The sequence below is a fragment of the Vulpes lagopus genome, chromosome 12 (assembly GCF_018345385.1).
Source record: "Vulpes lagopus strain Blue_001 chromosome 12, ASM1834538v1, whole genome shotgun sequence".
Lineage (NCBI taxonomy): Eukaryota > Metazoa > Chordata > Mammalia > Carnivora > Canidae > Vulpes > Vulpes lagopus.
This window is the reverse complement of record NC_054835.1, coordinates 58,406,418-58,473,964: the sequence shown is the minus strand read 5'-3', so window position 1 is coordinate 58,473,964 and position 67,547 is coordinate 58,406,418. Positions and strand designations below refer to the sequence as shown.

The 67,547-nt window shown below is 61.4% G+C and overlaps 3 protein-coding genes across 5 annotated transcripts; 2 read left to right on the top strand and 1 right to left on the bottom strand.

Annotated features, from left to right (window-relative positions):
• Positions 1-1,458: 1,458 nt before the first annotated feature.
• CBX4 (chromobox 4) lies at positions 1,459-7,834 on the top strand. The gene is made up of 5 exons (XM_041726388.1): positions 1,459-1,730; positions 1,869-1,912; positions 3,061-3,126; positions 5,277-5,343; positions 5,612-7,834. Exons 1-5 carry the CDS (start codon positions 1,662-1,664, stop codon positions 7,022-7,024), a joined length of 1,659 nt encoding a protein of 552 aa, XP_041582322.1. The 5' UTR covers positions 1,459-1,661; the 3' UTR covers positions 7,025-7,834.
• Positions 7,835-43,442: 35,608 nt separating this feature from the next.
• On the top strand, positions 43,443-48,261 carry CBX8 (chromobox 8). The gene is made up of 5 exons (XM_041726389.1): positions 43,443-43,632; positions 44,023-44,066; positions 44,255-44,320; positions 44,436-44,502; positions 44,965-48,261. The coding sequence occupies exons 1-5, from the start codon at positions 43,564-43,566 to the stop codon at positions 45,856-45,858; spliced, it is 1,140 nt and encodes a 379-aa protein (XP_041582323.1). The 5' UTR covers positions 43,443-43,563; the 3' UTR covers positions 45,859-48,261.
• A 3,651-nt stretch (positions 48,262-51,912) lies between these two features.
• Positions 51,913-60,439, bottom strand: CBX2 (chromobox 2). 3 transcript variants are annotated; one of them, XM_041724026.1, is made up of 5 exons: positions 60,302-60,439; positions 60,186-60,229; positions 59,249-59,314; positions 57,389-57,491; positions 51,913-55,986 (listed from the first exon to the last, which is right to left on the bottom strand). In XM_041724026.1, exons 1-5 carry the CDS (start codon positions 60,371-60,373, stop codon positions 54,685-54,687), a joined length of 1,587 nt encoding a protein of 528 aa, XP_041579960.1. In that variant the 5' UTR covers positions 60,374-60,439; the 3' UTR covers positions 51,913-54,684. The 3 variants fall into 3 exon arrangements, with proteins under 3 accessions (XP_041579960.1, XP_041579959.1, XP_041579961.1); XM_041724025.1 differs by having other exon boundaries at positions 60,186-60,439; XM_041724027.1 differs by lacking the exon at positions 60,186-60,229 and having other exon boundaries at positions 60,302-60,415.
• Positions 60,440-67,547: the final 7,108 nt, after the last annotated feature.

Sequence of the window (67,547 nt, the reverse complement as noted above, 5' to 3'; positions counted from 1 at the left end):
CGCCGGCCCCGAGCACGCCTGGGGGTGCGCCCCGGCACCCCGGCCCTCCCCCGGCCGCCCGCGCCCCCGCGCGGCCCCCACCCGGCATTCTGGGACGTGTGTCAGGGCGGGAGCCAAGACCCGGATGGCTCTTTGCCCGCCCCCCTCGCGCGTTCCACTCTCGCTCGGCTTTTGCTCTTTTTCTTTCTTCATGGACGCTCAGCCAAGGGATTGCGCAAGCTTCCTGCTCCCAGTCCTTCAGGGGCCGGGAGCGGGGGCCCCGACACGCCCCGGGGCAAGCGCGCCCTGCCCCTCCTGCGCCCTCCCGCGCCCCCGCAGCCCCCTCGCCACGACCCCCGCGAGCTCCGGGAGGCCGCGTGGGGCGCAGCAGCTCCCCCAGCCGGACGCTGGAGCCGCACGCAGAACGCGCCGTCTCGCCGCCGCCGGAGGTGCTAAACTTCACACTCTGCATCGGGAGGGCCTCGGCGGGCCGTGGGGAGGGGGGGACCCGGCAGAGTAGGGACGGGCGCCGCGCTCCCCGGCCACTGCATTCACCTCCCCTTTGCGCGGCCTCGATGCGCCCCCGCTCCGCCGACACCTCTGCGCGGCCCTCCCCGCTGCCTCCTCCGACGATGCCCTTCCCGGGACGCCACCGAGGCCCCGAGGCCCCCGAAGCAGATCTGGACATCCCCTGTGCCCCCTCTGGGGTCGCCCCGTCGTCCCGCTCGGCCGCCGGGTGGGGGCGGGGGGGGGCGGCTGCTGCAAACCAGACTTCCCGCCGCTGCCCCCCAAGGAGAGCGCCACGGGTGCACGGGGAGCGGCTCGGCGTCGGGGAGGCCCCCTCTGGTGAGGCCCTGGAGCGCTAGGGCCCCGGCCTGGCTGCCCCTCCGTCCTCTGCCCGCGAACCCCGTTCTCTCCTTCGCCTCCCTAAATGCCCGAGGCCTGGGGGGCGGGGCGGGGCACGCAGGGCGGGGGGCGCGAGCTGCCCCGGCCCCGATTCCGCCCCCTGCCGGCTGCTCCCCCCGCACCCGGGGCTGCACATGACGCAATTCTGTGCAACTGGTAACTGCGGTGGATGCTTCCGTGGCCCCCGGCGGGGGGTCCCCGGGCGGTGCGCACCGAGCCCGGGAGGCGGAGGCGGGGAGGGGTCGCCGCGCAGCCCCGGGCCCCGTCACGCTCCCCACCCGCGCTGCGCCCCAGCCGACACACCTCTCCCGCCGGGTCCCGCTCCCTCCCTGTCCCCGGGCCGCCGCCGAACCCTCCCCCTGCAGCTCCCCGGCGCCCTCCTCCTCCGGCCCCCTCCCGCGTCCTTCCTTCTCCCCCCCCCCCGCACCCCCCCTGCCGCCCAGGCCCGGGGCCTCCGGTAGGCCCGGCTGCGCCAATCCCGGCCGCGGCCCGCCCCCTGACGCCGAGCTGGGCCCGGCGAGGCCCCGCCCGCTGACGTCCGGATTTGCATGAGTTCTTGTGCAGCCGCGGCCCGGGCTCAGTTGTCTGAGCGAGCGCGAGCCGGGAGTCGGGGCGGCGCGGGCAGCGGCGGGCGGCCGGGCTGTGCCGGGAGAGCGGCGGCGGCGGCGGCGGCGGCGGGCGAGGGCGCCTCGGCCCGGGGCAGCGGGCGCCGGCGGGAGCTAGCAGCGTCTGCAGCCGCGCCGGCCGCCCGCGCCCCGGCGCGCTCGGGCTCGGCCATGGAGCTGCCAGCTGTTGGCGAGCACGTCTTCGCGGTGGAGAGCATCGAGAAGAAGCGGATCCGCAAGGTAGGGCGGCGCGGGCGCGGGCGCGGGCGCGGGGGCGCGGGGGCGGCGGCGGCGGGGCGGCGGGGAGGGGGTGGGGAGGCTGCGGCCGGGCCGGGGATCCCGCGGAAGCTGATGGGGCGCTGTGTCTTCCCCCCGCAGGGCAGAGTGGAGTATCTGGTGAAATGGAGAGGCTGGTCCCCCAAGTAAGTAGCGGCGGAGGGGCGGGGGCGCCGGGTGCCCGGCGCGGGGCTCGCGGGCTCCGGAGCGCCGCGCTGGTGGGGCGGTGGGGGGAGCGGCCGGGAGGCGGGGTGGAGGTGGGGTGGAGGGTGGAGGGTGGAGGGTGGAGGGTGGAGGGTGGAGGGAGGAGGGGGTGGGGAAGTCGGTGGCAGGCACTGGGGAAGCCGAGCCGCCGAGCCCGAGCCCGGCGCCCTGCGTTGTGCTCCGCTCTCCGGGAAATGCCATCACTAATTTATGCGCTAAGAGGAGCCGGAGGAGCTGGCGAGGCGCGGGGCCGAGCCGGGGAGGCCGGCGGAGGGAGGGCGGGCGCAGGCACTGACTGATGTGCAGCAGAAAATGGCTCCTTTCCCCCTTCCCTCCACCGAACGGCTCCATATTGCAAAACCAAAAAAAAAAAAAAAAATTAAAAAGCGACGAAAACGCGATGGTGCGCCTCTGCCCTCCTAGTGGTGCGGGGAGAGGAAGAAAAAAGGCAGAAAATGTTGGGGACTGTCACTGCGGCGCTTTTGGTGGGGGATTTTTTTTTTTTTTTTAATTTGAAATGCGAAGGCACCGGATGGAGACAGACGCGCAGGCACACGCACACGCGCGCACACACACAGGCGTATTTTTATGTTGCTGTGTATCTGGGGGTGCTTGCCGGTGACACCGGGCTGCAGGGCTGCGGGGGGGTGGGGGGGCGCTTGGCCGCTGGTGATCGGATTAGGGGTCAAATGGAGAACAGCTGAAGCCCTCGCGGAGACTCGGGAGAGGAGGGGGACTGCGACTTTGCCTCTCGGCTGCTTTGCACGCAGGGTTCCTGGGGAGCAAAGTGGCTTTGGAACATGTCGCGGGGACATGCTTAAAATTCTTGACAACTGCAAAATAAACTGCTAGTTTCATTTTTCTTACCCCTCCCCTTTCTTCCTGCCCTTGTGTGTTTATTTTGACTTGGGGGGGGGCGGCTGTCGGGGACCGTGTCAGGCCTGCAGCAGCCCCCCCTCCACCCCCCACATGCACAGCTACAGAGCTCTCGCTCCCGAAGACAGAGTAGGGCCTTATGTCATTCCCCACCTGGAGGCCGCAGAGCTGGCTCGGTTTTTTTACGCCGTGTCCCCTCCCTTTCCTTTGCAAGATATAACACGTGGGAACCCGAGGAGAACATCCTGGATCCCCGGCTGCTGATCGCCTTCCAGAACAGGTGAGCGTCCCCCAGCAGCCGCGACCGCATATGGGAATGGGAGAGGGGGCCACGCAGCAGCAGGAAAGAGGGGAAGGGCCTGGAGGGGCCTGCACGGGCACGACTGCGGCCTCCGCTCCTCGGAACCCACGTCCTTGGCGGTTGCGGCAGCCCGGGTGGGGGCGGGGCGGGCCGGAGAAGGCGAGGCTGCTGTTTTGGGGGGAACTGCCAGGAGGGTGCATGCGGGTGGCCCTGCCGCTGCCCGGAGACCTGGAGGCGCTTCTGGCCACCACCAGCCCCCCTCCCCCGCGGGCCCCCCTCGCGGGCCACCTTAGGGCCCCACCCCCGGAGCCTAGGTGTTCCTGTCCTGTAGCCGCTGGCCGCTTGGCACCAGCACCTCTCCGGGCAGCTCCGAGGGAGCTGGCATTGTGAAACCGCCGGACGTCACAGAACTGAACTTAACCTGTTGGGGGCTGGAGAAAACTTGACAAGGCCTTACCCGCTACCCCCGCAAGCTCCGAGCCCCAGGGAGCTGGGGATAAGCAAATCAGTAGACTCTGTCTGGTGCTGGGTGCCCTTCACCCCCCCCCCGCCGTTCAGTGGGTGTGGGTCCCCATCCTGGGGGCAGGGGGGGACTTGGCCCAAAGGGTGTGGGATGGGAGCTGCCTGGTGGTGGAGGGGCAGCTTGCAACCAGGGGCTCATCCTTGTGCGCACAGATGCTTGTCATGCTGCAGCTGCTGCAGCTGGACCCACCGCCGGTGGCTGTGGTTCTCTGTTTCGGGGAGGACGGAGGGGGGAAGGGCGCGCGGGGAGCAAGGGAGGCGCGGCAGGCGACCGTGGAGCCGGGCCACCCCGCGGCCTGCCGTCCCCCCCTCCCCCCTTTATTTTGCATTATTTCCTGTGGCGCGTTTGGCGCTAAAACTGTCAACTCTAGCCCCTCGGAGCGAGCCACCGGCGGGGAAGTTGCTCTCCCGCGACGCGGGGGGGCGCCGAGGAGGGATCCTGCCCCGGTTCCACCTGGGAGCTCACCACCCTGTAACCATGTCAGCGGCTGATGCCATGTTGCATAATGGGTCCCCGAAGAATTAAAACGCAGGCTGTTGCAATGCCACGCAACTTTGCAGTCAGGCCCCGGCCCGGGCCCCCGGGCCTGGCGGAGCTCCCCTGGGTTGGCCCACGAGCAGGGGGTGGGGGGGCGCCTGGGGTCGCCGGAGAGCCAGTTTCGGGCCCGGAGCGGGTTGCAACTTTGGCAAGCGCTGGAGAGGTACCCCCTTCTCCCACGGAAGGCTGGGCATGCCGGGCGGCCCGACCCCCAGCCTCGGCTTGCCCCGCCAGGCCGCAGGCGGCCGCCACCTCTGGTGGGCTTTACTAATAATTGGGAAGTCGAGGGGCTGGGAGCTGGGAGCCCGGCGCGGCCGGAGGCGGTGCCTCTGCGCCCCGCCCCGGCCTCGCCCCGCCCCGGCCTCGCCCCGCCCAGGCCGACCCGGAGCCGGTTCACCAGGTGGCTGCGAACCTGGCCGGGCCGTGGCCTCGGCGGCCGCCCCCGCCCCCAGCCCCTAATTGGCTCATTTGCCGCCGTGTAAACAAGGGCGCAGCCCCTCCCCCTGTTTAGTGCCTGGCTTTTAAGAAAACGAGTCCTCCCTTCTGCCGGCGGCACTCGTTATCTGAATCTTAATGAGGTCATTAGCATCCCGAGCCTCTGACTGGGAGGGACGTGTTCCGCGCACACCTCGGTCGGGCTTGCGTGCATCCCCTGGACCCCCGCGCCCACCTCACTCGGCGCAGGGCCACGGGCCCAAGGCTGTGGCACCCGTGCTGGCGACCTAGCGCCCAGCTGCTGCCTGCCCCCCGCCCCGCAGAGAGGCAAGGCTTGGGGGGTGGGGCAGCTCAGGTGCAGATCTCAGAGATGGGGGAGCCCTTCGCGGAGGACCCCTGGGGCAGAGATGGGTGGGTGCAGTTGCAGAACGGAGCTCTGGGACCTGACCGAGGCGCCCAGCTGGCGGCACAGGCGACCTTCTGCCCTGAGCTCTTGATCCCTCCGGGTCCTGCTGGCCTGGCTGCTCGCAGAAGGGGGTGGGGGGCCGGCGTCACGGCAGGTCGGATCCTAGCAGGAGCGTAGGTCCCCCCTGAGGCTAACAGTCCTGCCCTCTATTCCCTCCCACCCCCCCAGGGAACGGCAGGAGCAGCTGATGGGGTATCGGAAGAGAGGGCCGAAGCCCAAACCGCTGGTGGTGCAGGTGAATATACTCGGTGGGCCCCGGCCTGTCCATTAGTCTTCCCCTGGACCTTGCCACCCGAGCTGCCTCCAGGCCCAGAAGTCAGGACGCCTTGTTCTCCGGGGCACCCAACTCCACTTCCCTCCTGCTGGACCTCCCCATGCTGCCCCTATAAGGCAGCTGCTGACCGCAGTGGGGCTAGGACACTCCTGATGCCCTGGGTGTGCTCTGGGCTGGCCCTAGCCCTCTTTTCTCACCTGCCCCTTGCATTCCCGCCCCCTTCCCCCAGGTACCTACCTTTGCCCGCCGCTCCAACGTGCTGACTGGTCTCCAGGACTCATCGGCAGACAACCGCTCTAAGCTGGAGCTGGGCGGTCAAGGCAAGGGCCAGGGCCACCAGTACGAGCTCAACAGCAAGAAGCACCACCAGTACCAGCCGCACAGCAAGGAGCGAGCCGGGAAACCCCCACCACCGGGCAAGAGTGGCAAGTACTACTACCAGCTCAACAGCAAGAAGCACCACCCCTACCAGCCCGACCCCAAAATGTACGACCTGCAGTACCAGGGCGGCCACAAGGAGGCGCCCAGCCCCACTTGCCCGGACCTGGGCGCCAAGAGCCACCCGCCCGACAAGTGGGCACACGGCGCGGGGGCCAAGGGCTACCTGGGAGCTGTGAAGCCCCTGGCAGGTGCGGCCGGGGCTCCCGGCAAGGGCTCGGAGAAGGGCCCCCCCAACGGGATGACCCCGGCCCCCAAAGAGGCAGTGACGGGCAACGGGATTGGAGGCAAGATGAAGATCGTCAAGAACAAGAACAAGAACGGGCGCATCGTGATCGTCATGAGCAAGTACATGGAGAACGGCATGCAGGCGGTGAAGATCAAGTCCGGGGAGGCCGCGGAGGGCGAGGCGCGCTCCCCCAGCCACAAGAAGCGGGCCGCCGAGGAGCGCCACCCCCCGGCCGACAGGACTTTCAAAAAGGCCGTGGTGGCCGAGGAGAAGAAGGCGGAGGCCCCGGCCAAGAGGAGGGAGGAGGAGGCGCCGGGGCCCGGAGACCCGCAGCCCCAGGACGCCGCCTCCCGCAAGCTGTCCCCGACCAAGGAGGCCTTCGGCGAGCAGCCCCTGCAGCTCACCACCAAGCCCGACCTGCTGGCCTGGGACCCGGCCCGGAGCTCCCACCCGCCCTCCCACCATCACCACCACCACCACCACCATCACCACCACCACCACGCCGTCGGCCTGAATCTCTCCCACGCGCGCAAGCGCTGCCTCTCCGAGACCCACGGCGAGCGCGAGCCCTGCAAAAAGCGCCTCACGGCGCGCAGCATCAGCACCCCCACCTGTCTGGGGGGGAGCCCGGCCGCCGAGCACCCCGCTGACGTGCCCCCCACCGCCACCCTCCCGCAGCCCGAGGTCATCCTGCTGGACTCGGATCTGGATGAGCCCATAGACTTGCGCTGCGTCAAGACGCGCGGCGAGGCCGGGGAGCCCCCCAGCGCCCTCCAGGTGAAGCCCGAGGCGCCCGCTGCGGTGGCGGCCGTGGCAGCTGCGCCGGTGGCCGCGGCCGAGAAGCCTCTGGCCGAGGCCCAGGACGAGCCCGAGGAGCCGCTGAGCGAGTTCAAACCCTTCTTTGGGAATATAATTATCACCGATGTCACCGCGAACTGCCTCACCGTCACGTTCAAGGAGTACGTGACGGTGTAGCCGGAGGCTCGGGAAGGGGAAGTGCCATCCCCGCGGGTGGCTTAGCACTTGGTGCCTGGGGGCGGGCTCCTCCTCTCGCCGACCGCGGGAGCTGCGGGGCCTGCCCGGTGCGCACACGCCCGGAGCCGCACCATCCGTGCCCCTCTCTCCGCGGTGCGCGGCCCGCTCCGGGCTGGGGTGTGCTCCCCGGCCTCCCCCGGGCCCCTTCCACGCGGTGCCTGCGGGTCTCGCCCCCCACTGGCCCGGTCCCCGCGGTGGACCTCCCCTCAGTCGTGGACCTCCGGGACTGACCGGGCAGCCGCGCGCCCCGGTCGCAGAGTTATAGTATTATATTTTAACCGTGCTAACTCGTCAAGTGCAGACTTTACTCCCGTTTGTACGTGGTGTTATTATTGAAATGTATTGTTTGAGCTCAAAAGGCCCGATCACCCCCTTCGGGCTGATATATATATATTTATTTGTAGGTATTTATATATTGAAATATAAAAACCTAGATTTATGGAGTTTCCTCTAGATCATGTTATATTCTATATCAGACAAACTATTTTCTGTTGCCCTTTCTTCCTGTTCATTCAGTATTTCGGTTGATTTCATTTCCTCCCCTTCCTGGAACTGCAATACCAGTAACGTTGGTATATATTTTTTGATACTGTACACATGGATGTGTTGTTTCTATGTGCAAAAAAAAAAAAAGTTTGTTTAAAGGCTAAACGAGCTCTCTAGAACCTGCTGCTACTAGAAATGTCTAAACTATAAGCTTCCAATTATTACCTGCTTGAATGTAAATATTAAATGGAGATGTTGAAGGTGCATTTTCCGCTGTTTGAGACGAGCGCACAGGGAGCGTTGGCGGGTTCGGGAGGCGGCTGGACCCTCTCCCCCCCCCCACCCCACTTGCACTCTAGGCCTGGGGAGGAGACCTCCCCGCGCCCTGCGTCCTGCGCTGAAGCCTTTTTTGCAAAAGCGAAGCGGACTGGTGGCAGGGGCGCCTCTGCCCCGCGGGAGGAGTGACCCGGCTCCCCGGAAGTGGAGAGGCGCGCTCCCAGGGAGAGGGGAATTCCTGCGGGGGGAGGAGGAGGGGGTCCGCGTCGCCCCCGCTCTCGCTCTCGGGCGCTGGCAGCTCCGGGGATCCGCGTGGTGGGGGGAGGGGTGCAGGGGCTGCAGGGGGGGAGCGGGTGGGGCTGGCCCCCTCGCCCCGCAGCCGCGCCCGCCGGGCACCTGCTGATCCTTGCACCCACCCACCCGGTGCGCCACACGCCCGGGCGCCGGCCCCGGTGGGGCAGGGGTGTCTCTAGCAATCCCTGCCCGGTAAGGCAGGTTCCGCGGGGAGGGGACCCTCCCACCCTCCCACCCTCTCCGGCGTGCTCGCTGGCATCGCTGGCCCCGCCCCGCCGAGGAAGCCGCCGAGGCTCTTTCTCTGCCAGGCTCTCTCCCCGGAAACCACCAGGCCAGAGGCTCCGGCTGGAGGCGCAGCGAGCGCGGCCGGGGCAGGGGCGGGGGGCTTCCTGCGTGGGGGAGGGGAGGGGAGGGGAGGGGAGGGGCGGAGGGGGGAGGCCCGGCCCACCCCCATTTCCCCAGCGAGCGAGGGGACTGGGGGACCCCGTGCCCCGGGTCGTGCTGTGGGTGGCGAGGCTGGGGCCCTGGGTGTCGCGGGGCAGGAAGGGGTTAAGGGGCAGGGGGGAGGGGGCCGAGCCCCGGGTCGCCCCCCCCCCTGCGCCCCCAGGCCGGGAAGGCCGCCGCGAGGCCAGCTTTCTGCAGACGCAGCGATCTTCCTCCCGGCTGCAGGGCCGCGCAGGGCCAGGGGCCGCGGGACTGGGGCCCCCCGGGCCTCCGGAGCCCCTCGCCCGCGCGCCCTGGCCGGAGGCCGAGCCCTTGCGGGGCGCCCGGGCGGAGGGAGAGGTCAGCGAGCTCCAGAAGGGGAGGGGGCGGCGGCGAGCGAGCGGGGCTGGGAAGGCCAGGGGAAGAGATAGAGGGCCAGGAGGGCGGGAGGCCTGAATGCGGACAGTGTGGCCAGTGTTGGCTGCAGGCCACCGGCGGCTGGGGGTGGGGGAGGGGAGCCCAGGGGGGAGGGGAGCGAGCGAAGGGAAGTTCTAAATAAAAAAAAACAACCGTTGGGAGTTTCTAGCCTTGGCTTTTGTGAATTGTCCCTCCCACTACCCCCATCACCCCAGCCCCCTTTCCAGTGAGTTAAACACTCCCCCCTCCCCCCTCCATGTAATGAATGCCCTTTGCCACCCTGGGAGTGGAGGGAGGGGTGATCTTGACTGCTCCTGGCAAACTGCCTGCTCAGCACTAGAATTGGGCCTGTCGTTCACCAGCGGGTAGACAAAGGCGCATGCCAGGCAGGGCTCTCGCTCCCTGTTTTTCTGGTAGAGGAAATCTACAAACTCAGGAGTGGGAAGGGGAGCCCCTTGTTCAGGTCTGCACCGTCGGTGACTTGGGAGTGAGCCTTAGCCCCCCCCCACGGTGCCCCTCCCACCCAGTGGGTGGCCTCTGCCCGGCTGAACCCCCCAGGAGCCCTGGACCAGGGAGGTGGTTGGGGGGGGCATGATCCAGGATGGCACTGTTGGCAGCAGGGAAGAGAAAAGTGGTCCAGGACCATCCCCATCCAAGAGAAGGTGTGGCCTGCAGGTGGCCTGGCGGCAGAACTTCTGGGACGGATCCTGAGGAGGGTGGTCCTAGGCAGAGCCTGGAGCCTGAGGTCAGAGGGCTGACAGGGGGACAGACACATGGGTAGGTCAGGACGAGCTGCAGGGATGCCAGAGTCCAGCGCTCATTCTGGCCCCAGGAGCCTGCCATGTGCTGAGCTCCTCAGACCCCTGAGGCCCCACCAGAACAGCTTGTTCCATTCAGACCCCACGGGGCTTGAGGTTCCCTGTGGGACTCAGAACAGCCTGTCCAGGGCGGAGGGCACCACCTGGTTCTGCGCTGATTCTAGAGCCACGCTGTCTGCTCCACCACCCTGCAGAGAGGTACTCCACGGCCACTTGACCTCCGGGACCTCTTAGACGCATGTGTGTCCAGGGTTGGGAACAAACGAGCGGGTCGGGAGCCCTGGCATGGGGACAGAGGGGAAGAGTCCAGTAGCCCCAGTTCCTCTGGGCATGGACCGATTCTTCGTAACTGGAGGCTGGATGTCTGTGGGTGTGCCGAGCCCTTCACAAGCAGAGGGTTGTCCACCCTCCCTTTGAACCCAAGTCCAGGAGGCAGAAAGCAGGAAGCTGAGACCTTAACCCTCCGTCCGTACTAGGAGACCCAACCTTCATTGTTTTTTCTTCAATGAACCTTCCTGAAGGGGCTGAGAGCCTTGAGCATGGAGAGCTGGAGCTGACCCACCACGAAGACCCGGGCTCTAGAGTATCCCTTCACCCCTCACCAGCCGGGTCCCAGACCCTAGCGCTGCCCGCCCTGTAGCTTGTACCCACTCCAACTCCCCGTCAGGAGGTCAGCCTTTCCCTCTGCTCCATGTGGTCTTTGCACCCCCCGGGGTGCTCTGGAGCTAGGGTTGCCTGACTTAGCACATAAGAATCTAGGATGCCTAGCTGAATTTCAGTTTTATATGGAAATGCATACTTTTTTAGTAGGTCTCATGAAATATTTGAGATATACTTTAAAAACGCATTGTTTATGCGAATTCGGATTTCACTGGACATCCTGGATTTTATCTGGAAAGGCCATTTGGGTCCTGACTAGTCAACATGGTCAGTCCCTGCCTGCAGGGAAGTCTCACCTCCCCCTAACTGGAGGGAGAAGGTGCAGAGAGCTGAGCATCAGGGGTCCTGGAAACACTGTTATCATGAGGACACTGAGAGTGTTGGCCGGGCACAGAATGCTTACACTGGGGGCGCCACCTTGATTCCAGGTGGCGGTGAGGTAAGCACGCGGCACAAGTGGACAAAGGAGTGGGGGAAGGCCAGGTATGGTCCACCCTGGGGCCCTGGGTGGAGGCCCTTCCTCACTCCCGCCCACCCCAAACAAGGAACGTCCCGAACATACAAGGAGGGGCAGAACAGGTCTAGTCACAGCACCCACTGTCCCCCTCAAGAACCCTGCCCTTCCCACATCTCAGCTTCCTTGTCACCTTCCAAGATGTGCCCTATCAACTGGGTCAGGAGAGAGCCTTGAGCACTTCTGGAAACCCCCCTACGTAAACAGGCTCTTTTTTGACCAGGGAACATTAAACATGGCTTGTCAGTTCCAAATGCCTTCCAACGACTCCTGGTCTGGAGCCTCGGCGCGATGGAGGGACAGGCACCCAGTGATGTTTACCTGGAGCCTGACTGCCCTCCTCTGTAACCCCGTGGGCACCAGCAGGCCTCTGCTTGCTGGATTACCCGTTGACCTGGGACCCCAGGCTGTATCCTGGGTCGCCGAGAATGACCCTGGAGCATGAGAGTCAGGACGAGCCCCCATGAGCCGGACCCGCACTTGTACGGAACCAAATCCCCAAGCTTTGCCAGCCAAGTTTCCTCTGTGCTTCCCTGTTACGTTTGCCGTTCACCTGAGAAGCTAAGGGCTCCGAAGAGGACAACGTTATTCTGGACACACTAGTATCCGGTTCGGAGAGCACTGCGTCCACCCCCCCACACCCACCCCATGCCCTCCGCGCCTCCCTCTTCCCGTTGCGATTACTGATAACAGCTGACATTGGCTGCGCGCTCGCGCTCGTGATGAGCGGGGACCTTAGAGGGATGGTCTCACTGAGCTGAGGCATCTTCAGCAGGTAGGTCCTATCACTGTCCCGGTCTCACAGGCGGGGAGCGGAAGGCCTAGAGCCTCGAAGAAGCTGTCCAAGGTCCAACATCCGGGGCTTCAGAGATAGACGTCTCTGTCTCCAGGGGCTGTCCTCCCACCCTCTAGGGTGCTGCGGGTCCTTCAGAGGACCAGCTTAAGCCCCATCCCCTCCCTGTGGTTGTTCTAGATAATTCCAGCCTTTTACCAAGGCTGGCTGCACCCCAAACTGGTGCAGGACTTATTGCGTCCCCCCAGACCATCGCCGACTGCATGCCGCAACATACACGTTGTCCAAGTAGACACAGCCCTGAGCCCCTCAGCAGGCGGGGGGCATGTCCTGGGTATGTTCTGCATCCCCAAATCTTGTGCACAGCTTAGATAAATACCTTGGAATCAGATGTCTTCTGTGTAGACACGGAGTCCCGTGTGTGTGTGTGTGTGTGTGGTGGGACAATGAAGTGTGGTCCTGCACTCCGAGTCATGCTCAAGGGCCACAGACCATGGAAGGACCCCGAGCTGTCCCCAGGGCCTCAGTGCTGAGGCTGCAAAGCAGAAGCGGGGGACTCAGGCCGATCCCTCTCTCCCCAGCCCGTCACCGGTGTGTGCGTACACACACACATGCACATTCAGCTGCTTTGGGGTGGGGGGTCCTTCCACCCCCTCCTCCCTCACCTGATCCATTTGTGAGAGTTTCAGGAGGCTCTAGGTAATTGTGTGGTAATTGAATTTAGGGAAACAGACCCTAAGGATAATCCTGGAGTCAGCTCCAGGAAGGATCGTGGTTTAATTTCCGTACTTAGCTGGTGGTACGTGTTATACGGGTCCTGACAGCCCGGTGCCTGCCTCATCATTATATATTTCGTTTTAACGTGCGGTTCGGAAGAGGAGAGAGAGGGAGAGAGAGGCACATCCGTCCCGACACACATACCCATGCTCCGTGACGACGAGCAGAAGACCCAGCACACTTGTCTCTTTTATTTTCATACGTGGTCGTCATGTGAGCCGTGTGGATAAGGCCTCACACGTCGTGAGACCTCACTGAATGTCACTGGTGACTATTATTTCGCTTAACTAATTCCCTGCAAGTTCTCAAACCTCGGTAGGGGCAGAGAGCTGGCCTTACCCAAGGATGTCCCAGGTGCGTGCACATTCGAGTGTGTGTGTGTGTGTGTGTGTGTGAGCACGCAGGGCTGGAGCAGGGTCACAGCAACGCGGCCTGGACTGGTGGGGAATCCTCTGCTTTGCTGCCTGAGTGAAGGACCCTTTCAAATACACCCTGGAGTTTAATATTGCCAACAACTGGCCCTGACTCCTTTCAACCTGAGCCAGGTGTAATGTAAACCTCCCTGGATTTCCTCCCTTTCCTGTTTCATCTGAGAAATTCTTCACTAATTCCATGGTATCTGGTTTCTCATTGTTTCTCTCCGCTTCAGACAGCCCCTTGGGGTGGGCTTTGGAAAGGTGTGCTTAACGCTCTCAGCTGTCCAAAATGACACCGCCTCTCCCCTCACTACCACCACCGCCCTCCAAAACCTCTGAAAAGGGGCTGCTCGGCCTGTCAGGGCACTATAATCCCGAAGGCCCCAGGGAAAGGAAGCAGGAGCCTTTGCCCAAATCCCAGAAAGGTCTTGGGTGGTCACTTCCCTTCTGTAAAGCGGTATGCAGACTGGGAACGGGACAATCATGTTAAGCTCTTTCGTGATATAATGCGGAGATTATATGAATACAGCACAATAATGGTAAACCACGCATTCTTTGTTGAGGAAGTCCTGTCCAGGGGTGAGGACAAGGAATAATCCAGGGCGGGTGGAGGAGGCCTGGGCCATTCCAGATGCAAGCAGGGGACCATCTATTTTCCTCTGACTCTCTAGAGGAGGTGGGGTTACAAAACCATGTGGATGATGGGGGGTGGGGAGAGAAGAGCCTGGCAAGCAGAATCCCTCCTATGAGCAGCGGAAGCGAGCATCCTTATAGCCATTTCCTGCTTTGTTTTTTGCATTCTGGACTCTCCTGCCGGTGCTGAGCGGGGAGGAAGCACCAGGAAGATGCAAGGCCTGCCCGGCTCCTCTCAGCCTTAGCTGTGTCTTCCCACCCCACCCCCGTCCTCTCTCCAGGCACTGAAAATTATTTATGTTTGCAAATTGCTTTTGACTCACATGAGTTATTCTCTTGCCTGCCAACAGGTCTGGGGATGGGAGAGTTCTCGAACCGGCGAGCTGAGAAATCAGGGCGATGGCAGAAGGAGCACTGATGTGAAGTCACAAGCCCTGGGATCTGGTCCCAGCTCCACCGCTGCCATGCCATCACCTCCATGGCCTCTGGCCTCCGGTGTCTCATCTGCAAGGGAGAGGGTGGGTGCGAGCTCTCCAGACCCTAGTGACTCGTGGCTCTGGCATCCCCTGGGCCAGTGACCCCCAAAGAGACACAGATGAGGTTGCACCAGCCTCTTCCCTACTCCTGCACCAGCACCTGGCAACCCTGCTGCTGAGCGCTGCAGGGTAGAAAAGCGCCTACCCAGCCCTGGCCTGGCAGGAAGAGGGGGACAGGGTGGCTGGACAGCCAGGAACGCTTCCTGCCTTCATGTTTTCTTCACGCTCGTCCTTACCCAGGCCTCTTCCATAGATGAGGATGAAGACAAATGTCTGCAGAGGACGGATCAGGGTGGAAAGTCCCTGGGGCTGGTCCAGGAGAGATGCACACAAACACCCCCAAAACCATCCTAACCACGAGCACAGGCAGAACAGGATCAGCTCCATGGCAGGTGGGTAGAACCACCTGCCCTTCAGGGAGGGACGGATTGGCCTGTTGACCGTAGGGTCATGGAAGCTGGGAGCAGAGAGGGGCCACTGAGTTTTTAAATCCTTCACTCTACAAATGGAGAAACTGAGCCCTCAAAAGGCCAAAGTCAACATCAAGGTGGATTTCTGATCATTCTCTGCCCACAAGTGGGTATGTGTGTTCCAACAAGGATTCGTGCTCACCCAACTCACTACAAAACTGAATTTATTAACAGGGTTAATGATAACAGAACTCAAAGGCCAATGGCATCACCATGAGTAATGAGCTGCATGCTGAGTGCCATGGTCTGGCTTCTAGTCTCCAGACTGTGGTTTGGGGCTTAACCTAGAGAGAAGACAGGAGGATCTGGTCTTCTTCCAAGCCCGTGACCACCCGGGGCAGGCGGGGGGGGGGGGGGGGGGGGGGGGGGGAGATGAAGGCTGTTAGGGGTTCAGCTCTCCACGATGGCAAGAAATCTGCTAACCTCAGAGCTCGGAGTTGGCTCTGCCTAGGCAGAAAGGTGATATTTGCTCAGCCTTGGGTCTAGAGTTTGGGGTCTCTATGCTCCTTCATGAGAGAGGACCTGTGGTGGGCAGAAGGCAGCCGGATAGTAGGGAGAGGGACTGTCTGCAGCAGGTCTCTCACCCTGAAACCTGTCCTTTCTCCTGGGCTCAGGGGTGTATTGTCCAGAGCAGGAGATACCCCTGGGTAGATTCGGGTGTCCCAATGGCCCAGCCTCTCCGAGCAAGCTCTCATCAGTCCCAGTTGCATCCTCTTAGGAAAGAAGCACCATGCAGAGGATGCACCGGGTCTTCAGCTGTGGGTTAACCTGGTAGCTGGTGTAAGCGGCGCCTGCACACATATGGTAATTTGGAGAGAGAGAGAGAGAGAGAGAGAGAGAGAGAGGAATGGGTGAGCCAGGGCCAAAATCAAGGAAGGAGGCGGTGGCAGCAGAGAAAAACGGAAACCAGCCGGGACCAGTGATAAAGAGAGAGACAGACACAGAGGTAAAGGAGACCAAAAGAACAGGCACAAGGGAACAACAGAAAATGCTCAAAAACAGAAACCGAGGGACGCCTGGGTGGCTCAGTGGTTGAGCATCTGCCTTTGTGGCTCAGGGTGTGATCCCGGAGTTCCGGGATCAAGTCCCACATCAGGCTCCTTGCATGGAGCTTGCTTCTCCTCCCTCTGCCTCTCTTTCTGCCTCTCATGAATAAATTAAAAAAAAAAAAAAGAGGGATCCCTGGGTGGCTCAGCGATTTCGCGTCTGCCTTTGGCCCAGGGCGCGATCCTGGAGTCCCGGGATCGAGTCCCACGTCGGGCTCCCAGCATGGAGCCTGCTTCTCCCTCTGCCTGTGTCTCTGCCTCTCTCTCTATATATATCATAAATAAATAAAAAGAAATCTTTAAAAAAAAAAAGAAAGAAAAGAAAAGAAAAAAAAAAGAAACAGAAAATGAGACAAGAAGCAGATGAGGACGCGAGTTGGTTCAGAAACACCAGGTTGGAGGGAATCAAAGTCAACATCACCAATCTCGGGACAAACTGGCAAGTGCCTCTTGACGTGATGTACTGACGAGGACAGAACATCCCTCGGGTGGCATTCCCGCCCCAAATGCAGAGCAGGATCTAACCATGCAGAAATATCCAATGTGTTCTCTTCAGACCGCCAAGGTTAAGGTACCCAGAGGAAGGCAGAGGCCCTGTCCCAGCTTAAAGGACACTCAAAAGACGGGATTGAATGCAATTCACCATCCTGTCTTGGCTCTTGAAGAGGAAACACACACACACACACACACACACACACACACACACACACTACTTATAAAGCGCATTGTTGAGAAAATTGACAAAAGTTGCATATGGACTGTGGGTTAGTATTGGATCAATGGTAAACATCCTGACTTCAGTAACTGCACAGCGGTTGTGTAAGAGCGTGTCCTTGTGGGACACCCGGGTGGCTCAGTGGTTGAGTGGCTGCCTTTGGCTCAGGGTGTGATCCCCGGATCTAGGATCGAGTCCCACATCAGGCTTCCTGCATGGAGCCTACTTCTCCCTCTGCCTTTGTCTCTGCCTCTGTCTCTCTCAGTCTGTGTCTCTCATGAATAAATAAATAAAATCTTAAAAAAAAAAAAAAAGAGTGGTCTTGTTCCTAGGAGAAACACACTACAGTATTTAGCCATAAAGTTTCCAACACACCCTCAAATAGTTCAGAAAAAAATATGGGAAAAATACATACATATATATATATATATATATATATATATATATAGAGAGAGAGAGAGAGAGAGAGAGAGACATAAAATGATAAAGCAAATGGGTAAAATGCAAATACCTGGGAAATCTAGGTAAAGAATGAGCAGAAATTCTTTTACCACACTTGCAAGATTTCTGTAAGTTGGCAAAAGTACTGAGTTGATATTCAAAAGGGAGGTGCATGGAACCTCCCTGCTGAGCTGGAGGACAGTTGCTGGCTGGCGCTGGTGCCCTTCCATGCGGCTGAGAAGAACCTGAAGAGCCTCCGCCTGCAGGTGGGCCTGAGAACCAGCTTTCCAGCAGCCGAGAATATCCGGGCAACTTGACCCATCCCTCGCCACCTACTTGAAGTTTTCCCAACTACTGGGTTTTCCCAACCCTTCACCCCATGACCTCAACACAAATGAATGGAGGTCCAGGAGGGTGGGCCCGCAGCTGCTGCCCTGCACCAGGTCCCAGCCACCTCCAGCTCACACCACACGGCAAAGTCCAGCCTTGCTCTTTGGCCACGGGAGGAGGGGGGATACAGCAGAAAGGAGGATTAGGTCATCGGACAGACAAGGCTCCACGTGCCAGCTGCTCTGTGGTCATGAGTTCTGTGTCCTGGGGCTGGTGGCTCTGTCCCCAAATGCTCCCCAAGGCTGGCCCATTCTTACCATTTGGGTTTCCTAAATATCTGCTCTTGAGAGACTTCCCTGACCAATGACTACATTGTAGTATCCTGTTTTTTCTTCTCATTGATTTGTTGACTTGCCTTGGGTGTCTCTGTGTGTGTCTGTATCTGTGTGTGTGTGTGTGTGTGTGTGTGTGTGTGTGTGTGAGAGAGAGAGAGAGAGAGAGAGAGAGAGAGAGAGAGATTTGGCTTTATTCAGGGCTCTGAGCAAGTCATAGCGCTAGAGGTGAGGTCTCCCAGCCTCTTCCCTGCAGACCTGACAACTCAAGGGTGCTGTGAATATGGGCAGGCTGACCGGCCTCGTGTGGTCCAGCTCCAAAACTGCCTGGGCCCCAGAAACCCTTAGTCATGTGATCTTGTGAAGAGACCCTCAAGAGGAAAAGCATCCCTAGGCCCCCAGATGGCCCTCCTCGTGCTGACCTGGGTATTCCCGTGAGGGTCACACCTTTCCCCTGTCTCACTTGCCCTCCAGAGACAGGAGCGAGCAAGGCCAACACAAAACAGGCGATAATGTTGCTGCCAGCCAAGTTCTGAGTGGAGAAGTGAGCCAGTGAGTGAATGAAAACCTCTGATGGTTTAGGTGAGTTTAGCTCATAATTTGGTTTCTTCCCTAACACATATGACACTCGAAGCACCGGGCAGACCTCAGTTAGGCCTGAGCTTTGTCCCCTCCCTGAAAGCTGGCACTCCAGAAAGCTCATCAGAGGTGACCTTGGCATCCCAAATGGAGCTGCTTCCTTCCCCAGCCTAATGAGGGCCCAAGGAGACCACCCTATTGAAATTCAGGTCCCAAGGAGATTGGAAGTAGCTCAGAAGGTGTTGAAGAAAGGCTTCAGAGTCACATCCACTGAAATTTGTTTACCGCTGCTGGCTGCTTTGTGGCTTCCCTTCTGACATTGTTGAAAGACCTCAATACCCCCCATCCCCCTCACCCCGGTGCATTGCAGGGAACACTCGGCACAGGCCAATTTAGCTGATCAGATCTTGGCAAGTCAGCAAGTAGGGACCATACTGACATCTAAAACATTAGAGGCGATCTCCTGGTCTGCTCCGGCCGCCTCCCCAGCTGGCTGGAGAGATGAAATGTGCCTCCAACTCTGGACCAGCTGGGTCTCTTGCGGATCAGCCATCTCTTTGTCTCATGCACGCCTTGTGCAGCGGGTATGGGGATTGCCATGTTGAATGATTGCTGACAAAGGAAGAAACTGACTTGTGACCTAGTGTCCCAAATTCCCATCCTCAAGATAAGAGTGGGCAAACAGTCAGATCTATAAATAATGCTTCCTGAAGCACCTCACAGACTTGGCAGGCGTGGGCGGCTCACTTGTCTCTTCCCCAGCCCGGAGCTGGCCGGCTCCCTCCCCTGACCTGCGGAAACCCAAATGCAGGAGCCCTTCTTGCCTTTCCCCACCTTGCACAGAATCTTTAGGCCCATGAGATGGTTCTCATCCCTCCACTCGCCCGCAGCCGTGCAGCTGCCTGGAAATTAACTTTGGTTAATTTCCCTCCTTAAGGAAATTAAGGCTCCTCAAGAGCCCTCCTTAAGGTCTCCGATCCCCAGTGCACCTCCAGTCTGGGTGAGGAGCCTCGGCCAGGCTGACTGAGAACAAATCTAGAATTCCAGGCCATGGCGATGGGCTCCATCTTGCCCTGCAGGTTCCCCCATGTGACCTCCCGCCTGTTGATGTGAGCAGGAGGCAGGGGACACATCCCCTCCTCTCTCACCGCCATAGCCAGTCTGTAGTTACTGGACTCGGTCCTTGTCCTGGTTCTTCTCTCAGCTACCAAAGGGATCATTTTTGTCATAGCTTAGAAGGCATTTTGTTCTCTCTCTCTCTCTCTCTCTCTTTTCATCATCAGCTTGACTTCAGAAGAGATGCCCAAAGTGACACCAGCCCCTGGATAAACACCACTGCCTGGTGCCCCCATGACCTGATAATGACAGTAACTCACAATTACAGAATGTTCACTGAGCCCGGCTCTATGGAAAAGCCTTTAGGTGATTTGTCTCTCTTTTAATCCTCACCATAACCGGATGGAATACAAACTATTATTACCCCCAGGAGGAAATGGATGCTTTCAGAGGTCAAGTACCTGGCCTGGGATCACAGAGTGAGTGAGTAGTGGGGCCAGGGCTTGGATCCAGGTAGCCTGGGCTCCTCACCAGAGTCACACTGCTGCCATCAGGGGTCTCTGGACACAGAGAGTACCTGGCCAGGGTGTCCCCCTGGAGGAGTGGTAGGGTAGCCACAACCACCCATACATCAGAGGCACCAGCTGTGAACCGAGATGAACCCCACAAAGTGATCAGCTCTTGGGGCCACAGAGTCACCAAAAGGGTGGAGCTGGAAGGAGCCTAGGAGAAATTCCAGAACACCACCCCTCCTATAAAAGGAGGTGAATTAGAGGATGCCTGAGTCTCACAGTTCACTGGTGAAGCATTGGAGACCATGAGGGGACACTGGTCCCCCACTTTGGGGTTGGTTCTCCAAGCAGACTGGGGCAAGAGAAGTCAGCTTGATATGGGGTGGGACCTGCTCAAGATCTGGTTCAGACCCAAATACCCTGGCTTTTTCCAGAATTGGCTCAGCCCTCTGGAGGCCCCCCTCAACGTTGAACATGTCTGTAGGGTAGCCTCTAGAATGAGAGGCTGCTGGTTACATCTGCCCTCTAGACCTGGCAATAAACCCCCCCTCTTCACACCTGAGTTTCTTTGCAGCCTCTCCTCTCCTGCAAAAGCAAGCCGATAAGAGGATTTTTTATTCACCATCTTCACTCCTGGTAGTTCTATTTCCATGGCTACTCCATGAATGCTCAAGCTTTGCTTACATCCTCAACGGGCTGAACTGCCAGCCTTAAAAATCCTGAGCCAGAAGACTGTGCTGGTCAGACAACCTCCATCCTGGCCTATCCTGCAGCCCCCAGCCCCAGATTAACCCATTATATGCTCTCAATATCACCCAACACTTATCCTTCATGGCACTCATCAAAGTTGTAAACCACATAGGGTGTATGGTTTTTCTATTACTTACCTCTCACCCCAGGCTTTAAGCTCCATGAGGTCAGAAGCCGGGTCTGTCTTATTCATAAAAAATACCCCTATGGGATCCCTGGGTGGCGCAGCGGTTTAGCGTCTGCCTTTGGCCCAGGGCGCAATCCTGGAGATCTGGGATCGAATCCCACGTCGGGCTTCCGGTGCATGGAGCCTGCTTCTCCCTCCGCCTGTGTCTCTGCCTCTCTCTCTGTGTGTGTGACTATCATAAATAAATAAAAATTTAAAAAAAAAGAGGTGCCAAGTGCTCTCCTAAAAAAAATACCCCTAAACTCAGCACTGGGCTGTCTAGGATAGAGAATATGCCCAGGAAATTTTTATTGGATGAATAGGTAGGAGGGATGGATGAGTGGGTGGGTGGGTGGGTGGATGGATGGATAGATGGATGGATGGATATCAAGAGAGTGAGTAGAAATGTTTCTAGGGAAAATAAATAAATAAATAAATAAATAAATAAATAAATAAATAACTGTTTCTAGGGAAAAAAAAAAAAAAAGAAAGAAAGGTTTCTAGGATGCCATATTACCAGAACAGCCTCCGAAGCTGAACACCATCCCACTGTGCAGAGAGGCCACAGTAGATGCCTTTATTCTATCCCCATCTTCCTTTCCCTCTGCAGTGTCTCCTGGGACAACCCCAGAGGCCTCCTGCTAAAAATGCCCTAGAATGTTCTCCTTTCTAACCAGCAGCCCCCTGGGTTAGTGGCAACCTCAGGTGGTTGGTGAATGATATGAATGATACTACACTCTCTTCTACTCATTTGAGTTTTGCCCCTCCTGCCTTTGCCAGCTGCCCCACGGAAGGTTTTATGGAGTATCCCATTAACTGGGGGGAAAGCGAATGAGCGGCTGGAGTGGTTGCTTTCATGGCCTACTCAGAAGGAGCACAATCTGGGGCGGATGCTTTATGTTGCGGTTCCCCCAAGGAGACGAGGTAGACAGAGGAGACGGAGAGAGAGAGAGCATGGTCCATTCTCAGAGACTCCAGTTTCCTCCCTCTGCCACTTCTACGCTGGTGACCCACAGGACTCTGTAGGCACCTTCTTCAAGTCATTGGTGCTGGCTCTAGAACAGCACGAGGAACAGATGGGACACTTACAGAAACTTTTCCATAATCACCGTGGTAAAGACGATCATAAGGACATTGACACTACTGTAGAAAGTAAAGGCTCTTAGGAGCACCTGCCTGGCTCTGTCATCGTCCGTTGGGCTGCTGACTTTTTTTTTAAGATTTTATTTTATTTATTTATTAGAGACAGAGAGAGAGAGAGAGAGAGAGAGAGAGAGAGAGAGAGAGAGGCAGAGGGAGAAGCAGGCTCCATGCAGGGAACCTGACACAGGACTCCATCCTGGGACTCCAGGATCATGCCCTGGGCCCAAGGCGGTGCTAAACCTCTGAGCCACCTGGGCTGCCTGGCTGCTGACTCTTGCTGTTGGTTCAGGTCATGATCTCAGGGTTGTGACATCTAGCCCTGCGTTGAGCTCCAGTCTCAGATCGGAATATACTTGTGGTTCTCTCTCTCTCTCCCTCACCCTTTGTTCCTCCCCACTCACATGCTGGCTCTCTCTCTCTCTTTTCTTTTTAAAGATTTTATTTATTCATCACACACACACACACACACACACACACAGAGGCAGACACAGGCAGAGGGAGAAGCAGGCTCCATGCAGGAAGCCTGATGGAGAACTCGATCCTGGGTCTCCAGGATCACACCCTGGGCTGAAGGCAGGTGCTAAACCGCTGAGCCATCCAAGGATCCCCCACATTCTCTCTTTTTAAGATTATTTAGTTATTTGAGAGAGAGTGAGAGCAAGAGAGATCACAGAGGGAGAAGCAGACTCCCCACTGAGCAGGGAGTGCTACATGGGGCTTGATCCCAGGACCTTGCAATCTCCACCATAGCTGAAGGCAGCTGCTTAACTGACTGAGCCACCCAGGTGCCCCTCACATACTCTAAGTAAGTAAGTAAATAAATAAATAAAATCAAAAGAAGAAAGAGAAAGAAAGAAAGAAAGAAAGAAAGAAAGAAAGAAAGAAAGAAAGAAAGAAAGAAAGAAAGAAAAAGAAAAAAGGAGGGGACGCCTGGGTGGCTCAACGGTATAGCACCTGCCTTTGCCCAGGGTGTGATCCTGGAGTCCCGAGATCGAGTCCCACATCAGGCTCCTGCATGAGCCTGTTTCTCCCTCTGCCTGTGTCTCTGCCTCTCTCTCTCTCTCTGTATCTCTTATGAATAAATAAATAAATCTTTAAAAAAAGAAAGAAAAAAAAGGGTTCTCCTCCCCACTATTATTCTAATTTGGGCACCTACTAAGTGCCATGCACTGCCTGTGTTATTTGACAAAGTCCTGCCAAGGCCCCCTTGTCCAGACAGGAAACACAAGGCCTGCAGAAATTCAGCACTAGCAGAGCCGGGGTTCAAACCCAGTTTGGGCCATGCTTCTGTCCCCTCTGTTCCCTGGACCTCTGGAGGGAGAGGCCCTAGACACCATTCAGGTCTCCTCCGACCTCAGCGGGAACTCCTCCATGGCTTCCCAGGATCATAGGTGGCCCAGGAATCCAGGCAGGTATCCTGCTTGCACACTCTAGGGTGGCGCTCTTTGTTGTCTGCTCCTCCTTCACCACCTTGAAATCCAGTTTTCCTGCAACTCCTTCCGTTCTCCTTTGGGCTCAGCCCTTGGGGTAGGGCTCCAAGGCTGGGAGCTGGAGGTGGGGGCGGGGACAGCCTTGGCAGGAGGGTTCCCCAGCCAGCCAGGCTGAACCCCAGTCCCCACTCTGCCACTGTCTCTTGAACTGTGCCTGTACCCTGGCCCTTGGCTCCTCTGAACACACACACACACACACACACACACACACACACACACACACTTTCACCAAGGAGGCAAACCTCTACCTAGCACGGGATGAAAGAGTAGTAGCCTTTCTCTTGTTCCTACTACTCCACCCCACTCCCACCTGCTTTCCTTAAACCTTTCAAACTGGCTCCTGAGGAGGGGAGGTGCGCCTGGGGCAGCCGGCTATCCTCGGCCCCCTCCCCGGGGTAAACTGCTGCGGGGGAGGGAAGCACAAGGGAACTGTGCAGGGAGGGGTGGGCTGGTCCGGGAGGGCACCCCAAACACACCAACTTAGTGCTGCCGGCCCTCTCCTCCCCCCCCCCCCCCACAAAGCAAGGTGAGGATGGGAAGGAGGCGGGGCTCGGGAAGGGGCGCACCAGCCTCCCTCTGGCCCTGCTGACTCGGCCAAGCTGACTCCGCAAATTGGGCTCCACTCGCCCCAGCCCCGCAGGAGGAACGACTGGGGCCGCGCACCCCCTCTCCCCGGGTGCCCGCCTGCCCTTTCGCAGCCCCGCGCCCAGCGACGCCGGCCACCGGCCTTTGACCCTCCTGGCCCCGGCCTCTGCCGCGCACACCCGCACCTGGCGGGACCCCGGCCCACCGGCCACCGCAATCGCCACCGGGAGCCAGAGGCAGCTGCCCGCACCGAGCCCGGCGGGACGGCGGGGGCACCGCAGCCCTGCCCTCCAGGGGCTTCGCATCCACAGCGCCGGGGCTGGAAGTCGGGGAGCAGTCGCTTTCCTGGGGAGACCTGGTGAATTGCTGGCGGACCCTTTGAAACACCTGCGCGAGGTGGGCTGCGGGGCCACCCGACCACCCCACCGTGGCGGGGCTGCTCTCGCCTCTCTGCCCGCCGTCCCCTCGAGACCCATCCCTCCTCTGTGACCCCAGTCCCCCGAGACAATACTGTGACCCCACACTGCAGCCACTGATGCTAGAGCTCAGCTCCGTGCCCCAACCCAACTGTAAGCACCCCCAGGGCAGCCTGCGTCTTGGCGGACGGGCACAGGGCGAGGTCAAGAGGCAGCTGTGTGAAGGGTCACGGGGGTGCCCGGCTGACCTGGCGGGTGCCAAGCCACGTGTGCTGGGCGTGGAGCTTCCCAGCCCCGGGTGTTGTGCCTGGGAGACCAGGTGGGGAGCGGCCAGAAGGCCCGCAGCGCGCGGGCGGGAGTGTCCCTTTGCCACTGACCTTCTGGGCAAATCCATTCATCGCAGGGGCAGCCGAGGCTGCGGCCCAGCGGCTCACCCCACCCTGGGAGGTGGCCGCCCAACGCCCGGGGAGGCTTGGGAAATGGGCGAAGTGGTCAGACTGGTTTCCGGAGCCGGGCTCGGAATCCACGCGGGCTGGCAGGCGTTGGTGGGGGAGGACCGAACCCCGCCAGCGGCATCAGAGGCCACCCCGGGAGGCTTTGTTTTCCGCCCTCGAAGGCGACCCCATGGGGTAGGGGTGGGGATGGGGGGGACAGCAGGCATCCCCTGGGGGCAACCCGGTCTCCCAGCGTGAACCAGCAGGCTGGCCGCTCCCACCCCGGCGGTGCCGGCCCCCACCCGGAGGCCGGTGTTGGACAAGAGCGCCCGACGCAGGACCCGCCGGGCCACCGCGAGCCTGGCTCTGGGCTCTGAGCTCCGCATCTGAAGGACTAAGAGGCGGGGAGAGGAGCGTGGAGCAGGGTCCAGCTCTGCCATAACCTTCTGGATGACCTTGCACCAGTCACCCCCTTCCGCCGCCTGTGTCCTAATCCCCCGCTGTCCCTTCCACCCAGACATTCCTAGCAGTCCAGGTGGACCCCGGGGGGCGAGGGGAAGAGGGCGCCACAGCCGGTGGCCATGTGCTCCCGCAGGCTCGCAGTCCAAGGAGCCGGGCCAGCTGCTGGGCACCCTGGGCATCCCCACCCGCTCCCAGGCGCCGGCTCCGGGATGGGAAATGGAGTCTTGGAATTGCCTCCCCCGCAGTAGCGTGGCACTGACGGGGTGGCTGGCAGGCGGCAGGCTCTGGGGAGGGTGGCCGCCCCCTCCCACTCCCACACCCCCCAAGCCCCTAGGCCTGGAGATCCAGTGCGGGGCGGGGGGGGCACTGGGGGAAGGGGCTGAGCTGGCAGGGGGACCCAGCGAGCCGGCACTGCCATCCAGAAAATGGAGCGCGGCAGCCGCTGGGCAGCGGGGGTCTGAGAGCCGCCCTGCTGCGGGCTTCTGTGAGGTTCCTCGGTGACAGGCGGGGGCGGGGGGGCTGGTGCTGCATCCGCGACCCCCCCCCCCGCCCTGGAGGTCCTGCATCCGCGAGCCCCCCCCGGCCCTGGGGGTCCTGCATCCGCGACCCCCCCCCCCGGCCCTGGGGGTCCTGCATCCGCGAACCCCCCCGGCCCTGGGGGTCCTGCATCTGCATCCGCGAGCCCCGCCCCCCCGCCCTGGGGGTCCTGCATCCGCGAGCGCCCCCCCCCCGGCCCTGGGGGTCCTGCATCTGCATCCGCGAGCACCCCCCCCGCCCTGGGGGTCCTGCATCCGCGAGCCCCCCCCGCCCTGGGGGTCCTGCATCCGCGACCCGCCCCCCCCCCCGGCCCTGGGGGTCCTGCATCCGCGAGCCCCCGCCGTCCCCGGCCCTGGGGGTCCTGCATCCGCGAGCCCCCCCCCGTCCCCGGCCCTGGGGGTCCTGCATCCGCGAGCCCCCCCCCCCCCGGCCCTGGGGGTCCTGCATCCGCGAGCCCCCCCCCGCGGCCCTGGGGGTCCTGCATCCGCGAGCCCCCGGCCGCATCACCGGAGGGAGGGGGCCGAGAGCTCCGGGGCGCGCGGCCCCCGCCCCCGCCCCCGCCGCGCCCGTGGGCGCCCCCGCCGGGCTCGGGGCTCGGGGCTCGGGGCTCGGGGCTCGGGTGCAGCCCCGCGGCAGGCGCGCAGCGGGGTCCCGCCGGGTCGCAGGGGTCGCGCCCGCGGCCGTGGCACGCGGAGCCCGGGGGGCGGGGCGGGGTCCCGGGGCCCTCGGGCCGCCGGGCGCGGGTGGGCGGCGGGGGCCCCGCGGGCCGGGGCCGGGCTTTGTCTGCGGCGGCGCGGCTTTGGGAAGGCGCCAGCCCGGGTACAAGATGGCGGGGACAGGGTGGGATCGCGGGCGCTCGCCACGCGGAGCCGCCCCGCTCGGCCGGCCTGGGGGGGGGCGCCCCCCGCCCCCGCCGCGCCCCCGCGCCCGCGCCCCCGCCCCCGCGCCCCCGGCCCCGGGCCGCGCCTCCCCCCGCCAGCCCGGCCGCGGCCGCTGCAGAAAATGGCTGCCAAAGCGGCGCCGTCGCCACGCTGCCTCGGCAGGGGCGGGCCCGCGCCCCCGCGCCCCGCGCCCCGCGCCCCGGGACCCCCCGCCGGGCCCCGCGCAGCCGGGCGCGCCGCGGGCCGAGCGCGGGGGGAGGGGCGGCTCCTGCGGGCGGCGCGGGGGCGGGGGCGGGGCCCGAGGGCGCCCGGGTCCGCGCCCGCCCAGCCTCCCGGGGTCGCGGCGCGCGGGTGGGGAGATGCGACGCGGCCGCGGACCCCCGTGACCGCGCCGTCCCCGCCCCACCCCCACGCGGCGGTGCCGCTGGGCCCGCCCGCCCTGACGCCCCCCGCAGAAAAATGAAAATCCAGTTAGAAGCTGCGTGCGCGCCGACCGCACCGCCACCCAAGCCCGGGCTCCGCGGGGAAGATCCGGGTGGGTCCTCGGCGCCATGAACTGCAGCGGCGGCGGCGGCTCAGCAGGTGCCGCGCGCCCCCGCCCCCCCGCAGGGAGCCGCCCCCCGCCCCCCGCCTCCGCGGCCCCAGCAGCCCCGCCGCCCAGGCGCCCGCGGCCACCCTGCGGCTCCCCGGCACCCCGGCCCGAGCACGCCGCTCTGGGCGCCCAGGGGAGCTGTGGCGAGGGGCGCCCGGGGACAGGGGAGACCCCAGCGCCGCCCCGGCACAGAGCCCAGGGGCGCGCACCGCAGCGGGGAGGAACCTGCCCCCCGAGCCCCGGGCTGGGGGGTTCCTGAGGAATAAACGAAAAGTCCGAAGCGAGGGCCCGTGGGTCGTGTCGGGCTCCGGGATCGGGACCGCCTGGAGAAGAGTAGGGGGTCCGCACCCCCCTTCCCCCAGCCCGGAGGAACCCAGGCCCCAAGCGCCCGGGCCCGCCGGGGAGAGGTGTGTCTCTAAGTTTGGGGCTTTATTTTTCCCTCCCTGCAAGTTTCTCTCCCACCCCTCCCGCCAACCGCGTTCTCGACTCCAGCGATTTCACTACTACTGGCTGGAAATCTCAAAATTCAGTAAATAGGAGAACAGAGACTAGGAGCCAACAGGTCAGGTAGAGGCGTTCCCAGATTGGAGACCAGCTTCTGCTCTTGGGGTTTAAGAGTAGAGAAAGGGGCGCACCCAAGGAGGTACATCCCTGTGCCGGGAGAAGTCGGAGGACCGCTGGGGACCTGCACCGCCCCCCCCCCCCAGCCACCCGCTGGACCAAGGTGTCCCTGTACCTAAGCACACGGACACCTGGGAATGGCGATTTAATAGGAGCGAGCCGGCTAAATGGGCGTGGGCAGGCACGGGGCCGGAATGGGCTTCGTGGGGGCACTGGGAGGCTGCGCCCGGGCATCCGCAGGTATTCCAGGACCCAGAGAGGTCTCCATGGCACGGGTCCGGCGCGGGGCGCAGACCTGGGCAAACGTGCCGCCCCGAGGGCATCCTGCGTCCCTGCGCGGGAGGGAAACTGTGCTCTCCGTTAGGCAAAAAGCACGGCGACGGCCCATCTCAGCCAAGGTCAGGGAGGGATACGTGCTGGCACCGAAGGCTGCTGCGGCCGCAGAGCTTCCTTCCGCAGAAACAGCGAGGAGGAGGCGGCCGAAGCTAACTCGATCCAGCAGGCAGCGCCCTCCCCATCTCGCACCCGCATTCCCTGGCAGTGCCCGATTCCGCCACCTTCCCCCAGGAGGGGCCAGGTGGGGGGGGGGGGATGTGAGGTTTGGAAGGAAAGGAGGGCGAGGGCAGGGGAGGATGCCCGAGACGAGGCGGAGGTCAGGCGGGTCATCGCGCCCCGCTCCCCATCCCCCACCCGAGGCCGCCTCCTGTGCGACCCCCACCTGCGCCGTGTTCCCGGCGCAGGCTTCCCGGTAGGGGGCATCGCTCCGCGCCTCCGCGAGGCGGCTGCCCTAGAGAGGCGAACTCGGTCACAGGCGAAGTCCCCAGGGCGCTGGGGTACCCATTGTCTTCGCTTTCCTCTTTGGGTCCCGGGGGACAGGAGCGCATCCCCAAGGGGGTGCCTCGGGCCGGGCTGCAGCGGTGTCGCTAGGAGGACAGGCGCTGTGCAACCGGCGACCGCCCGGGAGGGGTCAGTCGGACACCTGTGTGTGCGTGTGCGCGCGTGCGCGCGCCTCTGCGCGGGAGGGAGGGGGCGAGGGGCGCCCCCGAACCGCGGTGCCTCCGCAGGCTGAGTTTGAGGCGAACGCGAGGCTCGTGCCCAGAGGAATAGTGACGTCTTCTGCCTCCGCGGGCTCCCACCCCGCGGGTGGGCCCAGCGCTGGGCACCTGACCTGCATCCCGCAACTACCGCTCCGCTGCATTCTGCCTGGAAAGCCGCGGATGGCTCTTCGGGAGCATTTTCCTTTCCGCATGCAGGGTTGTTTTTTTTTTTTTTTTTTTTTCTTTTTCCCCTTTCCTCCCTTCCCCTCAACAATTGGCAGGTTTTTAAAGTAACCTTTAAATGAGACATCGATTTATCATTATTATGATTGCATTCAGAAACCCAGCCCGAAGGGAAACCCCGGGAAACGGTAATTTGGTGGTACCTAGGGCTGTTTGTGGTTCAGCACACCCCTAGCCCCGCAAGCACATTTCTCGGGCAGCTAATTGCTCTGATTACCTTTGGGGCGGGGGTGGGGGTGAGTGTGTGCGCGCATAGGGGAGACTCGGGCTGCTCCCCGAGCCCGCGCGTGCACGCCGTGGACCTGATGCTGCGGCGGCCACTGCAGCAGCGACGCACACCGCCCCCCCCCCCACTCCAGTTCCCCTCCCGCATCCGGGCCTTCCGGCTCCTCGGCCGCCGTCCGCTGGGTTTGGGGAGGGGGGTTCGTGGGGTATGATGTGGAAGCGTGCGCGGAGGGGGCGAGGACAGGCCGAGCGGGAGGAAGGGAATGACAGCGAGGCGGAGGGGGAGGGGGAGGGGGAGGGGGACCACCGCGCGCAGGGAACTTGGGGGAGAGGGTGCAGGCAAAAACGGGGGTGGGCAAGGAGGGGGTGCCGAGGCGGGAGGCGGGGATGCAGGGGGAGAAAGAAAGGGAGGGGGCGGGGAGCGGGCGGGGAGCGGGCGGGGGCGGCTGGCTCGTTTCCACTCGTGAGAGCCGGTTGCCGAGAGACGCGCGGGCCAATGAGCGCGCACCAGCTCAGCCCGGCGCCCGCCGCGTGCCCTTATATGGTGAGGCCGCTCGGCGGGCGCTCGCGCACATCGCCATATAAGGGCAGGAACCTAAATACAGGCTATACCTTGTTCTCCGCTCGCCCGGCCGCGGCCCCGGCGATCGATGAGCGCGCCGCCGAGCGGGCTGCAGCGCGCGGGCTCCGAGCGCGGGCTGGAGAGGGCCGCGCGGCCCGCCCAGATGTGGCCGGCGTCACGGCAGCGCGAGCCAGCTGTGGCGCTCGGGGTGGGGTGCGGTGGGGTGCGGTGGGGTGGGGTGGGGTGGGGGGAGCCGCCCGCCGCCGCCAGGCAGCCCTCTTCGGTCCTCCCGCGCCCCCCCCGCCCCCCGCGCTGTTTCCGAGGTGCAAATGCAAATGAGCTGGGATTGAAATCTAATTGCTTTTGTTTAAAAAAAAAAAAGAAAGAAAAAGAAAAAGAAAGAGAGAAAATAACGCGAGCGAGTGTGCGTGGAGTCTGAGCGAAGGCCCAGAAACCGAGTCCAACCGCCTGGCGGGCGGTGGATGGGAAGGAAGGAGACCTGGACTGTGGTTTGGGGGCTGGGGGTCCTCCCGCTGTCTCCTGGGGGCCGGCCCACCGGGCGGTCCTCCGAGATCCCGAGCCTCCTTCCTCGGATCCCCTGGGCGCCAGGCCTGGCCAAGGTCCCAGGCGGGCGCTGGAGGGCTGGGAGCTGCGTGTGGCTGGCGCGGCGGGGACCCACGGGATCGATGGCCCTGCGGCGCGAGCAGCCTGGAGCCAGCCAGGCGGTGAGAGAGAGAGAGAGAGGTGAGAGGCGTCGCTGTCACCTCTCTCCGCTGTCTCTGTACTGGCCCTGCGCCCTGACGTCAGGCCGAGTGCTGCTCGCAGCGACAAGCCGGGCAGGTCCCTGTGCAGCTACAGGATTGGGCCCCTGAGGCGACATCAGACCATTAAGGGTGGGAGGGGCCCGCTGGAGGTCCCTTTGAGTGGAGAGGTTGGTGCAGGGTGGAGCCCCTGGACGGCCCATCAGCCTCCACCATCTGGGCTCCTGCCTGTGCCAGAGACCCCAGAGTCCTATCTCCAGGGTCGCCTGCCTTCTCCCTCCCCACTTCTGGCCAATCCCCTCGCCCATCAAGAGAGGGGTGTTAACCTCCTTCGGGTGTCAGGAGTGGCCCCTGGCCAGGAAGGAGGAGCCCCAGTCTGGGACCTGTCCTGTGCTCATGCTGTTGTCCCTCACGCCCCGGAGCAGCACAGCTCCACGTTTTGGGTGAATGTTGTTGGAAATCCCAAATAGCCCACCCAGCACTGCCCCCCAACACACACACACCACGGTGTCTGGGGCTAAGGCCTTTCTCTCCCACCGGTTGCAGTGGGCATGAGAGACCCCCAGAGACCCCTGGCTCAGCAGCAGGGTGATGATCCTGGAGCAGCGTGTGCACCTGGATCAGGGGCCTCTGGAGTCTGAGAGAGCCCTTGCCGGGCACACGCACACTCCACAGGTGCCTCAGATCCCCCTCTCCGGCCAGTTTGGAGCGAGGCTGTAGTGACCTGCCTTGGCTTCCCCCGCGCCTGGAGATGCCACGGAGAGAACCTCTCCCTGCTGAAGAGGCCATTTCCAGTAGCATGATGCCACCTATAGAATGTACCTGGAATTAGTCCCAGCCGCGGCAATGCCTCCAGCAGCGTGGTGCTGGCGAGGGAGCTGCAGGGACCATAATGCCCTCTGTTGTCCTTGACGGACGTTGGGGAGGAGAAGGGGTTGGAGAGACTGTCCAGGCACCCAGAGCTTCCTCCGGGACTCTCTCTGTCTTGCTTTCCTGGGTCCCCTCGCTAGGTGTTCAGTTCTGCACCTGGCATCATCGTTGGGGAAACTGAAACTGGTACCCGGCACAGCTGGGACTGCTCTTGGTAGGAGTCTCCGTGCCTTCCAGACAGTCCCACGCTCCAGGGGTCTGTGTGCTGGCTGAGGCGATGTGCCAGTGGTCAGCCATCCATGCTTAACAAGTATTTTTTTAAAGTTTCTGGAATCCCAATAAACCAGCCTGTGTGGAATGAGGAGACTAAACACTGCTGAAAGGATACCTGGCTTCAAATTGTTGTTTTACAGGGAGAAGCTGAAGTTGGGAGAAAGAAACTGACTTGCCCAAGGTAACTCAGCCAGGAACAGAGCAAGCTCCGGGCTGGACCCAAACCTTTGAATTCCCAATCTGCTGGTTTTGGGATTATGCAGACTCACCTCCATGGTAGCCTTCCGTATCAATGTGGCTTGGTAGTCCCGGAGCCCTGCAGCTGGTGCACGGAGGGAGACCCTCGATGGCAGCCTGACTGGCTGTTTCAGTGCTTGGAACCCACAATCATCGATGGCAGCCAGTCACTCCGTCAGGGCGGCTGGCGAGGATGGGGCTAGAGACAGAAAAACTCTGCCGGGTTCTGGCTCCAGGCTGCTGGGCTCCCGGTCTTGCCAGAATCTAGAAGTCCAAGAACCACGGACAGCCCCCTACCACCACCAATCCCCGCTCTCTGGTGCCAAACCCCACAACTCAGAGCAGCAGCAGGACCGTACCTGCCTCCCTGCGGAGCCTGGATCCACTACCAGGGAGAGTGAGAGCGACCCCAGAATCTCCTCTTAGGCCCTCAACTCCTGGGTGACAGCCTTAGGTCAAGCCCTGTCCCATGGCTAAACATGGTCACCGGCAAGATACTCAAGCTCTCTGAGCTGATTTCTGCGTCTTCAGATTAATTCATAAAGCCTCCCTCTAAGGGCTGTGATGAGGAATAAAAGTGGAGTTCGGGAAGCATCCGGTACAGAACTTGGCATGTAGCAGCCCTTGCTCAGGGGATGGTAGCTACATGTGTCCACTCCCACCTTTCGCGGGGCGGGGGGGTGGATACCCTTTTTGTGACGGGGGCTGGGTGCTAGGCTCTCGGATACAAATGACCTAAAACATCATATGCATTGATCCCTGTAGAAACAGGTACTGGCAAACGCTCGCCTTGCAGGCTCCCCTGGACAGTCATCGGGTGGGTGTCGGCTCCAGCCTCCTCCCTACCCTGGAATAAATTCCTCCAGTCCGCCCCTCCAGCTTCTGCCTGGCTCCACCCTCAGCCCCGCCCCACCCCCTGCTGCCACCCAGGACCCAGCATCCTATCCCTAGGCTGGCTTCCCTGAGCATTCATGGGAGCTCCGGTGTAGACAGCCCTAGGATCTTTTCCTCCAGGGAAAGTCAGTGCCTGTACTCACACAGAGGCTGGAAGAAGTAGTGTCTTATCCTAGGAATCAGCCTGGGACCCTTTCCTTTCCTCATCTTGGAAAAACAGCAATGGGTGTGTGTGTGTGTGTGTGTGTGTGTGTGTGTGTGTGTGTAGTATGGAGTCCTGCTTTCCTGAAACTCAAAATCCCCTCCATGTGGGTCCATTACAGGTGTCTGTCAAGCAAACAAAATGGAAACGAGCCTGCCCACTTGAAAGGTGGGAATACTGACTTTCCAGAGAGGAGTCCGAGCTTGCAAGGTGCAGACGCTGGCGGGGCTTCCCTGGATTCCTCCGAACTTGGAACAGAGGCTTGGCAGCGCTGAGCGCCCCAGCCGGAGGGGGCGCCCGGGTTAGCACCTGATGGACAGTGGACAGGGAGAGGAAGAAGCGAAGTCTGAGGCTTGAGCCGCCTCGCTCGCCCAAAGCATCTCTCTTCCATTTCTGTGCCCTTCCCCTTTTCTCTTCCTCCACATTTGTCCCTGGCACACCCTCTCCTTCAGACCCGCGTCCCCGCATGGATACCAGCTCACCCCTGACCCGGGCGCTTCGGAGTGGTGCAGGCGCGGGTAAAGCCTGGCTAGACCCCTCCGCCCCCCCATGCAGTCCCTGCACCCCCTCTGCCCACCCTCTGCATTTCGCCTGGATGCAACCCTGCGGCCCGACTGGTGCAAAGTGGGCATCGAACTTTTTGCCTGACCCGACTCAGGCATTTGCTCTTTGAAATTCCCGACCACCCGGGGGTGGGAGGTGGCGGGGAGCTTTTCACCCCGCTGCCCCGCCTCAGAGCCGGGCCACCCTGGGGCCTGTGATGGTGGCCCTCACTGCTAAAGCCCTGCGCCCTACACCCGCAGCCTGCCACCGTCCTTCCCGCCCGCGGTGCCCCCTTCCCGTGGGCTTCTGTGATCCCAGCGCTCCCAGGGGCGCACTTAGCTTTGGCTCTCCGGCAAACGAAGCCTTTACTCTGGCCCTTGCAGGACATACGGCGCCCCCCTCGGGAGGGGAGGCTGCTTGCGACCCAATAGGTCCAACCTCTCCTGTTAGCTTGGGGGTACAGGAAACGGGGAGTAGAGTTCTGGGACTCACCATTCTGGGGCTGCTAGACAGTCAGAGCCGGCGGTACAACAAGGTGGGCAGGACACCCTCTCCTGCAAACTTAAGGTTTCGGAAGCTTAAAAGTGACAACGCCCTGCAAGGCGTTCAAGTTGGAGCCCTTCTCTACTCTTCATGCTGTGACCTCCCTAGTCTCTGAAAGGGAGAAACTGAGGCTGGGAGTGTGATGGGGAGGCCTGGGATGCCAACTCCCGTGTTTCACAGCTAGGAAAAGTCTCCGGGGGCATCCAGAATCTTTGTTGGGTCATTCTAGGGGTGCCCTCCCCCCCCCCCGGGGAAGAAGCTGTGATAGCTCCCACATCACTGGGAAGAACACGATACCTCTGAGGTCTGTCTGCACCACCCGAGAAGGCTAAAGAAGTCAGGATGGAAACCGCATCCAAAAGGCAGCATGAATGAACGCAGGAGGAGAGGGACCAGGGACTCACTGTCCCAACCCAGCAGCCCTGGATCTCCAGAGACAGCCCCTCCCGCACCTCTTCAGTCTCTTGGCACCGGCCTCCCTTCCTGCTGAAATGGCCAGTCCTTCCCCGGCGGGACTAATTCTCTGCCCACTTTCCCTCCTGCCGGCCCATCTCTGCAGCATGCTCCACCTCACAGCAATTCCTAGTGCACTTTGCTCCTGTAACCCCGATTTTAAAAGGAACTTAAGAATTGTTCTGAAAGAAGTGACCGTGAGGGTGGCATCTTAGTGGCAAGCCCGAGCCTCCACCACCTCCTTAATAAATATAAACTTGCATCTTTGGGGAAAAGATAGGAAGTCTTCGTCCGCAGCAGGATGCGGGGGTCAAGGGCGGGTCTCCTGCCCTTTTGCACTGGGCTCCTCTGCACTGTCTACCGGGGGAGGGGTGACGGCGGCCCTGCAGGGCACTAGTTCTGCTGCAAAGATCCTCTGGAGCCCAGAATCGCCCCGAAAGTGGCCCCGCGATTACAATTCTGGTACAAATTCATTTACCATATTTATTTGTGGATTTTCTCCCTCCCACTCCTCTTCATATTAAAAAAGATCAAAAAGATTTTTTAATGTATAAAAGATGTTTCCTTCACATAATGCCCTCAACCACCACCCACCCACACACACACACACACACACACCCCTTTTTTTTCCCCTGCTTTGAATTCAAAGACTTCTGCCCCAGTCAGCAGGGCGACAATCTCAGAGCAAGGAAGTGCTTCCTCTGATCTGTCCAAAGGGTGGGGAACTGAGTCCTCGCGGGGCCAGACCAGAGGCCCAGAGTGCCGCCTGGCCGGGCACCTCCTTAATCCGTAGCCGCCAGGGTCTCCCTTCTCCCCCGCCTAACCTTCAAAGCCTGCCTCCTCCGATACCGCCAGCCACAGTCATGCTGACCCTGTTTCTGGAGCCACCCAACCTCCCATGAGGGATGGGGGATAGACAGAGTGTCCTTGGGGGCTCTCACAGCGACTCAGCCCTTCGCCCAGTTTGGCCAAAAAGTAGCTAAACTCCAAGGCTGACCCTGAAAAAAATAACAGAAACTCAGCTTTTAATTTCCACTACCCTAAACTTCATCTCTCCCCGGTCCTGGTCCAGAACCCCACACTCCCTGCAAAATCAGTGTGTGTGTGTGTGTCTGCGTGTGTGTGTATTTGCCTTGAGCCTCTATTTGCTGGATCTCAAGGACTAGCTGAAGAAAAGAAAATTAATTTTGCCTCTGATTGCTGTTATTCTAGATAAGCCATTATTATGCAAATGAGGGAGTGCGGCTTTCAAGATGAATAAGGACGGTTCCGGGTAGCGGCGCAGGACAGCCCCAGATGTTTGCATAATTACTTGTGCCCCAACTTCGAGAGTGCAAAATGTCAAGGGAGGAAGTTGTGCGGGTAAATACGGTACCACGTTCCCTGAATTTGATTTCCTAGAGCAGGGCGGGGAAGCGGGGCCGCGGCTTCCCTCCGCGGGGAGGAAGGGCGTCCCGGCTCGCCCGCGCGGCGGTCCCGGCCCCCGCGGCCGGCCGCGCGCTCCCCCGGGGGCCGAGCCACCCCGCGGCCCGGGGCGGCGGGAGAGACCCGGGGCTCGGCCGGGCAGCGAGGCGCTTGCGCGGGGACGGAGCCGCCGCTGGCCGCGCGCTTTCCGGCAGCCCCGGAACCGGCAGCGCGGCTTCTGGGCGTGCGCGGAGCGGGTGCGCCCTGGGCGCGCAGCCTCGACGCCCCACCTGCCCCGTTGGGGCCTCGACAGCCTGCCCCCCACCCCGGCCCCGCCGCAAAGGCCGGGGGTGCCCCGCGGGGGGCGCGGAGGCAGGAGCCGCGCCGCGGACCCCGGGGCGCATCGGAGAGGAGGGGGACCCGCGCGCGCACCGGCGCCTCCGGGCCGGCGGATCCCCGACGTCCGCCCCCGGGTCAGCCGCTCTGCCCAGTCCCGCGGGAGGGGGGGTGCGCGCGGCGGGCCGGCCGACCTCTCTGCACCCCCCCCCGGGGTTATTGGGGAGGCCCCCAGCTCGTGCGTCCTCGGGCGGCCCGGTAGGCTCCTGCGCCTCGGTGTTCCTGGCTCCCAAAGGGGAGGCTGGACCCGGGTTCATCTCAGCCGGGACAACCAGATAAGGAAGGGCACTGGCGGAGGGGCCTCCAGTCTGCAACTCCTTGAGGTCCCCCCCAGAGCCCCAGCAAAAAAAAGTCGCTTCAATTCCTTCCGCTTGGGGGCGAGTTGGGAAGCGAGAAAGTGAAGCCCCCCGGCGCCCCCCTCTCCCCCGCGCGTCGGAGTCCCGGGCGCCCTTACCATTTCCCTGGGGCCCAGAGAGCCGGTTAGGGGGTGTTTGTGGGGGAAGGAGGGGGCTGGAGAGGAGGAGCCGGTGACCAGGGACTAGCAAGGCGGGCTACCTAGGTGCCCACTCTGGCGGAACTCGGGTTCAAGGGAGCGCAGGCTCTGGTGCCAACCCCGCCTCGGTGTCTTCGCTCTCGGGGAGGGTGCGTGCTCCCCGCCTCCCCGACGGGTGGGGTCGGAGGGCGAGGGGGCTCCCAGGGACCGGGCCGCGAGGCCAGGGTCCTCTCCGGACAGACAGGATGGGGGCCAGGCTCCGCACCCGGGGCATCCTGAATTCCAGGCTGCCCTCGGTGGGTCGAGCGGTCAGTGGGTCTGGAGCCGCCAGTGCCCGCGCCCACGCAGCAGCAGAGTCCACGCGCCCCGGCCCTGCCAGGCCACGGGACTTCTGATCGCGCCCTCCTCTTAGATGGGGGCTCCAAGGCCTTGACCCCTGGGCCACCCACCTGTCTCTGTCGCCACACCCCACCGCCCTCCCGCCTCCCGCGCACTGTCGCCGGGCTGTGCCTGGCCCGTCCTGTCTGAGCCCCTTCTCCAGGAGCGGCGGGAACCCAGCGCCTGGACCCACCCGCCCCGGGACCGCTTCCACTCCTCGAGACCCGCACGGGGGTGGAGGGTGCAGCCGCTCGGCTGCCCCCCCCCCCAGTTCAGGGCCATCTCCCCCGTGCCCCCCGCCGGCCGAGGGTGCCTCCTGGCTCCCGGAGCTGGATTTCACAAGCAACACCAGGCGGTCTTCCCGGAGAGGATTGGAGGGGGCCCACCCTGCGGCGCGCGTGAGCGCATGCGTGCCGGCTCTGGCGCTGTGCGCGTGCTCCCGCCTCCAGGCACCCGCCGTGTGCCTGGTCTCCGCGCTGCGAGGGGCCGCGGGTGCGGTTCCAGGGACACCACCTGGTGGGATGCGTCCTGCAGCAGAGGCCCTAAGGGGCCAGTGTGCACCGTCGGCTTCCCGGAAAGGGCCGCTGAGCACCCAGCTCCCTCTTCTTGGGTGTCCCTCGCGGGAAGTTGGGACAGCTCAGGCTGACACTCTGTTGGAGGAGGGGGTTGTCACCTGAACCAGACACACCGGCTCCTATCAGCTTGACCTGGTCCCAGAGCACCAATTTTACAACAACCGAAACTAATAATTGGAGCATTTACCTGTGCCTGGCAGTGAGCCGTGCCTCCCCGAGCCCTCCGAGCCGCCCGGTGGAGTACGGCTGTGCATGCTCTCTTGTTTCTCTGCACTTACGGTACCTGGAGCACGGCGTGGTTAAAGTAGTGTGCCCAAGGGCACACGTCTAGTAAGTGGCTTCGAATCCAGGCAGGCTGGCCCTAGAGCCACAATGCTAGCCCCGGTGCTCTAGGACGAAGGGAAACAGACTTCCACCAGCATCTAGCCTCTAGCCCAGTTGGCGGGGACCGCCTCCCACTTCTGATGCTCCAGTCTCATCTCTTTTGCTAAGGGCCCAGAGCGGTATCATTGCTTAGCAGCACCAGTTTGCTGATTCTGGTGATGAGACCCCTGGCTTCATCTGTGGCCACTCCAGGAGGTTCCATAGGCTCTTTCTTACCTTGAATTCTTGCCTTAAGCCCTGGAGGAGCTGAAATGTCCAGAAGGTCTGAGGCCCCTGGTGTGGAGTATTAGAGAGACTTAGGCTTAGGACTTCTCCAGAACACCTGCTGTGTGCCCCTGGGCAGGTTACTTGGCCTCACTGTGCCTCATCTATAGGATGGGAGCAATGGACTTGATCTTACCTGGTTGTTCGGAATCTCAACTGGCATCGTGCAGGTGCCAGACAGCAAGTGTTCAAGGGATGTCGCCTGCCTCTGAGGGGCTGCTATTCCTCCTATGGAGGGCACCTGGTTTCAGTTCATGTGACTTCTGGGGGCCAACGTCAAAGGTGGCTCCTCAGGTATGTGCAGGCTTGTAGGTAATCATTGGAGCATGGTCAGCCCCCCTCTTATCCTGTTCTAGTGTTTCTCTAACAGGGATGGTCAGTCTACTAGGGAAGAGAAAGTGGGAACTTGTTGCTCCTGGGAGTTCACGGGAAGTAGGAGCAGCTCAGGCTGACCCTCAGCAGCCTCACCTCCAGCCACTGGCCAGTGTGTCCCGTCCAGGTCATTGGGGACTTCTCTGCAGGGTGTCGGGTCACCCCTGCAGCTCCCCCCTCCCCTGGAGCTGGCAATCAGTGCCCTCAGGCGCAGGCCCCAGCTTGGGCATGGGGGAGGCAGAGGCTGAGGACACCCTCTGGTTCTGGGGCCGCCGAAAGCAAGCCACAGGTCCCTGTTGCCACACAGGAGGCCACATCCCATTCGGCCATGCCTCAGAGCCACCCTTGCTCGCATCACAGCCAGCCCCGTCATCTCTGCGGAACGGAACGACTGGGTTCCAAATCCGCCCGCGTCGTGGCCAAGACCAGGCAGGTCCGACGCCCGCCAAGCCCCGGAGTTGAAACGCTCCCAGTGAACGAGCCGAGGCCGGGCCTCACCCTCCAGCTAGAGGACGCGCTCGGGCTTGCTGCTCTGGCCAGCGACCCAGGAGCCAATCGCCTTGCCCGGCCTGCCCCTCCCCTTCCTTCTCCTTGGACCCTGCGGCCTCGGGCCTCCCTCCCTGGCCGCTGCGTCTGTTGGCAGTGGGCACAGGGAGGCCTAAGCGGTCCCCTGACTCTAGGGTGGCCTCCAGGCTCAAATGGGACCATGACCCGGAGCACAGGATGGAGGCACCTTCCATAGACTGGGGCGGAGGGCTTGGCTGGCTCTCAGGTGTGGGGAGCAGGTTGGAGGTCCTTTGTTGGGAAGGGACATCGGGGCTGTCCGCCCAGGTCACCAAAACCAGTGCAGAATTGGGCAGAAGACCCAGGGATTGGGGAAGCAGGTGCCCCGAGGTGGGCGGGCGCCTGTGTTTCCGTAAACAAAGAAACCGGGCAGCTCATCTCAGGAACTAGGGGTGGAGGGAAGGCTGCTAAGAGAATCGCCGACAATTTCCTTCATAAAAATGCGATCTGAGAGCATTTGATTTCCACTTTCACTCCCCCCTGCCCCCCGCCCCAACACAAGCACTGTCTCCAAAGACACTCAAATTGCAGCCATATGGGGCTAAAGTAATAGGAAGCAGTTACCTTATTTACTGCAGAGGCTGCGCACTCCAACCTGACAGCCACAGCCTAGGGCAGCGGCGCAGTGGGCTTAAAAGCAGAGGGTTCCTGTTCTTTGAAACTTTGTTTTGTTTACTCCCAGGGGTGCACGCGGGAAAAGCAATTATCTAACTTTGAAAGAGAAAAGCAGTTGTGTGGAGGAAAGAAGAGGTGGTGAGAGTTGAAGGATTCAGGAAGGGACATTCAGTAAGAAAGTGGGAAGCGGGGTTCCAGGCTCTCCTGGTTTCTAAGTCAGCGGCGACGGGAACCCTTGCGGATGCCGCTGGGGTGACGCCTCCACACGCGGTCCCCCTCCCCGGCCTAGCGCCCTCTCCTGGCACATACAGGCATCCTGGGTGCCCCACGGCGGAGGCCCGGGCTCTGGGTCCTGCCGCACTGCAAGCCCATTTCACAGACTGCTACCTCTCAGTCTTCCAGCCCTCCGGGAGCTCAGGTCACTCCCGTCACCGGTTTTCCCACTCTCTGCAACCCTGCTCTGTCTGGGACAGCTGGTGGCGGGTGCCAAGCAGGGGGTAACGCCTCCGCCTTTGGGGTTTACTTTGGTCCGCAAGACTGAGTCTGCTGCTGGGAAGCACCGGGCTCCGTCTGATGTCAGATTATTCTATACCTCCCGTTCCCCTCTGGACTGAGTTCTGTCTTTGCTGTGGGCTCTGCAGGAATAATTCCCGATGTTTGCAAACTCAGACACCTCACAAGCGATCATTTTGTTCGCAACCGGAGTTTTCACTACCAGGCATAAGGAAAGGCAGAGAGGTGCAGCCAGAAAGCGAGGGGGAACATTTCTCAGTACCCCTCCAGAGGAGGGGGCCGTGCGTAGCCCCACCAGGGTTTGCATCTCCCCGCTTCAAGCTCCCAGGCATGCAGGCAAAGAAGGAAAAGGGAGACAGGGAGCAAAGGAGAGAAGCAGGAGGGAGAAAGGAAGGGAAGAGAAGGAAGGGAGGGAGGAAGGAATAAAAAGAAAAAAAGAAGGAGAAAAAGAGAAACCCAGAGGGAGGAGGCGCGCTAACTTTTTCAGCGTGAAACTGAAACCATCGACCTCTGCACGCCTCGTGCAAACTCCCGGTCTGTGCAGGCACCCAACGCAAACACAACTCCCGGGGACAGGGCTCCAGTAACCCTATCTGAAGGGAAACCGCCACTCCTTGCGGGCGCAGGGGTGGGGGGAGGCGGGGGCGAAGCGGGTCTGGTCCTCCGGCCGCTCCGCGGAGACTCCCTCCCTCCGGGCTCCCAGGTGGCCCTCGACACCGGCCCTGCGGCCGTGCGGGGCCCGGGCGGCCGCGCAGTGCGCCCTCGGCGGCCGGCGGATTCCAAGAGGGGGCAGGCGGGGGGCGCGCACGGCGACCCGGGCCCAGGGCGGAGGGTGGGCTTTCTCTGGGCGGGGAAACCAGACACTTATAGGCGGCTGAGGCCGACTTTATTTTTACTGCCCAAACTGTTGGAAAGTATTTAAGCTTAAACAGAAACAGCTGTATCGCTGGCACCGGCCAACGAAACTATTTGTTACCGGGAATGACTTTTTATGATTAAGGACGCGGCCGTCGGCGGCCTCTCGCGGGCGGCCCGCGCGGGTCGGCGGGGCGATCTGGCCGTCGCCAGCTCGCGGTTCGTTAAGACAGAACGGCCGGGGATGGGACCGCTCAGCCCGGCGCCCACCTCCTCAAGTCTGGGAGCGAGGCCAAAGCTGGGAACCCCGCGCGCCCAGGGCGGGGGCGGGGGCGGGGGCGCGAGGCAAGGCGCGCGGGCCGCGCCCCTGCCGCGCGCCCCCCGGTGCGCCCCTGCCGCGCGCCCCCCGGTGCGCCCCTGCTGCGCGCCCCCCCGGTGCGCCCCTGCTGCGCGCCCCCCCGGTGCGCCCCTGCCCGCGCGCCCCGCAGCGCCCCGCGCCCGCCGCGCACCTGGGCCTGGACGGGAGGGCCTGGACGGGAGGGCCTGGACGGGAGGGCAGCTTTCCGCTCCGGGCTCCCGGCCTCTCGGGCTCAGGCTCCTTGGCTCACCCTTGCTCGCCCGCTCTCCCTCTTTCTCGTTCTCTCGCCCGCCCGCTCTCCCCGCTCCCCCCTTTCTCTCCCTCCATCCCTCGCCGAGGGAAGCCGCTTCCCGTCAAGTGAACCAGCGATGTTTTAACTGAATCCCGGGTTCCGAGGACCGCGTGCGGTGACTGGCAGCGCGGGCGGGGAGGGGAAAGGCTCGGGGAGAGCCGGGTCCGGAGGGCGCTGCGGTCCCCGCCGCCGCCCCAGCCCCGGGGCCCCGCGAGCCGAGCGACGGCGCCCCCGGCCCCCGGCCCCGGCCCCCTCCCGGGCCCGCTACGGTCGCCCGCGGGCCGCGGTCTCCCCGGCAGCACCGGCCCGCGCGGTGCCCCCGCCATCCCGCCCGGGGCTCCCGGGCCGCGCGCCTGCTGCGCCGTCGGGAAGAGCCGCCGACAGGAAGTGCAGGGCGCAGGCCCGCAGGGCAGGTCGCGCCCCCCGCCGCCGGTCCCGCCGCCCGCCGAGCCCGGGCCCTCCCCCAGCACGCCCAGGCCCCGGGCAGGGGGCGGCTGGCGGCGGCGGCGGCGCGCGGGGCCGGGGCCTGGGGGCGCCGAGCAGCTCGGGCGGGCGGCGGGGGCAGGTGGCGGCGGGCGGCGGGCGGCGGGCAGGGGCCGGGGCCGGAGGAGGGCGCGCGGCGGCCCCGCGGGGTCCCGGGGCGCGGGGAGGCTCGGGCGGGCGCGGCGGGTGGCCCGGGTGTGCCTTGGGCTTGCGAGCTGGGCGCGAGCGCTCGAGGGCCCGAGGGTGGCCGAGGCCGGGCCGCGCGACCCGAGACAGACACAGGCACATTGATTCGCTAGCGGGATGGGGCGGGCGGCGGCGGGGGAGGCCGTCGTCATGGAGACCGAGGCCGGGCGTGCGGCGGGGCGGGGGCGGGGCGGGGGCCGGCGGGGGCGGCTCTCGGGGTCCCGGCAGGGCCCGCGGCGCCCCGGCACCTGTGCATTGTGCATTGTGCGGCGCGGGCGGCGGCTGCGGGGGAGGGGAGGGCGCGCGTCCCGGCGGTGGGGGTGGGGCGGCCGGGGTCTGCCGAGGGGGCGGGGCCCGGCTGACACCCCCGCGGGGGTCCCAGCGAGGGCCCTGGGGGCCGGCGAGCACCGGAGGGACGACTCGGCGGCGGGGGAGGGGGCCCCCGGCGAGGACAGAGGGCGGACGGCCCCCTCGCCAGCCCGGCAGACTGACAGCGGCCGGGCCCGCCCTCCCCGCGACGTCACTTCCGGCGGCGGCCCCCACCCGCCTCGCGCCCGTCTCTGGAGTAGCCTCGGACTCCGCCCCCTGGCGATTGGAACGCGGGTCACGTAGCAACGCGGGGGAGAAAGGGAGAGGGGCGTGGCCCGGAGCTCGGCCAATCAGCGCGCAGGGGCGCAGGCCCCAGCCGCTCCGCTTTAGCAACGTCGTTAGCAACACGTGGGGCCGGAGGAAGCGCGGGGCGGGAGGGGAGGGGGAGCGGGCGCGCGGGGGGGGGCGGGGAGGGAGCGGGCGCGCGGGAGGGGGAGGAGAACTGACGTCAGCGGGAGAGTATTATGGTCTGTCGTGCGCTGGCTGCTGCTTTTCTGCTCCTGGAAGCGGCCAAGGGGGAAGCGGCGAGTCAACATGGAGCTTTCGGCGGTGGGGGAGCGGGTGTTCGCGGCCGAAGCCCTCCTGAAGCGGCGCATACGGAAAGTAGGTGCCCCCGGGCCTCGGGCCGAGGCTGGCCGAGCCCTCCCCTCCCGGCCTGGGTTCCCTCCCCCGGCTGCAGCCCAGCTTCCCTTCCCCCAGGTCCCAGCAGCGGCCGCGGCCGTGGCGGCGGCGGCGGCGGCTCTGAGCCCAAGCGCTTTCCTTAGACTTGCAGCGATGCACAGATTGCATGGGTGGGGGGCGGGGTGGGGGGATGAACGCCGGTGCATGCACTTTGTGCAGCGTTTCGTGCAGGGGGTGATGCAGCGAGCGCGTGCCTTTCGCGGTGGGATTTCGCGCATTCATTTGGTGCATGCATTTTTTGCATGTATTTCTTGTGTCCTCGTCATGCATTTCTCCCCTTGCACACACACATTTTCCCCTTTGCATCCGCAGGGACGCATGGAATACCTCGTGAAATGGAAGGGCTGGTCGCAGAAGTAAGTAGGTTATATGCAATCCTCAACCCCAGACTGTTGTTCGGGAGGTTTCTTTCTTCCTCTTTTTTTTCCCTTTACGTTGAAATACAACACAATGCAACAAGAAAAGTTAGAGACACACACACACACCCCCGCCGCTCTTTCCCTGCTCCCGGGACTGACGCCCACTTCTTCCTGATTTCCTCTAGGTACAGCACATGGGAACCCGAGGAAAACATCCTGGATGCTCGCCTGCTCGCAGCCTTTGAGGAAAGGTACAGGCCCTCTCAAGCCTCAGGCCCTCGCTCAGGGACACAGGTCCAGTCTGGACTGCAGTCCCACTAGATTCTTTACTCACACACCCCCTTTCTCTCTCTTTCTTTCTTCTAGGGAGCGGGAGATGGAGCTCTACGGCCCCAAAAAGCGAGGACCCAAACCCAAAACCTTCCTCCTCAAGGTAAGATGGCAGTGTCCAGCCACCGGTGGGCAGCACTGCAGTAGTGTGAGGTTTTGGGGAAGGGGGCCCTGAGGGCTTGTGGTCCTTTGGGGTGTCCGCTCTTGTTGCCTATTTATGATGAAGGAAGGAGTCCCCAGACAGGGGACTGTCACCAGGTCAGTGGCAGCCCCAAGGGGTGTCTGGGGGAAAGGGGCTTAGCCATACTAGAACTGTGCCCACAGCCATCCCAAATAGATGCGTAATCAAATACAAGCAAGAAGCGGCGCTTGCAGCAAATGGCTTCTTTCAGACAAATTCTCTACCACACCCCCCTGGACGCTGTGCCTAAGCCCCACCCCCACCCATATAGCAATTCCTGGGCATCAGAGGGTAAAGCAAGGAGGCTCCAGTGGAAGAGGGGGGTCCTGGGGAGGGAGTGGGCTGGGACCCTGCTCTGCTTTTGACATGCCTTCTCTCCTGCAGGCCCAGGCCAAGGCAAAGGCCAAAACATACGAGTTCAGAAGTGACTCTGCCCGGGGCATCCGGATCCCCTACCCTGGACGCTCCCCCCAGGACCTGGCCTCTACTTCCAGAGCCCGTGATGGCCTGCGGAACATGGGTCTGTCCCCGCCCGGAAGCAGCAGCAGCACCAGCAGCACCTGCCGAGTGGAGCCCCCTCGGGACCGGGACCGAGAGCGGGAGAGGGAGCGCGAGCGGGAGCGAGAGAGGCAGCGCGAGCGCGAGCGGGGTGCCAGCCGCACGGATGACAAGCCCAGCTCGCCGGGGGACAGCTCCAAGAAGCGAGGCCCCAAGCCCCGGAAGGAGCTCCTGGACCCCTCGCAGAGGCCCTTGGGAGAAGCCAGCGATGGCCTCGGAGATTACCTCAAGGGCAGGAAGGTGGACGAAGCCCCTCCCGGGGCAGGGAAGTTCCCCGCTGGCCACAGCGTGATCCAGCTAGCCCGGAGGCAGGACTCGGACCTGGCCCAGTGCGGTGTGGCCAGCCCCAGCCCCGCGGAGGCCACAGGCAAGCTGGCTGTGGACACCTTTCCGGCCAGGGTCATAAAGCACAGGGCCACTTTCCTGGAGGCCAGAGGCCAGGGGGCCCTAGACCCGGGTGGCCCCCGTGTCCGGCATGGCTCAGGCACCCCTGGCTCTGTGGGGGGCTTGTATCGGGACATGGGGGCCCAGGGGGGAAGGCCCTCCCTCATCGCCAGGATCCCAGTGGCCAGGATCCTGGGGGACCCAGAGGAAGAGTCCTGGAGTCCCTCTCTGACCAACCTGGAGAAAGTGGTGGTCACTGACGTGACCTCAAACTTTTTGACCGTCACCATTAAGGAAAGTAACACGGACCAAGGCTTTTTTAAAGAGAAAAGATGAATTGCTGGGTGGGTGATCCCAGGACAAGAGAGCAGGAGAGAGAGTGGGAGCGCAAACTTGGCATCATGCTTTTTATTTCTGGGTGGGAGGCGGCCTTCTGGCTGGTCCTGTCCCCAAACTTCACACGCCCAGCCCGTTCCATTCCTCCTCCCTCCCCTCAGTTTTGGTTGGAAAGAGTATCTCTAGAGTTATATTTTCTATTAGATGTAAATATGTTATTTAAGAAAAAATATCTAAATATATATATTTCAACTCTTGAAGTTGTTTTATTTAAACAAGGAGAGAGAGAGAGAGAGAGACTCAGTGTGGTTTAGTTGGGGCAGACGGGCTGGGTCGCCGCCCCTCAGCCACCCGGGCACTAAGGAGGCTGGGGACCGGGGTACTGGACCTCTGATGGTGTCTGGAGGGACCCACCTCACCCCTCCTTCCTTTTCCCACAGCCCCTTGGCAGACCCCTGGAACCAAGGCAGGACCCGGATTTTTTCTCTCTTCCCATTGGCCCAGCAGGCCAACAAAAGATTGGCTCCCCAATCAGAAAAAAAGGGGGTGGGGTCAGTGTGTTTTGCCTTTTTTTTTTTTTTTTTAAGAGTAAGAAGTCTGTTTGGGGGGGGGAAAGTATTAACTTGAATAACTTTTGTGTGTGATGTTGAAGGTAAAAAGTTGCAGGTGGGTGGGGAGCATCAGATTCTCCCCCAGGACCACATCAGGAAATGCACTTTACGGGAGATGTGTGTGTCACACACGCCCATCAGATCGTGTGTACGTCATGTGGATAAAAATCTCCCAGTTCCCTCGATTCCTTTCCTTACTCCACTGAAAGAAAAGAAATGCAGCGAATCTGTTTACATTCCCGAAATGCCAGGATAAATTGGGAGGATTGCATGTCAGTGCCCAGAGTTCGAGACAGTTGTTGTTTTACAGGAGAAGTGTTTGGGGGTGGACTTGTTCCCTTCCGCGTCCTCTAGCCTCGCCAGGAGAAGAGCCGGTGGCCCCCACCTCCCAGGAAGAGTTGGCCCGGGGAGGGCGGGCCCCGGGCCGGACGGGCCCACCCTGCGGGACCCACGGAGGGCGGCGCGGCGGGCGGCGGGCGCGGCTGGGAGCGGGGGTCGGCGCCCAGGCCTGGCCGGGAGTGCGGCGGCGCCCGGGGCTCGGGGCTCGGGGCTCGGGGCTCGGGGCTCGGGCGGGCGAGGGGAAGGAGGGGCGAGGCGAGCTTTCCATCCAAGAATGCGCATCAGAACTTTTGCTCCCCCCCCCCAACTTCTTAAAAGCAAAAGCTATAATTTATAGGCCTTTTCGATTCGTGGAGTGTTCTCTATTTGAACTCGACATTCAAACTCCGCCAAAGGGGGCGGGAGGAGCGGGAGTTGAAAGGAGGCGGCCGCGGCGGGGGAGGCCGGGCGGCGGCGGGGCCCGGGGCGCCCCCGTGCGCCCCAGGCACGCAGGGCGCGCGCCCCTCTTTGGACTCGAAAGCACAAATCTGTCCCCCCAGCCACCCACACACCTCCTTGTCTTCGAGGGCTGGTCCTGCGGCCTCCCCCGCCCTGGAAGGGCTGCGAGGGTCCCACTGCCCACCGCCTGGGGAGGGAGCGCCTGGGGGCCCCCCCCCGCGCGCGCGCGCGCGCGCGGGAGGAAGCACAGACTCGGGGCGAGCGAGGCGGGGCCGGGCCGGGACTGGGGGGTTCAGGGTGGGGCCTCCAGCCCTGTGCCCCTCCGGACTCCCTCTCTCCCCGCCTCCCTCTCACCTCCAGACTTTCTTGCCTTTAAAGAGAGGGGGTACAGTAAGTGGAAGACGGTGTACTACATGATTTTATTTGTTTTTGAATATCAAATTGCGCCTATATAAAGAAGCCCCCCGGAATGGGGATTTTTATCTGCTCACATTTGTAAAACTGGTATTTTAGACTTTGTATAAAGAAGCGCCGTTTACCAAGTGTATCTACTACATGTGGACGCTATTTTCAGATGAAGCTTCAATGGAGGGACACGTCTGTGACCCAGTGGACGGCGACTCGGGGATGCGCGTCTACCTGGCTGTCGCCTTCCTTTCTGTCTCCCTCCCTCCGTGGGCTCCCGCCTCCCTCCCTCGGGGCTGATTCTTCTCCTTCCTTCTGACTTCCCTCCCGCGGGCCAGCCTGGCTCTGCCCCCGCCGCCCCTCTGTCCACCGTCTGTCCGTGGCCGTGCGTCTGTGTCTTCTCCGCTCGCTCTTGCGATGCTGACCTGGGGGGGGGTGTGGGTGGGCAGGGGCCAGGGCCGCGTGGCTGAGAGTCTGCAGCCACTCGGGATGTGCGCCTGTGGGGTTTATTTAATTCTAAGATTTGTACAAATCTCGAATCGATCCCCGCCTCAGCCCAAGAGTGAAGCTTCAGTACCTATCTTCCGCGGTCGTGAATGTCTGTATCCAATACCGCTTTCTACGTGTTTAAATATATACTTTGTAAATAGAGACGTGTCTCGGTTTTGTTCCTTCCCTGCCCCCCTCACCCCACCCCCCACTCCCATCCCCATCCCCATCCCCATCAGAGCAGAGGGACAACCACCCCGGGAGAGAGCACCCCTTCCTCCTGTCTCATTACCCACCCCATCCACCACCACCCTCGCCCCCGTCGGCCCGGAGGATTCCAGCTGCAGAGGCCTTTCCCCAACTGGGGGAACTTCCCAGCTAGGGGAGGGGGAGAGGGGGCTCCAGAGGGACTGGGCTCTGACTCCACTCAGTCCCCAGGGGGGAGGCCGCGGCTCTTCTCACCTACTGGCCACATTCCTCTGGGTCCCGGGCAGACCTTGGGGACACCGGGAGGATGGGAGCAACCTTTAGGGTCCCTTTTCTCCTGGCGGCGATCCCCCTGCGAACCCCACCCCTAGGCCCGATGGCAATGGTCCCCGAGGCTCTGGCGCCCCCGGCCGGGGCCCCTGCGGTTCCCCTGCCTGCTTCCCGGGGCTGTCCTGGGACCCGCCCCCCAGACCCACCCAGCCTCGCCAGCGCTCCCCGAAATGCAGCGCCTCGCGCCTATTGATTGAGGAATTGAATTCGCGGGTATTGCTAGGCAACTGGCTGCTCGGAGCCGGCGCAGAGCACGCTGATGTGATTAGTGAACCTGGCGCTGCCGGCGCAGCCCCGCGCCCCCCGCCCCCCGCCAGCCTCTCCGTCCTCTTGGGGTGGTGAAGCCCCAACGCCGGGCGAGGCGCGGTCGGGGGGGCGGAGCAGGGCGCAGGGTGGGGATGGGGGCTCTCGGCCCTTCCCAGCCGTCGGCTGTGCGGGGCGCGGTCGTGGGGCAGCGCGGGGGCGGCCTTTGGGCGCCCCACGGCGTCGGTCCCATCCCATCCAATCCCATCCCATCCCATCCCATCCCATCCCACCCCATCCCACCCCACCCCATCCCATCCCACCCCATCCACCCCATCCCATCCCATCCCACCCCATCCCCATCCCATCCCATCCACCCACCCCATCCCATCCCACCCCATCCACCCCACCTCATCCCATCCCATCCCACCTCATCCCATCCCATCCCACCTCATCCCATCCCACCTCATCCCATCCCATCCCATCCCATCCCATCCCATCCCATCCCATCCCATCCCCATCCCCATAACCCCGCGCAGCCCTCGCCGCAGAGAAGCCCCGACCTGGGCGCACGGCCTGGCACGAAGGGAGGGGCGTGGGGACGGTTCGCCCGCGCATCTCCTGTCTTCCGCCAGCCGGTTGCGGACCCGCCCTTGGCGGTGCTCCCCGCGCCTCTTTCCCCAGTTTCGGAGAGCTGAGTGGGAGGACCAGGGGGAGGGAGCCAGCGGCACAGGGCCCAGGGCAGCGGGTCACGGGGCGCTGGGTGCCCTTCGGACTCGAGGGGCCTGCGCAGTTGGGGCGGGGAGGGAGTAGGGTGGCCCGGCCAGGGGCGCCACCAGCGACCAGCCCCTGAGCCGAGGCCCCGCTGCCCGGTCGGGGACTCCCTCCAACCACCTCTCCTGGGTGTTGGGCACTGGCGTGGACTGGTGTTTAGGAGGATGCGAGGGCGCCGACCCGGTCCCCCTTTCCCGGCTGGCTGGCCACTGTCCACCTCGGCAATGGCCGGGAGCTCCTGGCGCGGCTTCTGATCCGGGGAAGGTTGGCCAAGAGCCGCCAGGTGCAGAGGCCTGGCCCGCAGTGTCGCCCCGCTCTGGGTCGGCCCCCCTGCGGCCCTACAGCACCGCCGCGGGCAGCTCTGGAACCTGGATGGCTCCCCGGAGCGCGGCAGATCGAATCCATCTTCCTGTCCCTTTGATGCTTACAGCGCGCCGGACCCAGGCGAGGCCTGTGCCTGCACCGCAGACCCGCCGCCCGGAGGCCGGCACCCAGCGCCTGGGGGTCATGCTCTGACATCCTCCAGGCCCAGAGGGGGCCTTGGATCCAGCTGGTCTGAGATGGGGGCTGCTCAGTGCTGGGCGGCGCTCCCCAGCGTCCAGCCTTGGGGGCCTGCACCCGGGAGAGGAGGCTGTGGCTTGGGGTTGGGGCCGGGGCTTTCTTCCCGAATGGAGGCCGCCGGGGGCACCTGAGTGACGGGGGGAAGGGGTCGCGCAGCTCGGTTCCCCGGGCAGCTCCAAGCCGGCGGCGGGGACGTGCCCCCGCGCGTCCCAAGAGCCGGAGGCTCCGAGTCTGCGGGTCACGCGCGCCCTCTAGAGGCCACGGCCTCACCCCTCCCCGCGCCCACCCCCTCTGGGCCTTAAGATTCGCCTTGGGCTCGCGGCCGGTGCCTCTCTGGGGCTCGTGGGCCCCGGGAGGGCCGCAGCTCCCCCGCCCAAGGGCACGCTGCAGCGGGCCACGGTGGCCCCCCTCTGCGCCCTCTCCGCGGGGAGGAGGGGCTGGTCAGCGCCGGGATCCTCGGAGCCTGCTGGCCCATCCCGCCGGGCGCCCTGCGGCTGGGCCCAGTCCAGGAAGGCCGCGGGCCGGGTCGGGCCCTTGGCAGCCCAGCCCATTCCTCTGGGAAGGCGGTGGATTAGGCCATCAGACCCGCTGCGCAGAAACGAACAAAGGCCGGCGTGGGTCAGGGCCCCGCACCCGCCTGGCCGGGGCTCCCACGAGAGCCCAACCCCGGCTGCCCGCACCTACTCCTTCCCCGCCACCCTCACCCCCTTTCGCAGCTCTCCAAAGCCAGAGGACCGGTGCCCACCTTCTCCAAAACAAAATAGCTCCAGCCTCTGCAGGGGCGACAAAGAAAGCAGGGCTGCGGCCTTGCCCCGCAAGGGTTGCGCTTCAAATTCTCGGGCCTTCTCTGCAGAGTGGGTTCTATTTCTATTCCTCCCCCTGCAGGAAAACATTTCAGGCCTTGCCTCAAACTAGCCTTTCAACTTCCAGGTCCAACTTCTGTCTTCACTTCAAAGGGACCTTGGTTCTCCCTGGAGGCTCAAATCTATGAACAAATTCAGGCTGAGAGTGATGCAAATCTTGAAGGCCCGCAGAAGGTTCTAGAAGAAGCGAATCATCTCCTTATTGTGAGCTCTTAGTACAGTAGCACCAGGGACTCCAAACCCCTGGAGCACCAGAGTGACTCCCCTGGAATCTTGCAGCTTTCAAGCCGTGTCTTTGGGGTTAAAGTATTGCCTTCTGGGAAACGTCTGAGTTTATATTGTGCAGCCTCCCTGGCCTCTGCTCACTAGATGCCAGGAGCAGCAACACTTACCCCTGCCCCCCAAAACCACCTCCAGACACGGCCAAATCGCCCTTTATGAATGCTGGTGCAGGGGTTCACGGCTGTAACCAACCCCACCTTTGCTTAGAAAAAAACACCTTTTCCGTGCTTGCTCGCACTCTGGGAGAGGGGCTAACCGCTTCCAGAAGCCTTGGATGTTCTATGCTTTAGGCCACATCCAGAGTACTTCGCCTCAGGAAAGGGCAACTGAAGAGACTATCGTTTCCAGGCATCAAGCATCACGTACACCAGGCTGACAAGTTAAAGAAAAGATTTATTGATATACTAAAAGTTAACAAAGACAAAAACCTGACACCACTCACTCTAAGGTCGTTCCCCTGCAAAATAAATTAACGTCAAAAGAACAACACCCCCCCCCCCCAAAACCTGCAACCTAGGCCTAGTGTTAGTTTTCCAAAAATACTAGAAAAGCAACAGAATCTTAAGATGTACTTGAGCAAAAATCTGGTCATCTAGGCACTACCTCGCCCCTCCTCCCACCCCTCCCCCCAACCATGGCGGGCTTCCTGGGGGAAGCATTTTCTCCAACTGGCAGGTCCTGATTGAATATGGGGGCTGGGCGGCAGCCCTGCTTCAACAAAGATCTCAGGCTTCCCGGGGCAGTAACATCTTCACTTTTGTTCCCTCTCTTTTAAAAAAGCAAACAAACAGCCATAGTTTAAAGCAATTAGAAGTGGCATACATGAATGATTTTTTTCTTTTTAATTAAAAAACACAAATCAAGCCAGCCATTGGCACTGGTCCAAAGCTCTGGTCCTCCCCGTTTCTCCTCCCCATCCCCCCCTTATGAAACTTCCTGGCCCAGAGCCTTCTTAGTCAGGTCAGAATTTTGAGTGTAACCAGATCAAGGTACACTCTTTTTGGTACCAAAAAATATATATAAAAATATGTCCAACCCTCTTAAGAAAAGGACGGCCTGGCTGGCCACTTCTTCCTATCCGTTGCAAGCAAACAAAGACACGACAGGATTCACACACCCATTCGGTATACACCGTGATGCAGTCCATGTGGGTAACCCCGCAGAACAGACCAGGGGTCTCCGATGTGGCTGATGCCCAGCGCCACACACACACACACACACACACACACACACATAGCAGCAAATAAAAAAAGTACTACTTTTATTGGTAAACATGACATTCAACTCTTCAGCAAAGGCAGTCACACACACGCGCGCACACGTACACACGCACACACACGCTCACACACACCCTTTTAAACAGAAACCACATGGAGTCCCAAGCACCAAAGAAACCACAACACAGCGAGAAGGCAAAGTGGCTGGAGTAAGGTGTTTGCAGATTCAACTTTGGGATTGAAAGAGCTGGTAAACAGAAAGGCACCGCGTGGGGGTTCGGAGACCCGGCTGCTGAGGGCGGCAGGTCGGCGCTGACACCTGTGTCCAGAGGCCCGCAGGAGCCCAGGCTTAGCCCGCGGGGCTCGGGGAGCTGCTGTGGGCCTGGCTCTGCAGCCTAAGGCAGAAGGGGAGTCGCAGAACCTGGCCGCCTGGCGGGGGCAGCCCACAGGAGCCCCCATCTCCACTGCCAGGGTGCATCTGGGTGTCTAGAGCTGGACGGGGAGCTGGCGTCTGTGGCCCAGTGTGCTGGGCGCCTTCTTCCAGACTGTGCAGTCACCTGCAAGCTCTTCCCGCCTCCTGGGGCAGTTCTCCCCTTTACTGCCCGCATTCCAGTTTGAGCCTGGTTGTCTGGGACTCTCAGCCCTCAGGTCTGCCAAGATGGGCACCCTCCGGCCGCCGCCCCGTGTGACCACCACGCAGGAGACGGAGAAGCTGCACCTGGAGAACCCCTGACAAGGTCCTGGACACGTATCTGTCCCCAAAGGCACGCTGTTGAAATGGATTCAGACGTACAAAAGCCATCTCTTTCTATTTGGCGAGGAGGATGAGGGGCTAGGGGGCTGGAGGTCTGGCAGGCCCACCCCTCGGTAAGCCTGGGCTCCCCTGCCATCAAGGCAACAGGACCAAGGGAGCGGCCACACCTGCTGGCTGGCTTCCACCAAGAGCTGAGGCAGAAGACGACCCCACCTCCACTTTTCTTTTGGCATCACAAAGACCTGGTGACCTGGCTCCCTGACCCACCTTCCTGCCCCAAGCCATACAAGGCAGCTCCCCGACTCCCAGACAGCCGGGATGGGGGGGGGGCAGTAGTTGGGCTGGTAGATTTGGCCTTTCTGGGGCCCTCTGCCAGGTGGGGCACTCAGAACCCCCAAGGGTGGGAGGGATTGTCAGTGCCCATCCTCCTGGGCAGAGGTGGGCATGGGCGGGAGCGGCACTGAACACCCACACGACGGCTGGAAGCCAGCAGGCCCTGGGAGGGTGGATCTACTCCAGCAATTGCCTGCACACCCCCACCTTCCAGGGGCTCTTGGGGCTATGTGTGGGGCCACAGCTGTCCTTGCACAGAACAGCAAAAAAAAAAAAAAAAAAAAAAAAAAAGTAGAAAGGAGGGCAGTGACAGCGACGGACCAGCCCTTCCCAGTCTGTGACTCCCAGGGCAACCCCAGGGGTGCTGCAGTTGTTAACCGGAACCAGGGTTACAGGGTACTGAGCACCCCACCAGCCAGCACCAGGTCCTCCTCCATCGCCCAGTCCTCAGCCGTCAGTCACTGCCCTAAAGGGGAGCTCTGACTGGTGAGGCCCCTTCTTGCCCCCCCACCCCAGGCCCTCTTGTAAAAACCTAACGAACCCTGGAGAGGTCAAGGCCTTGCCCTGCCCCCATCCCACTGCTGGGCAGGGACTACCAGCCTGGATCCCTCCTCTACAAGCTGTGCCCCCTGGAAATCCAGAGCAGAGCTGACCACCACCCTGTCGCCGCAGGGCAGGCAGGGCGGATCAAACAGCAAACCTGATGGCCTTGAGGAACGTTAGGCCAGAGACATAGGAGGAAGACTTCCTGAGGCATGTGGGAAGTGAAGCAAAGGCCCAGAGGTAGGAACGAGGGCAAGGCCAGGCCTCGGCAAGGCATCAAGGTACTGTCCCACCTGAAATCACAGGCAGGGCCAGGGCAAGTCCCCTCTGAGCCTGCCCTTGGAGGCCACCCGGCCCCTGGAAAGGGCCTGGGGTGCAGGGCAGTAATCAAAGCAAAGCCAGAGGCCAGAGCCAGGCAGCCGGGTGGCCACAGGGTGTCAGTAATGTCTCAGGTTGAAGAAGCCCACGCTGGTAGGGGACTCCTTCACCGTGACCGTGATGAGGTTGGCAGTGACGTCGGTGACGAAGACATGCTCAATGAGGCTGCGGGTGGGCTTCCAGTCCTGGCTGGTCTGGACCGACACTGATGGGTTTTGTCTGGCGCCGGGTGGCGAGGCGGAGCCGGGGTCTGAGTCGGAGCTACTCTCCTCGCCAGCGCTCAGCTCTGAAGGCAAGGCCAACTTGCGGGCGTCGCCGGGGGCCCTGTGGCCCTCCTGACTGCTGGGGGCCGTGCTGCCCTTCATACAGTCCCTCTTGCCTGCAGAAGTGGGCAGAGCTGCCACCCGGGAAGCCAGCTTCTCACTCTTGCTGGTGTCGGAGGGCACAGTGGCCCCGCTCCCCCCGGTGAGGCCACCCCCGGCGCTCTTCCCGGTGGTTGGGTTGGTGGCAGGGACACCCTTGCTGGCCGTGGCATGGCGGGCAACCATGCCCACCCCAGCTGTGCCGTTCTTGACACTCTGTAAGTCCAAGACCTGGAGGCTCAGCTCCTGGGTGGGAGCAGGCTGGGGGCCCAGGCACCCAGCAGGGCCCTTGCTGCTACTGTGGATGTAGGGGGGCCCCCCTGCGCCCCCCCCTTTCTGCTCCACAGCCCCACTGCTGGGGGCCTTTGGGACTTTGCTTCCTGGGGAGCTTAACCCCAGCTCCCCCTTCTGCGTCCTCACCTTGAGGTCCAGCCCGAGGCCGCACTTGCCGGCGGTCTGGGCCTTGAGCGCCAGTCTGCTGGCGGCCTGGGCCTGGCTCTGGCTCATTCGGTTCATGTAGTGCACGATGGAGCTCTGCCAGCTGATGCCGCCCCGGCTGGGGCTGCCGGCCATGCCCTTCATCAGGCTGGCCAGGTTCTCCGGGGTGGCCATGGCACCGGGGCCACTGCACGCCTCCTTGGCGTGGGCCTTCAGGGCTGCCAGGCCTGCCACGGGGGCGCTGAGCGGCGGGGGCAGCTTGCTGGCCGGCGCCCCCAGGTCCTTCCGGGCAGTCTTCAGCACCTTGGCCAGGCTCACGGGTCTCCGGGCCGCCTTCTGCTCTGGGGGCAGGGGCTTGCGGCCTCGCTTCTTCCGGATGGGGTCCTTCAATTCCGGTTTGGCCACCAAGATCTGGGCCTTCTTCTGAGGCACTGGGTGGGTCTCGCGGCCCCGGGGACCCCTCTTGGCGTCTAAATCACTGTCGTCCTCTTCATCTGAGGAAGTGGAAGAAGACGTGGAGGAAGAGGAGGAGCTGCTGGATTTGGAGGGAGCGTCGGGTTCCTGCAGAGAAAGAGCACAGAGGATGTCACTGTCTCTAAGGCCGGATCTCCGCGGTCCACGGGGCATCGGACCCCTCAAAGCTGAAACCTCTGGTAGCTGCCACACTAGAAAGACAGCCAGGAGGGAGCGATTTCTCACCCCCTTGTTCCAGAAAAGACATAAAAAGTCCTTGAAAGTGAGAGTCCTTGAAATGCAGTTAAAAGCAGAACAAAGAACAGGTGCTTTGTGAAATCAGAGCAGAGCAACGAAACGAAAAGCATGCACGGTCACGTCCTGGACACTATGGCCTCAAAGGGGGACATGAATTTGGCTCCAGGCTCCTCAGCAGGTGACTCGGAAAGGGAAGCGCAGAGCTTACGATGCTTCGTGCGTAATCGCTCGTTAACCTAAAGCCAAGTGCACATCCTGCTTCGGTCCTCTCACTTCTGAAGGTTCTGACCTTCAGAATATTCCGGCACACAGGAAAACAAACTGCTGCCCTCCTGCCTTCTGGGCGTCCCCCCAAAGGCAGGTTAAGTGCACCCTCCCGTTTCTCCCTGGGCCAGCACTTCCAAAGGCACGCTTTAGGGTGATGGAGGTGGCGTGGGCTCCCTGCTGCGAGCTCGCCGCCTTCGGTGGGGGACGATCCAATCACACCTGAGGCCTCAGGGCCTCCTTGCCCAGCCAGGCCCACCGCCTTGATGCCACTTCTGTGGTCCCCGCTGGTCACCCCCGGGGAGGAGAGCCCGAGTACACAGGAACCCACTCCCCTGACCCCCGTTCCCACTGTCCTGTTCAAAAGGAAGATTGTGAAGAGCAGGCCAGTGTGGACCAGCCAACAAGCCTGAAGGCAAGACTTTAAGAGCTTCCAGAAGAGCGGTGTTTGTACGAGACTGAACTCTTGGCCACCACGTGTGGGTTCACGATCCTGGGGCAGTGCCCTCCAGAAAGGAATCCAAGACACATCCCAGACTGAGGCCGTGACCCGGTCCCCAAGTGTGTGTCCCTGTGAGCACCTACTGTGTGCACGCTTCCTGTTCCTTTCTGTCCCCGTGAGCCACCAACAGTGAGAAAGCAGTCGGCAGCCAAGTCTGACCCTGCTGTCCGCCAGACAAGATGCAGGAGGGACGCCAAGTGAATAAGAAACCAGCTCTCAAGGGCATGGGCCGCAGCAGGACCCTCCTGGTGGCAGGGGGAGGGTGTGAGGGGGAGCTGGGGCTTGCTGTGGCCCCCTGCTGGCAGAGGCTTAGAGCCACAAGCAAGGAAGGGGCGGAAGGCCAGGGTCTTCTGAGCAAGGACAGACCTTCCGTGGAACAGCCAGCCTGATCCCCGTTCCCCAAAGCCCTCAACCCTCTTGCTGCCTGCCGCCTTCCACTCTGCACGACGAAAGCAAAGCAGCCCGGTCGGGCCAGCAGCCACCCACCTTGAGCTTGGAGTGCCGGCTGCAGGACATCACCGTGTGCTTCCTCGGCCTGCCCCTGGGCCGCTTGCCTCTCTTCCGGTTCTGCACCTCCTTCTCGTGTTCCCTTAAGACAATCACCAATCAGGGTGGGCACACCCTTTCCCACCACACGAGACCCCCAGGGCCTCAGACACCCAACACGCCGGGCCTGCCCTAGCTTCCGATCAGTTCCACTGCAAAAACCCATCCCATGGTTACCATACGCAAAGCAGACATCCAGACCCTCTTCTTTCTCATACTTTTTTTTTTTTTAAACCTGTTTTATTTGCATTTGCGTAAAAACGAGTGAAATAAATTCCAGCAAAGCTGTGAAAGGAGCAATTCTCCGGTTTTCTCAGATTCCTTTCCAGACAGCCCTGTGCTAATCCTGGCTGCTTTCCACAGGTAGAATGTTTTGTGGAACTAGAAGGAACCTTCGCGGTCACACGGTCCAAGCCCACTGCTCCAAACAAGAGTCCTGGGCCAGGAGACAAGGACCACTGGCCCCAGCCTCTGCCTCTCCGGGGTGCACAAAATCCTCACCAGTCCATGAACCCGGGTCAAGGGAACCCAAGGCTCTGGTCCCGTCTTGCACTGTGGGCTGGCTTCTCAGAGCCAGTGCCCCTGGCTCCCTCATCTTCCCTCCCACATTCCTTTTTCTAAAACCCGTTTCTAGACTGAGCTCTAGATGGATGTCCTTGGAGGTGCCTGGTCCTGATGTAGCTGCAGCTCAAAACCTGCACCTCTGGTAGGACACCTTTCATCAGCTCCCAGAACTCAGGGCCACGAAGCCAAGCAAGCTGCCTCCAGCCCCACCCCAGAGAAAGCTTGTATTTCAGGCTACCCCTGGGGAAGGGGCTGATGCGGAGAAGCTTCCCAGTAATTAAAAGGGGCAAACATCACCCCGCTGAGGCCTGGAAAGCCATCTCTTAAAGAATCCAATTAGTACAACCAGACAGTTCACGCTTTCCGAAGCAGCCCCCAACCTGTCTCCTAGAAGGGCAGGAACATCTCACAGGCCTCCTCTGCCAACACATTAACCCGACCCGCACGTTTTGAACCTCAGACTTGCCCTTACTTACAAATGTCACCCCCACACACCAACCATGTGACTGCCAGCTACTAGTTTCCGGGGGGCGGGGGTGTCTTCTGGGTGCACAGGGGAAGGGAGACACCCACGTTCCCTGATTTCTCTTCCCCATGACGTCAGCCAGACCACCCCACGCTTCCCCAACTCTCTTATCTAAAATTAGAGGTGACATCTAAAATCACAGAAGCAAACTTGTCCCCTGAGACCGGCAAGGGTGCTCCCTCAAGAAAAATAAATGCGTTGTTCCCAGGACAGAGCCCACCAGAAGAGGCTTAGCTTTCTGCTGTGCTGTTTCAGGAACCTCTCTGGGCCTTCTCTTGCTCAACAGCACCCTCAGGCAGCACTGGGTGGCCAGGCCACCATGTTTACGGGGAACCTGCCATCCTGGTTTTTATTAGTGCAAATGACTCAACAGAAAAGGCCAACAGGAGAAGCTAGAACTCTTCACGAAGGAACCGAGAAGGTTCATTTTTGCGAATCTGGCTTTCGGAAAGACCTAGAAAGTGACTTCTTAGCTCCGGACACAGGGAGCTGGCGAGCTGAAGGAACGTCCGGAAGGAACTCCTGCGGGACCCCGAAGCCTGCTCCACCTCCGCCAAGGGCCACGGCGCAGGAGGCCCTGGAGACCACCCCAGCTGCCCAGACCCCAGCCCCAGGCCTGGAAGACCAGCCCGGCCCTGAACAGCGATGTGACGGGCCTTGCTCTCCCCAACATTCTCCCCCTTCCCACGAGGGCTGGTTAACTTTCTCACTTCTTCTGGAAGGCCAGGAGCAGCCTTGGGTCCAGGATATTTTCCTCTGGCTCCCAGCTGTTGTGTCTGGAAAAGCAAAAAGCAGGGCGTCAAGAAACACCAGGCAATGACAGGCCCCTTTGGACAACATCGGGCATGCGGCCACCCCAGCGCGCCCTCTGATCCCCACTGGTGCAAGGGCATGGGGGGGGGTATGGCACAGTTCCCCTAAATCCCACAGCGGGAGGGTGAATTCCTGGAGACCCGGGAGCCTCAAGGCCAAGGCCCCTGCGCCTCAACTCCAAGGGAAACTACCACCTCAACCCTCAATTAACATAGGGCCTCAGGAAACCTCCACGGTCTCCCCCTGGGAGGAAAACAAATCCCAATAAAATGGGAAGTCGCCGGGAGGGAAGCCCCCAAAGCCTGGCCCGGATCCAGCGAGGAAGGGAAGGCTGCTCCAGGACGCGCGCAGGGGAAGGGGAAGGGGAAGGGGAAGGCCGAGGGGCGCAGGGGCGCAGCCCGAAGGGGAAGGGGAGGAACAATGTGCAGGCGCCGGGGCGGGCGCGGGCCAGGTCCTCGAGGGGAAGCCGAGGCAGCCGAGCGGGGGGTGGGGAGGGCGGGGAGGCGGCTGTAAACAGAGCCCCTTCCGGGGATGCCCAGGCCCCTTCCTTAGTTTAAAAGGGGGAAAAAAAAAAAAAAAAAAAAAAAAAGAGGAGGAGGGTTTGCATCCCTCAATAGAGAGCTCAGGTTACAGCGGGCGGGATACGGGCGGGAGGGGGCTCGGGCTCCCGGGGTGTCCGCGCGCCCCGTAAACAAAGGGCGGCCCCGCGCAGCCTGCGCGCCCCCTTCCCGCCCAGCGCGCGGGGACCCCGCGAACTTCCCGCGCAGCGCGCGGACGCCCCCGCCCCTCCCCGCCCCGCCCCGTCCCGGGCGCCGCGCGGCCCCGGGGACTCACTTGGAGGACCAGCCGCGCCACTTGACCAGGTACTCCAGCTTGCCCTGCGGGGAGAGAAGGGGCGCGTGAGCCGGGGCGGGCGGGCGCGCGCGGGCGGGGCCGGGGGCCGCACGCACCTTGCGGAGCCGCTTGCTCAGGATGCACTCGGCGGCGAAGACCTGCTCGCCCACGCTGCTCAGCTCCTCCATGCTGCCCGCGCCCCGCGCCCCGCGCCCCGCACCGCCGCCGCCGCGCGCCCACCGGCCGCACACAAAGCACCGCCCCCGCCCGCGCAGGGCCCGCCCCGCGCACGCGCGCCGCCTCCGCGGGCCTCCCGGGGCGCCTCCGGCCAATGGGCGCGCGGGGGCGGGCGCGGGGCGGGGCGCGCATTGTTCGCGGCGGGCTCGGCCTCGCGCGCTGCGCTGGGGTCCGGGCCGGCCTGGGGCTGCGGGGGGGGGGGGAGCGGGGCTGCAAGCGGGGCCCGGGACGGGGGGCGCCCGCCGAGCCCCGCTTGGAGCCCCCTCCGAGCGCAGGGGCGCGCCCGGCCTTTCCGGGCAAAAAGCCATTGTTCTGGCCCGAACGGGGGGCAGCGGGCCGCTTCCTGCCCCGGCCTCCGAGGGGCGCTGCTGCGGGGCCCCGCCCGGGTTTGGGGCCGGACTGGCCTGTTTGCGCGGGAGCCCACCGGGCCCGGGCGGGGAGAGAGGAATGGGCCTGGCCGCGTCCCCCCAAAGGCGACCGAGGAGAATGCACCGATGCATGCACCGATGGATGCATGCACCGATGCAGGGCGAGCTCTTTCTTCCCGCCGGGAGGAGTGGAGCCCGGGCCCCCCCGGGCTTCGGAGGGAGAGACCAACCGCACCTTTAATTCCTCCCTCGGGTCTGAAACGAGTGCGGGGCTGCAGGCAGGTTTGGGAAAACAGTCCTGGCCCAGGGCTAGGTCTCTAAGGGGCCTGCCAGGATCCGGGGAGGCGCCCTGCGGAGGGCACGCGACCCCAAGGAGACCTTTAGGTCGGGGTGGCCTGCAGCCCCGTGTGGGCTCATGTGGGCAGCTGCCTCCCTTCTGCTGAGACCCGTATCCACGGAGCGAGTCCCCCCCCCCCCCCACCTTACATCCTTTAGACCCTAAAGCAGACCGAATCCCACGTGTCCTCAAGGACATGTGTGTATCAGGCTTCACTTTCTCCCCCCCCCACCCCTCCCGCACCCAGACACTTTAACTCAATGAAAATCCATTTTCTGGTTTTGCTTCTCCCTTTGAACGCAGCTGCCAAGTGCTCTCTCTGCTGAGCACATCAGAAAGCCGTTTGTTTCTTGTTGCCCAGGGTGGGGTGGGGGGATGTCTAAAAGCGATTTTTGATCGTTGAAGCCGTGTTTATAAAGATTCTGCAAGAGAAGTGTGTTTTGTTGTTGTTGTTGTTGTTGTTGTTTTAACGGAAACGCCTGCTGTGAAAATTGGGACCTGCAGGAGCCCGTCTTTCCATTGCTGGCATGTTCTCCACTTTATTTGGTTAAATGTGCTGCATTCATTTGCTATCCTGGAGAGACGGTGGAGTGACATTTGCAGACTTAGGAGAGCTGTGTCTACTGTGCTCAAGGAAGGCAGGAAGGAGGGAACACTGGGTTGGGGGTTTGGAGGTGGAACTGCAGGCTCACTCTGGAGGGGCTGCAGCCCAGAACCCTTGCTTGGGGATGAAACCGGCAATCCTGGTTATAAGCAGAGCGTCGCTTATAATCTCCAGCTCTTTCTGTGTCCCTGTCTTCTGGATCTAGGCAGTAAATTGTGGGGTTGAAGCCGAAGGTGTATTTATTGTAATCCTAAAAATAGCTGGATCAGTTTCAACTCAGGTTTCCTTGCAGAATTCGTCTTGGGTGTGAGGATTTCGCCTTGGAATTTCCAGTTTCCTCTTGGTGATAGATGGTTCCCTGGGATACTTGCTTAATTTTTTTTCCCCCCAAGGAAAGGAAGCTTAGGAAGGAGAATTCTTTCGTGCCCTAAGAAATACGTTTGTCTAGGATTTGATCCCAACCTATTAAAAAAAAATCAATTTCCTGGAAAGTTGAACGCATACCTCTTCTATTCAACTGCGAGTATCCAGTTTGGGAGGAATAATGTTTAGGTAATTTATTTGGAGAAACAGATATGACAGATTTGACTAGAGTTAAATTAGCAGATAAATAGGGTGAGGGTTGATCCAAAATCTGTAATGTGTTCCATAAAAACGAAACTGGAAGTAGGCAGAAAGGAGGAATAATTCCAGCTAATCCAATTGTGTCAAAACACGGGTTTAGGCTAACGCAGCTTCTGTCTTCCGTTTTGACTGTCACCGACTGTCACATTTAAGAATTATTAAGACAAGTTAGAACTAATTATTTTCCTGTTCATTCAACAAAGAGTTACTCAGCATTTGCTGTCATCCCGGCATGACTAGCTGGAGGTCTGGAGAGTCTAGCAGCGCCGTCTAAGAGAACTTCCCGAGGTGTGGGAGTGCCTTGTATCTGCACTCGCGTGTGCGTTCACCGCCAGCCATCTGTAGCTACTCGTGAGCACTTGAAACGTGGCCAGTGCAACGGAGGAATTGAGTTTTTTATTTTATTTAAGCTTAAGTAACTGAAATCTAAATAGTCCCACGTGGCTGGTGGTCATGTATACCGGGCAGTCCAGGTCCACAGGGATGCCTGGGACAGGACTAAACACATTGCCAGCAAAAGGAAGGCAGGTGCCTGAATGAATCCTGAGACATGAATAGTTTCCCTATACTCCCATGTATGCTTCCTTACGTTCGAGAATGTTCGCAACATGTACGGAAAGATATTACAAATACAGGCATAGAGGAGGACATTCAGACCCAATACTTTGTTGGGTGCCATTTGCTTTCTATGCAAGCGAGAGTGCCAGTGACAAAAATTAACTCATTGACGCCTGAAGTCTCGCTAAGAACTGATATGTGTTTTCACGCTGTGAACTGAAAAGCCGAGACTTGGAGCGAGGAATGATGGGAGGTGTCACTCCCAAGTGAACGGAAGTCAGGAACTGAGATGAAGCCCACACCCCTTGGCCTGGCACCTCGGCAGCTAAAGCGAAGTCACACGCGTTGGGTCTTACAAAGCAGCTTCAGGGCAGCTGTACGAGGAGTACCTACCGCCACGCGCACCGACACACCGCCAGTGGTTTGCGACGGGTGAACGCGGGATGTACAATAATTCGCTGCACAGTCTGGGGGCGCCTGGGTGGCTCGGTGGTTGAGCGTCTGCCTTCGGCTCAGGGCGTGATCCCAGTCCTGGGATCGAGTCCCCCAGGGAGCCTGCTTCTCCCTCTGCCTGTGTCTCTGCCTCCCTCTGTGAATAAATAAATAAAATCTTAAAAAAAAAAAAATACACTGCACAGTCCTTCATACTGGATGTGATGATTCGTCCTCCACCAGGTCCCCTCACATTTGCAAGACCGAGGTGTGACTTACTGACTGGCCATGTTATGTGATGCTGCCTCTGTGTACATAGTGGATAAATATTACGTATACACGACACAGAGTGTTTAGGTATCAGACCCCAAGTAAAAATAAGCACAGTTAGGGCGCTTGCACTTTCGGTTTGCCTAAGAATTCCCTGGGCGTGCAGTGCAAACATTGACCCCCTAGGCCCCACCCGGGGATCCTGACCCAAGAGACCCCGAGGCTGTGTGCCGTTCTCATTGCTTAGAACCCGTTTCATGAAGGGCAGCCTGTCCCAGCCCTCCTTTTCCACTGGAGGAAAAGGAATCCTAAATTGCTTCAGATCTCGAGGCCGTGGAACCGTCCTGCCGTTCCCCACATGTGCCTGGTGCCGGAGGCCAGACCAGGTGTGGAAGCAGCTCAGTGGCCTGCAGGGTTGGCCCAGGCAGCAGCAGCCTCTCGAACTCCTGAGACCCCACCTGCACCTCCCGGGGGCCCCAAACATCTGCACAAACTGGACCTGCTCATCTTGGATTCTTGGGGCAAGGGAGGTTAAGGAACATTCTTCCAAGTGGTGAGAAATGGACAGTTGTTTTTTAAGATTTTTTTTAAAGATTTTATTTATTCATGAGAGACACAGAGAGAGAGAGAGAGAGAGAGAGGCAGAGACACAGGCAGAGGGAGAAGCAGGCTCCCTGTGGGGAGCCCGACGTGGGACTCGATCCTGGGACCCCAGGGTCACGCCCCCCGGGGGTCCCTGGATCTACTGTTTTTGTTCAGAATTGCCAAACTGTGCCAGAGGGTCTGCACTGATGTACGCTCCTGCCCCAGATACACGGGGCTGACCCGTCCCCACGTTCTCAGCAGACCTCGGAGCTTCTGTCCATCTGGGGCACTTCTGAACGGACTCGACACTTGGCGGGTTTCGGTGGTATTGACACAAACGGATCACGGCTGTTACGCGTCCCGCATCTGCTTTCTTTCAAGACCTTTGCCGGGTGCAGAATGGCTCGAGTGTGAAGCGATTTTATGAGCGCAGTTTTCCGGTGTGAAATGCATTATTTTCACAAATTTGAAGATAACAAAGTCCTGAAATCTAGGGTGAAGCCCTTGCTTGAAAACCATTAATTAGTTTGGGGATTCAAAGCGGTAAACGAAAGCGCATTTATGACTTTGCTAATTGTTCTTCCTGGCTGCTGGAGGTGATCTCACGCGTCCTCTATAAATCCTCTGAGCACCGCTGACACAGCCACGGGCTTCGGGTACCGGGTACCCTGAGTTTGAGACCCGCGCCACCACTCCCCCGCTGGGTGGCACGCACTTCCTATCTCGGTGCCTTCATTTGCTGGGTTACCTTTTGTCTAAAAGAACCCAAACAAAAAAAGTGTCATTTAGATCCACAAAATGAGAGATTTTCATTGCCTTTTAACATTTTGCTGCTTCCCCCCCCCCAGATGTTATTTATTCATTTATTTGAGAGAGAGAGAGCGCGCGCATGCACGAGCAGGGGGAGGCACCGAGGGAGGGGGAGAGAGAATCCTCAAGCAGATTCCCACCCAGTGCAGAGCTCGATGCAGGGCTGGATCCCAGGACCCTGAGATTGTGATCTGAGCTGAAACCAAGAGCCGGTTGCTCAACTGATTGAGCAGGTGGCTGGAGACCCTAATCCTGCTACTTTCTGACAAAAGAATATGAAGATAAGTCCAAGGGACACATTTTTTTTTTAACTTTACTTTTTAGAAAATATTTATTTATTCATCTGAAAGGCAGAGAACACAAGCGAGCATGAGCAGGAGGGGCAGGGGGAGAGGCAGCCTCTCCGCTGAGCAGGGAGCCCGACATGGGGCTCGATCCCAGGACCCCACGATCATGACCTAAGCCGAACGCAGATGCTTCACCGACTGAGCCACCTCAGCACTCCTACAGGGCACATTTTTTTTCAAACCCTCTTTTTTTGCTTCTTGCTGGCAAAAACCTCGGTGAGAACCAGAGGAATTGCATTTGGCATCAGGGAATGTTCGACCCAGAGGCACCGTGGAAATTCACCTCGGCGGCCAAGGGACTGCAGGGTGGCCAGGTTTGCTGTGTGGAGCCTGGGTTCCTGCTGGTGCAGCACAGCGTCTCGCAGCCACCCAGCCTCCGTGGCTGTCACCCAGCGAGGAGAGTGGGCCGTGCGCGTGGGCGCCGGATCCCAGCAGACGCCTCTGAGCAACCTCCCTCCCTCCCGTGCCCCGCAGCCCGCTTCCCCATCTGGAAGCAGCGCACGCAGCCGCTTCCTAGATTTCCTTCTGGGGGCATTTGGTGCCCCCCCCAGCCAGGCTGCGTGGAGCCCTTCCTCCCCTCGCGCCCTCCGTGGCTTCCTGCCCATCGCACCCGTGTTCTGTACGCTCTTCTCTCATCTACGTGGCCTGAGGGGCATGTCCCGTCAAATGGGTACACCTGCCTGGTTCCTTTGCCTTGTCCGTGGTTTTCCGTAGTTGGGTGTATCCTGGCTTATCTAACTCGACCCTGATTGACAGGCACGGAATTGTTCCAACGTTCAGCTCTTCCACGATGACTAGCACTTGTCTCAAAAGCCAAGTTTCTCTGCACAAGGGGCTTTGAGAGATACAAGCGGCAGCGAAGGTCCAGGAAGGTGGCATGAACGCGACGGAAATGCTGTTCTTTGAACCCATGAACCGCAGTGGTCCTTGGCCCCCGGCTCCTTTGGCGCCGCACGTCCTGGCTGGGTTCCCGCAAGCAGGCAGGGTAACTCCCGGGCAGACAGTGATGGCCTTTGGGGGTGTTTTGATGGGATATTCCTCTCTGAGACCAAAACCTGGTATTTCCCGTGTCTCGGCTACAGACATGAGAGGGCTGCTCTCCGGGTCACCATGTCTGCTTTTCAGAGGCTCCTGTCCGGGCGTGAATACTGCTGATGGGAGAACGTGTGCCCCGAATGGCACGGCGGTGTCCCCGCAACCTCAGCAGGTGGCTTGGGACCTACTGCACAGTGAGGATGCCACCACATAGAAATTTGCAAGGTGACTTTGGGGTTGAGACCACTCACACAGCAAATATATATATATTTTAGGGAAAGAAGGAGGAGCAGAGGGAGCAAAAGGAGAGGGAGACAGAATTTTTTTTTAAAGATTTTATTTATTTATTCATGAGAGACACAGACTGAGAGAGAGGCAGAGACACAGGCAGAGGGAGAAGCAGGCTCCATGCAGGGAGCTCGGTGAGGGACTCCATCTCGGGTCCCCAGGATCACACCCTGGGCTGAAGGCAGGCACCAAACCGCTGAGCTACCCAGGGATCCCGGAGACAGAGAATTTTAAGCAGACTCCGAGCTGAGTGCTAAGCTGGATGCGGGGCTCGATCTCATGGCCCTGAGATCGTGACCCGAGCCAAAATTAGGAGTCGATGCTCAACTGACTGAGCCACCCCGGTGCTCTCTGCCAGGCGCTGTGTTAGGCCGTAGCAGAGAGGTGGCCGCAAGAAGACAGAGCGGTGGCCACCGGGTAGCAGCTGGGAGCAGTGCCAGCAGCGACCCGAGCCGTCAATGACGGCAGATGTTCCTTTGATGTTGGCAGGGAAATGTGAGCCCAGAAAGCACAGAAGGGGGCCCCCACTTTCATCTGGGGTCCTCCCCAGTACCAGCAATGCCAAACATGAAGAGATTTCCTGCAAGGAGGTGGCTGACATCATCGCGGGGGCCGCCTGGACAGGTTGCAAGTCCCAGGGCAGGCGGTCCGGCAGGGCGGGCTGGATGTCTGGGGCCGAGGCCGCTGTCCATGGGCAGAATGTCTTCTTCGTCTGAAACCTCAGCTCTGTTTTTAAGATCTTTCAACTGATTGGGTCAGACCCACCCACCCGGGTAATTCAGGACAATCTCCTTTCCCTCAAGTCAACTGATTGTGGACGTGAGTCACATCTACAAAATACCTTCACGGAAACACCTCCATTCGCGT

Coding starts and splice junctions, on each gene's coding strand:
- CBX4 (XM_041726388.1), top strand. CDS start 1,662: ATGGAGCTGCCAGCTGTTGGCGAGCACGTCTTCGCGGTGGAGAGCATC. Junction 3,127..5,276: donor CTGATCGCCTTCCAGAACAG/GTGAGCGTCCCC, acceptor CCACCCCCCCAG/GGAACGGCAGGAGCAGCTGA. Junction 5,344..5,611: donor CCAAACCGCTGGTGGTGCAG/GTGAATATACTC, acceptor CCCTTCCCCCAG/GTACCTACCTTTGCCCGCCG.
- CBX2 (XM_041724025.1), bottom strand. CDS start 60,373: ATGGAGGAGCTGAGCAGCGTGGGCGAGCAGGTCTTCGCCGCCGAGTGC. Junction 59,315..60,185: donor TGGCGCGGCTGGTCCTCCAA/GTGAGTCCCCGG, acceptor TTGCTTTTCCAG/ACACAACAGCTGGGAGCCAG. Junction 57,492..59,248: donor CTCCTGGCCTTCCAGAAGAA/GTGAGAAAGTTA, acceptor GATTGTCTTAAG/GGAACACGAGAAGGAGGTGC.
- CBX8 (XM_041726389.1), top strand. CDS start 43,564: ATGGAGCTTTCGGCGGTGGGGGAGCGGGTGTTCGCGGCCGAAGCCCTC. Junction 44,321..44,435: donor CTCGCAGCCTTTGAGGAAAG/GTACAGGCCCTC, acceptor TCTTTCTTCTAG/GGAGCGGGAGATGGAGCTCT. Junction 44,503..44,964: donor CCAAAACCTTCCTCCTCAAG/GTAAGATGGCAG, acceptor TCTCTCCTGCAG/GCCCAGGCCAAGGCAAAGGC.